Genomic DNA, 72,089 nt, shown 5'->3' with positions numbered 1-72,089 from the left:
AAACTCTGTAGTTTTACGTAAACATGTTGCTTCTTTGATAAAAATTTAAACAATAATAAACAAAGAGAGAATAAGATGATTACAGGAATCTCAGTGAATGTCCTAATCTATACTAGGAAACATACAAGTACATTCTAAGTTGAGCCAATGGGTAAGAGATTTGGGGGCTATACCGTTAATTAACTAGTAAACTCAAACCTTCCATGAAGTTACTCAAGAAGAAGCCAAGTAATAGTCATTCTTTATATCTATAGAAAGTACAGAATGTGACTTTGCATACTCTGCCAAGGAGTTGTAATTAATTTTGTTTGGCTCTACTCTGAATTAAAACCGGGATATCACATAAGAAAGAATTTCTGTTTCCCATTACAATTGTACTTATTTAGTCTCCACCTGAGTGCAAATGTTTTTTTAACCAGTTTTAGTTCCCTTAATAAGCATCGGTATTTTCCACTAGATTTAGTTTTAAATATTTTTCAAATATGTATCGATTCGATTCACATCTCAACGGATTACATTTAATGGAAATCTCCAGCCTACCCCTAATTTATTTTTACCCGGGACACATGAAGAGTACATTTCCATCCCATAGTTGGCCTGGCTTGAAAGACCTGGGGTTTTCTGACTAATTCTGTCTGTAAGCTATTCGAGTATGAACTAACTAGTGCGTACCTAGGGTAGTCTTAAACTCTTGTGGTATTAGGTTTTATTTGAATTTTACGAGAAGAGAGAGAATCCCATTTGACTGTAAGGCCAGTCAATCTTCACGTGGGTAGCTTTTGGCTCACTTTTCCCTCCCTAATGTTTTCCAACATTTGCTATGCTTTTATTTGGAATGCTGAAAACATTACTCTTGTGATAGCTGCCAGATTAGCATTAAGTCCTTAGTTTCTAACAACACAAAGACCCATATTAGGAATATAGTTTTAAAAGAAAAGAATCTGTGACTGTAAATTAAACTGCAGTGGAAAGTGGAGAAGGGAGAGAGACAGTGATAACCTCCTAACAATGTGCAAATACTAGTAAAATTAAGAAACATATCAGAAAGGACTCCAAGTCACTAACTCGGTCATTTAGAAATTATACAATAAACTTCAAGTGAAATCTCTTCTAGGAATAAAGGAAACTTCACCTTTATTTTCTTGACAGATTTTAAGTTAGAGTATAGCTTTTTCTTACCCCAAGAGTGTTTTTTGAGCACTCTGAACCTGAGAGGACTTGCCTTCCATTGTGAGCTTCTAAGTGGTAGACAACGTGTAGAATCTTAAGATGAGACCTCTCACATTTACAGTTGTTAGATCTAATTTTTAAAGATGCTGACATTCTATAACCTTTTAGAATTAGCTTGCACATAATACAAGACTTTATCAGCCTATGCAATGTTTGCTATCAGGACATGGTGCCATGGGAGGGACATGAGATAGCTTATCAGTCAGGGTTTTGTCAGGAGAAACTCCATTCATTATTTTAACAGAAGAGTTTGCTGTAAAGGATAGTCCACCAGGTATTACAGAAATAAAATACAAAAGGGGGACAATGTGGGTTGTTACTAGGGCAAGCAACTATCACTCCTTAGGTTCCAGGAACAGATGGAAGAGGGTGGTATTGTTCAAACTTAGAAGTTTAGGGAAGAGTCCTGCAGAGTTTGGACCCAGAGCTCTGCAGAGGGGGCCCTGCTTGGCTGGCGCTGGTGCATCAGGAACTTGGAGGAAGGGCCACATGGATTTGGGACCTAGCTTCATTGGTTCTGATGTAGCTGAGGATGCTCTAAGAGACTGCTTCTAGGATTGCATCTGTTGGACCTACTGTTGATGCCAGTGGAAAGAGTTAGTTCAAGGGTGACACTTTAGGAACAACAGATGAGACCATTTCTTTCTCCCTTCTGCCTTCCAGTCTCCCTCTTAGACCCGTATTGGCAGAAGCCTGCTGGCAAAGACGTGTAATTCTCTCCAAACGCGCAAAGCACACTAGAGCTGGATGGGTTTCAACCTGAGAGAGTCAATAGATTAAAGCTGGTACAGAAGGAAAACAACCTGTAATAATTTGTCCACCATATATCAGTATCCTTTACAAATCTACAGGAGTGCTATAACGGAGAAACAATTTAGTCATTGTGAGCACATAATAGTATTTATTAGATGCTAGGTGCTATGCTAATGCTACATATGTGTTGTGTTTTTTGATTGTTAAGACATCTAATGAGATGGGGGTCATCACGAAACAGTTATCTAGGCTGATTAAAATAATTAATTTCAAGATGAAAGTTCCCTTAAGCTAGTCTTTGGTCCAGTTATTTCTTTACAAGTACATTACCTTAAAGCTAAACCTACCAAACCAGTATTTCTCCAAGTCACCTGCAGTAAGCAGAAAAATTGGGAGGTTTTTAAGAATTTCTTCACCGACCCTGTAAGCCACAGCTTTATATAAACATCATAGCCCTTTCTCTTAGCCACATACAAGAAAATATGGTAATATTTAAGGGGAAATAGTAGTGTGCTAGATACATGAACTGGTTGGCCTTAGAAGTACTCTGATTAAAATATATTTATTTTTCAATTCAAAATATAACAATACAAGTAATAAATCAACTCAACTAGAAATGAAGGAAAAAATTATTGAACACCTAGAGAGGTCATTAATATTCAAAGCACACGGGCAAGATTGGAAAGTCAGATGAGCCAAAAGTATTAATAAGCTAATAATAACTACTAATATCTAATAGAAAATTATTGTACAATTCTGACACATATGTATTTATATATTTACTGTAACTATTGTTTATCATTTCATCTCTGTGCCAAGCACTTTGCTTGATAAATAAATACAGGGGTGGGCAAACGTAAGTTTACATTTGTGCGTATGCAAAACACAATTTATTCTTGTATTATTATTTATTAATTATTGTATTCTTTTCCAGATAAACAACTGTAAACCTACTTTGCCCACCCTTGTACACAAACAAAAATATACATAACTTCCCTCAATGACACTATGAAGTAGGCATTATTATCAAAATTTTATGGGTAAGAAAACCAAGACTTAGCTAGAAAATGATAGAATGGAATTTGAACTCAGCTTTATCTGAATCTAAATATTCCATTTGTTGTACCTCCATCTTCAAACACTGAGCAACACTGGCATCAGTCTCATTTATTTATTTATTTATTAATTTCAGAGAGAAGGGAGAGGGAGAGAGAGATAGAAACACTGGGGAGTGAGCCAGCAACCCAGACATGTGTCGATGATCAACCACTGAGCCACACCGGCCAGGCTGGTTTCTCTTCTTAATTCCTTTTTTCTTTAGCCCAAGCTTGCACATGTGCTCTTGACAGCACATGAGGAAGAGACCAAAGCAATATCTCAGCTGTTCCATCCATGCCCGCACCTCTAATTCCTTCCTGCCTCCCATCTCAATCATGATTAACATGTTCTCCTCTTTCAATTGTAAGCTATCCTCAGTCAATTTTTTAGCAACACTCACAAATATTTGCAGCAAATATTCAGAGAGAAACATCTATTTGTTGTACAAGTATTATAAAAATGCTTACAAGTGGTATAATAGCTATCACTGATAGTAGAGCATAGAGGTAAAGTCGCCGGCCCGATCTCAAATCCTGGCTGAATTCTACTCACTGGTTCAATGGTGTTAGACCAGTTGTTCCGTAACTTCAAACCATAGGTTCTACATATAAATAAAGGAGATAATAAGAATCCTGTCTCATAAGGGTGTGAGTCTGTAATAAGGTAATACATAAAAAACATGTAGACAGTGCTTGGAAAACAGTGTAACAAATTTTAGCTCTCATTGGTAGCAATAGATGGGTTTACATAGAATGTCACATCTTATTTTGCATCCTATGAAAAGTCTTTATGGAGCAAATCTAACATTTATGAGTTAATGCAGGTACCCTTGGAAACAGATGTCTATACACTGTTCCTGATACAGCAAATGCAAGGGAATCTAGTCCATAGTGGAAATTAGAAACCCAAACCCAAATCAGTTGTATTGTGTGATGGCCTCTGAGCCGTAGCCTCAGTTCCATCTTCTCATTGACAGAATACTCAGTTCGTAACACCTCTACCCGGGACCCTCTGCAACTCTGTTTCATCGTACTTGTACTTGACACAGTGTTATAAAGTGACAAATTTTGTAATGAGTCCCCTAGAATTTTGATAGTAAACCACATTGTATAAATCCAAAACAACTTCCTCACACCTGGGTATTATGGCCTAGAATATGGTCAGCATGAGTTTACTTTGGGAAGACTCTTTTAAACTTTTATTTGACTTCTTCTATCATTATGCGACCTTTATTATTTTAATTTAACAGGAACTTTTTTTTTTTTTTTTTTTTTGCAAATAAGAGAATGCCAAACGATTAATTTCAATAACCAATAAAGACCTGTAATTATTTCATGGCAGGATACTGGGGGTCAGTGTTCCCAGGATTGGATTTTCGAAGCCTGTGTTATTTTTAAACTCAGACACTGGAGCTGTATGAATGGTACCTAAAATGTGCAAAATAACCAAGGATCTTGAATATTACTGAACAATAATAAAAATGGAAACAAAAGGCTAAGTAAGAATTTAATGAAAAAATGTACTGATATTATATTAAGGTCTGTATTTTCTTTAGCATAAAACAGCAGTGTGGTTCAGAGAAAGCCATTCACCCTTTCTTGGCCTCTACTTGCTCATCTTCAAAATAAATATCAATGTTCCTAACTCACCATTAAAGGCCTTTCCTGGCACTGCCTGCATTTAATGAACACAAATAAATGCGCAAAAATATGTAGTTAAAGAAAGTGCATTTTATTTACTTAGTCTTATAGGCTTGGACATAACTGGACAGTCGTTGGTTTTCATAGGAAGCTTAAAGTAATAGCATTTCAAAGGCGAAAAGGTAGGATTTGCCTGATGCAATCATAGGTATTTGCGCTTCCTGTGTATTGTTTGGATTTGGCTGATTTGGGCACGCTGTGGGTGCATAAGCCTTAGAGTTGCTCTGTCTCTAGGTCACCTAAATCGTCTGAAAGGCAGAGCCAGACAGCTGAGTCACCCTCCAACACCTGCCAACTGGAGATGGCTTTCCCAAGCCAGACAATCCCCTGCTTGGTCATCCCTCTTTTTTTGTCTTTCTCTCAAAGATCATCATAACACAGTGGCATATGTTTCCATCTGTTGTGTCATAAAACAGTGATTCCAACTGCTGGAAAGGTGAGCGATTTCTTGGAAAAGTGAACTTTAAAGTAGAGGCTGGAGCAAAGATCCAGTTTTGGGTAGAGGTGCGGAAAGGCCCGGGAGACCAGAAAGCACACCATCAACTAAGGCAAGCCACAGTGACTGCTGGGTTTGTTGTTATTTAAATGTGAGGGGAAGGGAAGTGACTCCACAGTGACAGAACCAACTGTACGTGGCCAGACTCATGCTGGCAATCCCTTGAATTTTCTCACACTAGGTTTCTTCTCCCCATGGCCCTCCTCATCTTTTCCTGGAGACAAATGTAGGTTCAGTTTCCTCAGGCTTCAGCCAGAAATCTCAGCTGCTAGAAATGTACTGGCGGATATCTTTCTGGCACTACTTCTGTGCTACTTATTTGGGTCGGTCAGATCTGGAAAAGGAAGGAAGAAGAGAGGGCCCACGTTGTGAAAAGCCAGGCTGTGAGCACCGTTACAGATCAGCAATCAATAAGGATGCCCAAGCACCGCATTAGCATTAATTAGGTTTCTACGCAGTAACATTTATCTATTATTAACTAGAGCTCCGCCTTGAATATCTTTACTTTGCTTTATAATGTTGACCAAAAAGTGTGATTTTAATAGAGCTCTTCAGTATTTATGAAAATGTGGTCAGCCAGCGACTTCCTATAGATAACAAATAATTAATGCTTTGTTTAATTTACCTGCAGCACTGGTGGCTGTAAGATACCTTTTAGGCCAATAGACTACTTTGTTTATGCAGACATAATAGTATTTAAAATAAAAATCTCTAATCAGACTGGTGGTTGCCAAAAGGGAGGGAAGGGGTTAAAGGGCTGGATGAAAAAGGTGAAGTGATTAAGAAGTACAAATTGGTAGTTACAGAATAGTCACGGGGATGTAAAATACAGCATAGGAAATACAGTCAATAATTATAATAACTGTACAGTGTCAGGTGGGTACTGGAAATATATATGATTGTCTAACCAATCTTTGGTATACCTGAAAGTAATACAAAATAATACTGAATGTAGCCTGTAATTGAAAAAATAAAATAGAATCTCTTCTCATAAGAAAAAAAAATGATAGTTTTATTTACAATTTGGCATAAATACAGGAAGATGAGGGAACTTATTTTGAATATTGGCAGACTTGAGCAGGGAATGAGAAGTTTTCTTAAGTGGATTATGATAAAGAGTTAGCCATCATTTAGTATTTACTTTGAGATTTTCAGAAAATTAGCTCACTGTTCCTTTTATGTGATGAGTCCTTAATATTACATAACAAATTGTCATCATAACTAACAGACTCTGGGAAGTTGTAAAAAGAGCAAGGGGGTTCTGAGCACGAGAGTTAGGATTTCACTGACAAATGGATAATTCCGCACAATCTGAAATTAGTCATTATCGCTTCCTGGTCAAAGACACTTCAATCTCAACTTTAAAACTCATCATGACACAAATATTTTTTATTATAATTGTGTGTGAGATTCAATTTGTTAGAATGAGAATCTATTCTATCACTATGCTATTTTTAGAAGCCTAGGAATTTCACACTTACCCAAATGAAGGACTAGCATGTGGCCTTCAACCATTCCAGTGATGGCAAAGCCATTCCAACAACATTCTTGACGTGCTTGAAGCTGATGGCGTATCTGGACTAATGTCCCACTGTCCCCTATTCCCGTCAGTTTCTGAATCCCTTCCTGGTATCAATAATGAAACTCCCTATCACCAGCAAAAATGAAATGAATCCATAGAAAATGCCATGGCAGTTTCTGCTAAACAGTGTTGGAGGCAGGAAGGCTTATTAATGAGTGGAACTCTAAACAGGAGCTGAAGTTGTTGATTTAAAATGCAAATCAGATGACCTCTCCAAAATCTCTAGTGGGGTGAGCAGGGGGTTATTGGACCCAGGCCTCATATGAAGGGCTCCAAATTTACACTTTTATTAGTATCTCCAATGATATTTTACCTTATTATGGATTGAATTGTGTCTCCCCAAAATTTGTATGTTGACATCCTAATTCCAAATCTGACTGTGCTTGAAGGTATTTCCTTTAAGGAAGTAATTAAACTTAAATGAGATCATAAAAGTGGGGCCCTAATCCCACTGGACTGGTGTCCTTATAAGACAAGGAAGGGCTGCCAGGAGCATGGGCACACAGTGGGAAGGCTGTGTGAGGACACAGTAGGTGGTCATTGGAAAGCCAGAAGAGGGGTCTCACCAGACACCAACCATGCTGCCATCAGGGTTTTGGACATCCAGCCTCCAAAACTGTGAGAAAATAAATTCTGCTCTTTAAATCCCCCTGTGCTATTCTGCTACTGCAGCCTGGGCCGGTTAATACATACCTGTAGTCACAGAAGATAACCTGGCGTGCTGAAAGGAGACGTTTGTCATTCTTCAAATGCTTGTCCGTTTATGAAATCACCTTGCCCGAAGCCAATAATAACAATAGCGGCAATTTATGTAATTATTTCTCTTGATGGGCGCTGTTCTAAGCATGTTAAATTCATAAAGTCATTTTATTACCTCTGTTTTAGAGATAAGAAAATGAGTCAAGACATGTAACGGATCCAAATTTAAATAACATGCATACTCTGAATGCTATGACTAATAAGTGAGCTACAGAGTAAATGTTAATAAATCTTGTTAGCCCAAGTGTATCAATGCACATTTGTGCTTAAAAGTATCATGTCTAAAAGTATTTTGTTAGCAAAGGTGAAAATTTTAAACTTTCCACAATTTAATAAGCTTTTTGATCATAATTTTATAACATGTTGAAAGTCTCAAACAAAGAAATAAACGAACATTCCTAGGAAAATCACTATAGAGATATACTGAGTTGTATCTATTAAGCACATTCATCTAAACATAGAGGAAATCACTTGTATTTGAAAACAATTCTGGGATTACATAGTTAAGGGTTATTTTTGTAAATCTCTAATAAAGAAGATAATCCCTTTTTCATTTATTTGCTGATTTTTTTGTATCTCTGCATTAAAGTTGAGTGCAAAATTTTTCTTTAGAATCTCAGGATGGGCTTTGAGGCCAACATATTTACAGGATGTAGGAAAGCTACTATAAGCTTATTTTTAAGTTGTCAGCAAGTAAAAATGTAACTAATGTTGATCTTTCTCTGACAGCAGTTGCATGGAAGGTTCCAGAGCTTTGATTAATGTTTAAAAAGTAGGGCTTTCCAGGCAAATTTGCGAGCTCAAATTACTAAAGCAACAGTAAATACAGAAACATGCTACTGCTTTATTTTCTAGATGAGCAGGAAAAAAACAAACAAACAAACAAACAAAAAGTTACAAGAATTGCCGAAACAGGTTTGGCTCAGTGGATAGAGCGTCGGCCTGCAGACTGAAAGGTCCTGGGTTCTATTCCGGTCAAGGGCATGTACCTGGGCTGTGGGCACTTCCCCAGTGGGGGATGTGCAGGAGGCAGCTGATCGATGTTTCTCTCTCATCGATGTTTCTAACTCTCTATCTCTCTCTTTTCCTCTCTGTAAAAAATCAATAAAATATATTTTTTAAAAAAAAGTTACAAGAATTAAGCAAGGGCAGAAAGGAGAAATTTTGTTTTCAGCTTTCTTTTTTTTTTTTTTTTAAATATATTTTATTGAGTTTTTACAGAGAGGAAGGGAGAGAGATAGAGAATCAGAAACATCGATGAGAGAGAAACATCGATCAGCTGCCTCTTGCACATCCCCTACTGGGGATGTGCCCGCAACCCAGGTACATGCCCTTGACCGGAATCGAACCCGGAACCCTTCAGTCCGCAGGCCTACGCTCTATCCACTGAGCCAAACTGGTTTCGGCTTCAGCTTTCTTTTTAATTGACCACTAGAAATTTATGCTGTGAAAAGTAACAATATATTGGTATTATTCACTAACTCTGAAGCTAGACTGGATTTGAGTGCTGGCTCCACCTCTCACTGTCTGTGTGACATTGAGCAAGCTATAATTTCCTTCCGTTCCTCAGTTACCTTGTCTGTGATGGGGTAATAACAGTACCCATTTCATTGGAGCTGTATACACCTTAAATGAGTTACAACAAGAAAGTGCCTAGTACACAACAAGCGTTCCATATGGGCTAGCAATTAACATTCTCTATAAATATTGTATTTAAAGTTGTCTTTCAATAATATTCACCATTTCATTCAACAAATATTTATTAAGTCTATGCCATGGCCAGGAACTGACTATAAAAACTTAAATAATTCAGAGGAACTGTTGTCTAGAATCTAGACACATAAATTGTTGATAGGATCTAGACACATAAATTGTTGAGCTATTAGGACATGAAACTGGGAAACCTAAATGAGTTCTCAGAAGGGTGTTCTGGAAGGGGCATTGCTGCAGATGGGGTGTGCATCTTTGATGACTGAGTTCGTTAGGAGAGTACAGGGAATCAGCCTTTCCTAGCAGAGGAAGCAGCATGGCAAAGGCATAACAGCCCGAGGACTGGGAAGACTAAATATAGTTGTACATGGTTTATGAGCATACATCAGGGCACCATGAAGAAGCCAAGCCGAGAATGAAAAACGGATCCCAGAACTTCTCACAATCCCTAGTTTTCTTCAGTGCCATGGTGGTCCCTTTCTCCTGAAATCAATAATTGAATTACGACGATGAGACAAAGAAAGCATGATGACACTTTTGCCTCCTTGTTCAAATTGGACCAACACACCAATCAATGATCAGGTCAAAGTCATCTCAGTTGAAAGGATGTGGTTAATTGGACATGATCCAAAATACACTAATACTAATATTAGAATGAACCCATTTCACCTGCAGTTGAAAATATTTTAATATACGGCACAAAGATGGCTAGGCAAAGTGTTAGTCCACAGAGCATTACAATATGTTGACATTAAAACTCAACATTAAATAGTGCCATGAAGTGCAATACATTTCACATCTGGCTAAAGAATGCACATTGTCTGAATGATGGAGATGAGAAATTGCAAACTAAACTTCCAATGAATGACAGCTTTTTATGGTCCAGCCTGCTCTGTTGATGCAGCCAAAATTACTGAGCTTGCGACACACAAAAGCCTGAATAACTGCAGAAAGATTTGGGATGAGAGAAGTCTTTAGTCATGCCAGTTTTATGGCAGGTCAGCAAGGCCATCTCCTCAGGTGGGCCTAAATCAACAACATTAAAATGAATAATTTACCCCGCTCTGACTCCAAGCCAATGGTCTGTTTTATGCCTGAGGAAGAATACGTGGGGCTTTGTAACTCTTTCCCCTGATTGCTTGTAATGCTCATCGATCTGACAACAAACAGTGAGTAAAGCTGTTCCTCAGCCACAGATGCAACGAAGATGTCAATTAAAAATGACCGAGCGGGAATTGGAACATGATTACCAAATCCATAGTATGCGCACCATCATTGATTCATACATAGTTACTTTATTGAGAAGAATGAACTAAATGGAATACTCTTTCAAAAAAATTGAACTGTAAGGGACATTTTATGAGATATTTGCAAGACAATTTATTTCTGAGACTAAAGGATGAGTTTGTGACTGTCATTCCTGAAAATTCAGTCCATGCCCCTTGTAATGCTTCTTTCTTTCCTTAATGAACAAAGATCATAGAGTCCAATTTCATTTGCCAGTTCTGTTGACAACGTGGACAGTTAACGTCTAATGCAGTGATAGTGAACCTATGACACGCGTGTCAGAGGTGACACACAAACTCATTGTTTTGGTTGATTTTTCTTTGTTAATGGCATTTAAATATATAAAATAAATATCAAAAATATAAGTATTTGTTTTACTATGGTTGCAAATATCAAAAAATTTCTATATGTGACACGGCACCAGAGTTAAGTTAGGGTTTTTCAAAATGCTGACACGCTGAGCTCAAAAGGTTCGCCATCTCTGGTCTAATGCTTCTTTAATGTTACAAGAGCTCATTTCAAGAGAGCAAGCTTATGTTCTAAAGGGGGAAACAAGATACTCTCATGTTTACTCTCATGTTACTATTTAGTACCAAAGGGTAACATCACAACAAATGAGATCTGTGAGATGAGTTCTGTAGTCAATGATTACTTACCAGAAACCACTGGAGGATAAAGGATCTCCCTTCTACAGAAGAGGAAGCTGGGGCACAGAGCAGCTAAGCACCTAAGCTACATGCCAAGAGTAAGATGGAGCATTAGTAAGTACCCAAGCCCTCAAATTCCAGTCCAAAGGGCTTTGGAGTTGTCATTAGTGCAGTGCACCAAATATTGATGACTCCCCACCTTCCAGGCACGTGATAGAGTTGCATTAATGGCTCCCTTGTTTGGGAGGGACCATGGGTCTAGTATTAGCCAATCAGTTGTAAGCACAGTGACACGTGCCCTTTCCCGAATAATGCATATAAGTGCCCACATAAGAGCTATCTTTCCCTCTGCCCATGCAACTGGCAAGGTTCCATCTGGTGGCTTTCCTGTCAAGCCGAGTCCCCAGGATAGAATGAAGCAGAGTCGAGTCCCCAGTCCACCTGCAGTGCAGCATTGGAGCCAAACAAACTTGAATTCTTTATAGCCTCTGGGGTTTGGGGTTTTCTGGTTCCCACAACTCAACTTCACGTACCCTGCTGGATGAAGACCACAAAACTTATTCTGCCCCCAAACAGAGCCCACCAATAGGGATATCATCATAAAGCCAACTCACAAGGGACACAGATAAACCTTCATCATGGAGCTGGGATGAGATTCAGGCCTTAAAGAATGGGAGAACAGGCTAGGGAAGACCAATTTGGAGTGTACGGTACAAACCCATTATAGAGGCTAATATGCTTGGCTCTTTTGGAGGACCATAAAGAAAATTCCCAAAGAATTCCAAGTACCAGGAAGCAATAGAAGAACATAAGAAACAATGAGCTACAGAGTGGAAATAGTGAAATGGGAACTCACTCATAATATCTTTTCTCAGTATAAAGGGGTCCACTTATAGATATCTGTGCACTTTTATGACCATAACATCATTGTTGGAATTACTATACAATGCTAGTATCTCCACAACCCTCAAGATGAGAAGATATTACAACGGCCTTTCTAATTCTTTGCATGTGTTTCTAAAATAGCATTTCTGATAGTAAACCAAATACATGTGCTCTCTTAGGAGCCCTCATTGGGCTATAAACCCTCTGAAGGAACATTTGAATGGGAGCATGTTAGCTTTTAAAAAAAAAAAAAAAAAAAAAAACCACACATCTCATTCCAATATGTGTCCAGCAATGGTTTTGAAAGGATGATTTTAGGAAACTCTGACACCATTTGTGTTGGATTTTGCACACACTCAGGGGCCTTGATGTCTTTGCACCTGTGCTGGGACCTAATGAAGAGCCATATCCCTGGGATGACAATCCATGGAAAGGCAGCTGTGGAAGGCAAACAAGGGCTTCTGCAATTCCAGACTGAACTTGATCAAGCTTTTAGCTGTTACAGAAATGGATCTGGAGACTGTGGCCAGCGGGAGAAAAAAATAACAGAATCAGAGCCACCCCCTTGCCTGATTAAGGGAATATATTAGCAGAGAAGAAGGATTAGAATCTTTCTATTCTGATAACCAGTTCTATCTAGTTTAAACTAAAGTTTTGCTAATACTCATTCTGGCACAATCTGGAGGTGTCTCCATTACTATAATTTTTTTGCCTTGAAGCTGTAGGTTAGAACAGGTCCCCTCAATTGGGGCTTCCATCAAAATCTATACATTGCACTGTCAGTATGCTTGGCATATCACATTATAATTTCTGTTCATGTCTGTCTGACTCTCTCATGAGACTGAAAGACCTCCGAGGAGAGGGACCTTTTAGTGTTCACCATTGTGTCCCCAGTACCCAGGACAGTGACAGACACAAAGCAGCTCAAAGAAAGATTATTAAATAAAAAGAATCAGTGAAAGAATGAATAAATCAACTTGAGGCTAAATGATACACCTATTGAGAAGGTAACGTATTCCCCATTGTTTTACAAATAAAACACACTAACTTACATTGTGAGATTGTTGCAAATGCCTTACTTTATAGATTCTGTTTCACATATTATATTCTCAGCTATGTACATGTCACTGCCCCAAAACCATCTCATTTAACAAGAGATTATCATCTTTTGCGTGTATGTAGATGAAAAACTAAAGCTCAGTGTGGCTATGTTCCATAAAGAAAACAATCTTTTTAGGAGACAAGGATATATGCTTCATTATTGAATGGCTTTATTATAATAATAGTGAGCCTGATGACTCTGAAGCATGAGTAATGTTTCTCCTCTGGGTGTAATTCCAAACAATTCAAAATAACATTATTCACATGAACTCACAGAGCTAACATATTCTAATCATGGAGATGTCTTAAATGGAACTGTGTAACTTGAGTATAGTATTATCTCTAAGAGCAAAGATTTGGCCAGTAGACTGCATGGTTTCAAATTCCAGCTCTATATACCTATGGCAAGGTTCCTCTATCTCACTTTCTTCATTTGCAATATGAGGATAATAATTCCCTCAGTTGGTTGTTGTGAAGACTAAATTATTGAATAAGCTATAGGGACTGAGGAAAGTGATTGCCATATAGCTAATCATTAATTAGACATTAGTTTACTATTGTTATCCTCACTGGAGCCATTTGAGTCAACTTTTAGACCCCATTATCACCAATGTTACTGAAAACAGAATAGAAAAATTCTATTTTGCTACACGTTACTATAGGACTGTGGTTTTAGCATGGAAGATCCTTCATGATCTACAAATCCATACAGGACCTGGTACTACCTTGCCTGGTCTCTGAGCTCTACTCACCTTGAACCTGCTCTTCAGCTGTATGGAAGCATCTGCATGCTCTAAATAGGGGAAGGCCTCCAGGGTATTCAGGCATTTTCAAAGCTACTCATTCTGCATAGATTATGGTCTGCTCTTCTTTGGTTTTCCTTTTGCCTGAAAAAGTATTTCCACACTTTAGAGTTCAATGAAAAAGGCATCTACTCTAAGAAGACTCCTATACAACCCCTGCAACCAAACCTGGCTAAGAGCCATTTCTAAGTACTCAAACAGCCCCTGTGCCTACCCCTGTGAGCATCCTTATCTGATCTCAGCTGACCCTCACACTTGCCTGGCCTCCTGTAGTGGACAACAAACTAACCAGGGAAGGAGCTGAGTCTTTTCACCTTTTGTCCCATGTGACACCACATCTGAAACATCGGTGCCCTGATCAAGTAGATATTAAAAAAGCAAATTGGTGAGAAACATCTTTCATGTGGATTTAAGTATCTCTACTTAGAGCAGTGCATCAGAGCATAAAGACAAGGATGGGCAGCTTTTCCACCTGAAGCTAAGGCTGCAGCTCTCAACCAGACTGAAAAACTGAAGGAGCACCCATTCTCCACACCCAAGCATAGGGGAGCACCCTCCACACTGAGAAACTCTGGTATAGAGCTCACAGTATGACAGCCAAAATGTCCTCTTTTCATTTTTATCCAACTTCATTGTCTTCCTTAGGCTGCTTTCATCACGTAAAGGTGAGATTCATATTAATAAATGTGAAGGTGGCGTGTTTGATTCACTGGTTGGAGCAATCAGAAGGTACAGGGTCTCTGCCCTCTCTACCACCCAGAGATTAATATCCATACACCCTTGTCAAGTAGGTGTCCTTACTTATAAAAAGGGGTTGATAATGCCCATGGGACTACTGTTAGGATAATCCCATATGCCACAGATCAGCTCAATTTGAGATAAACAAAATTCTATGTAAATATGACAAAGAATTATAAATATCTACTCCTCACGTGTGAATTAATGTTATCCATTGTAAGTATGTTGACTTTACAATTTATCTTATAAACCAGGACATAAATGAGGGTGGGATGAGATGCTATTAAATGCAACAGGGCAATAGGCAATCATCAGAACTTCTTCAGAAACACCACCCCCCAAATTATAATGTGTATTCTAGAACATACTAGAATTTGAAATGTTTCTTTTAGTGGCATATTTCCTATTGTGCAGCACTGGAACCCTTTAAAAAAATTGGATATTTATTTTTAATTTATGGAGGAAGTAAAACAATATATTTGTGTTATGTTCCCCCATCCCTTTCCTGCAGCTCAAGCATAGCCATGACACCCTGGTCCTGTCAATCAGACATTCCTGGGCCAAACCAGGGACACGAGGAAGCAGAGGCTGTTCAGTGTCCTTGCAGACAAGTGTGGAGGCAGCTGTCCCAGCGACGCTCTCTGCAGAAGCAGCAGTGATCATGAAAGGTGGTAGAATCCATGCCCAAGGACAACCTTGGAATTTTATCTTCAAAGGGACAGCTTCCCGCCTGATTAGCAGTGTTGTTTCTGCTTTTTTCACTTCCACAACCAGGCCTGTGGTCATCCCTAAGGAATTGTGAGCTACCTTTAATCTGTACACTTCAATGCATTTCTTTTCCTTTAAAATTAGCCAGATTGTGTTTCTCCTGCTTAACTTTGATCTGGAAGCACCCTAATAAAATAAAATTAATTTTTCAGATGAAGCAATCAGGGAACTGAAAGTTATATAACTTGCTTATATCACATAGCTAGAAAGAGAATCAGAACTAGAAGCCAGATCGAGAGGCCCCAGTCCAGAGAGCTCTGTGGTCAACACACGGCCCAGTGCAATAAAGATACCCAACAAACATGTTTATTTGACTATTTTAAAATTGTCATTGTTTCCGTAGGACCATGCTCTTCACTGATAATTGAGAAAATGTTTTTACATGATATGGTGCAATTATTCAAAGAAAAATTTGGCAAACTTGGTAACTGGTTAAAAAGCTAAAAAAAAAAAAAAATCTCCTACAGCCTTTGTTTTCAGAAAAGACACATTTTATCTTAGAAAATAAAAGCTAAACTTAAGCAATATACTGAAAAAATAATTATATAGTCGTTAAATGGGGAAGAGTCTAATTTCTTTTTACATGAGGATTTAAAGGTCTCCGAAACACAATGTTTTATGACGATGTGTTTTAATAGAAAAAGTTAACAAGAACTGGGTATTTACTTCATTGTGAAGAAATACCACTGGAATGAATATTTTCCCACTCTGTTCCTAAAAACACACCTTTGTTATGATGTTTTTAGATCATGTATCATGGCTGGATCCATTTCCCGTCACTAGATCTCCCAAGCCTGCACATCATTCCTGCAGGGCACTTGTAATACACACTAGGTATTGTCTAGAATACTACATCTTCCTTTCCTTTTCCTCTTACTTATTGGGTATCAAATGTGCTGCCCCTTCACAAACTGGTGCCAAAATAATCCTAATAGGCCAGGGCAGTGAGCATATGGAAATGCATTTATTGGTGCTGTTTCCATCTCTTCGCCTGGCTTAGCATTTCTGAGACCCTTAAATGATCTGAATCTCTCAGCTTTTAAAACCAAGAAGGCTACTCTACATCCAGAACATCTGCCCCAGCTGCATTTTCCATTTTGGCCCTGGACTCCGGGAAGTACTGGAGTTCGCAAAGCTGCCAGGACATATATTCAGAAACCTGGAACTCCAGTTCCCATGGAACAGCTTCCATAGCCGTCTCCTTAGACTTCTAAAATCTTCCAGTATCAGCAAAAAAGCAAACACATTGCCATTAAACAAATTAGTCTGAAATCTGTTTAGAGACCAAAAAGTGGTTTGTCACGCATCTGGAAAAAGAGTCTAGGGTGGGCTGGGTAGGGAGGGGGAGCCTAGGAAAAGGAAAATATTAATTGAGCAGATCAAGAGAAAAGGGGAATAGAAAAATATCAAGCTAACAGGGACACAAAGCCATTCCCAGTTATTGCTTTGTTTACAGGAAAGGAGAGACTGGCCCCTGCCAGAGGAGACTCAAGCCAAGGTACAAAATGGCTGTGTGTGTGTGCCTCATTCCTACCCATTTGCTACTTTGATTTCACACTCACGGAAACCTTTTCCTTTAGCCAGCGGTTCTCAACCTGTGGGTCGCAACCCTTTCACAGGGGTTGCCTAAGACCATGGGAAAACACATATATAATTACATATTGTTTTTATGATTAATCACTATGCTTTAATTATGTTCAATTTGTAACAATGAAATTGGGGGTCACCACATAAAGAACTGTATTAAAGGGCCGCAGCATTAGGAAGGTTGAGAACCACTGCAACACCTCTGCTTGTGTAACCAGTAGTGTAGACGGGGAAATAACCTTAGCTGTGCCTAAGGCCACCTCTTTCCTGGTCTGCTTATTTTGGGTCCCAGAACCTAAACTATTGCTTATAAAAAGTGTAGAGTAGAGAGTGACCATGAGGATTTTAAGAGTAAGGCTCCCTGGGTTTGAATCCAACATTCATCCCTAATCTGCTCATTTTCTTTATCTGTCTGCATCTCAGCTTCTTTATCTGTGAAATGGGGATGGTTGTGGTACTATCTCACAGGGTTATTGTGTGTGTTGGGTAAGCAAACCTACGTAAGAGGTAGGAATAGCACCCAGTACAGCATTAGCGCTGTGTAAATATTTGCTCTCATTATTATCTGGGAATCCCATGAAGTTGCAGCCCCTCCTATCTTCTGAATGGTTATTTGTTATGAGTTACAAATGATTCTTCATCTCAATCCCTTCAGCTACTCCCAGTTCACTGTAGTTCACCTGCCATCATATACCTTTCAAAATGGCACTGACAGACTTGCCAGGGACACCTTTTTCCCCTCTTAGCCTCATACTCAGTGGGGAGTTGGCTAGAAATGGACTCCATGGGATTTTGGAAGATGATGGAAATGTTCTAAAGCTGGATTATGGTGATGGTGGTTACACACTCTGTACATTTATTTGAAATCGTTGACTTGTACTCTTACAATGTGTGGTTTTATGGTATATAAATTATACCTCACAAAAGATGAAAAAAAAGGATAATGATTGCTTTAAAATTATTATTACAGCCCTTCGGGAAAAAGAGGCAAAGAATTATCAAGCTGCTATAGATATGGGAAGGAAATAGGTACCACATTGTTACATTTCTCTTGAGATTTTTTTTGGGGGGTGGGGGGGGGAGAGGAAGGAATGGAGTGAGAAGGCTCAGTTATTTACTTTAGAAATAGTATCACCATTCCTTGGCTACCAAAGATCTAAGGCTTAAGAAATCAGGCAGTATTTCTGAAATCCATTCTATTTTCCCATTTAAAGAGCAGGGTGAGGGGGAAGGGTAATTGGATATAAATTTGAGAAATCTTGAACTTGCTATCATTTAGCTGAGTAAAAGTGCCAAGAAAAAACTCTAGTAACAAATAAACAAACAAGACAAATAAACCAACAAAAACTCATAGACATAGACAACAGAATGGTGGTCACCAGATGGGGAAGTAAAAGGATAAAAGGGGTCAAATATATAATGACGGAAGGAGATTTGACTTTGGGTTGTAAATACACAATGCAATATACAGGTAATGTATTATAGAATTTTACACTTGAAACCTGTATAGTTTTACTAATGTCACCCAAATACATTGGATTAAATTTTTTTTAAATAACTGTAGGTATATCAAAAGAAGTAGAAGTTCTTTTACTTTTTAATGGCAAAACAAGATAGAATTGGGTTTTATATAATCCTCTAACTTCTTTGAATTTCATGCAATGAACAATAGGCTTAGTAAAAGAAACTGTTATTACTAAAAGCAAAGTTGATTTTAGCAAAACCTTTACATCTTTGAATAGCAGAATTTACTCTAAGCCATACCGAGATGATCCATAAACTCTGGGGGTGGGAGGAAAGAAAAGGATGATGAAGAGGAAATATAAATTGCACCACTTAACACATGACTAATCAAGCAATAACAAGCTTCCAGTTTCAAACATGCCAAGAGTTTTATTTCAAACACCAATCTCAAAGAAATATTTCAGAAAATCCCTTTTTGTATTTGGTTTCTATTTACATTTTGGAAAATCCTTGATGCATTCAAAAGATAGCTAATTCTTTGTACTGAAATGTGCACTAGCAGGGTGTGGGGTGTGAGGTGGGGGGGGGCAATGCTTGTTACCATGAATGGTAGATTCTAGCAGAAATTACAAGATTAGATTTGAATTCAGACACTACTATATGTAGTGTATCTGACTGCTTGTGCAGCAGCTACAAAAAAGATCTCTGCAGGTGTCTGTTTGTTTTAGAAACACCCAAAACGAGGAGATACAGGATGTGTTTTTAAAAACAATGAAATAATTCATGTTTTTACTCTCATCTTTGAGATCTTGTTTTAATGAAAAATAAAATGCACATCCATTTAACTCCCTATAAATTGCCTCACTGGGGTCATCTAATTAAGAAATATGCTACATGACATTCACCAGGGTTGGAAATTGGTGTTTTAAAAGAGTTGAAAGTTGACCCTAGGTAGCTGTGTGGCTCAGAGATTAAGGGAGAGTTCAGAGTCAACCCACTGTCTGGTCACGATGGGAGAGGATACAGAAGAATTTCCACTGGGAGTGAGCCCAGCTGTGCGGGTGGCTGCTTTTACTTGAATAAGAGCACTGATAAAAACAGATCCTGTCTTCCCGAGAAAAAACATTGGCCTCTTCAGACGTGCAGAAGTGAAGGGACCTAGATACCTATTTACTCGGAGTTAATGTTTACCTGGGTTATTGATTGCCACGTGAGATATAAACCAGCTGGAGACTCAGTTTGTGATGCTTTTTCTTCCAGTCACTAAGAAATCCCGAACAGAGGGGATTTAGTCCATCTTTTCCACCTGGGAAATGTATCTCTCCAACAGAACACCGACCCTCGGTCATTGTAATTCAATTACTAATACACCGGGGACACTTTCGCTTTCTCTCATCGAAAGAGAAGGTGCCATTCGAGGAATTAATTTGTCTCTGGCTTACCCTTGTCTAAGCTGCTCATCTGTGTGTGTCTTCCCTTAGTTAGTTCACAAAATGATTGCGCATTTAAAGTTTACCGGCTGTTTAGATGCCTTGAGGTACAAGGATGTTAAACCACAGAGTGGGTTAACGTATTTCAAAAGCTCATACAGACGTTAACAACCAGCATAAAAATGACAGGATGGCAAAATGAAGTGTTTGGGACAGTGTGACTTTATTTCAGTTATTTTGTTATAAATCTTCTCATTGCAAAATTGGTTACAGAGGATTGCAAAAAAAGTCCTATTCTGTAAGACAATTCTCATTAGAATAAAAACAGGAACTTAAAGCCGTAAATTAAAAAGTGGTGCAAATATTTCAACCAGTAGGGATGACAGAAGTAATATCCACTTGACTTGTGAATTGGAGCTTCCTGGCAGCTGAAGGATAAAGGAAATATAATAAATTATGCATATTTTTATCCCAGAAAAATTAATATAGCATTTATTTCAATGAATTATTTTCTACTATTATATCCTAAAAAGAACCTTAACCCACTTCTGGGTATATATCCCAAGGAAATGAAATCACAGTCTTGAAGAGATATCTGTACTTCTGTGTTCACTGCAGCATTATTCACAATAACCAAGATATACAATCAACCTAAGTGTCCATTGACAGATGAATGGATAAAAGAAATATGGTATACAGATGTTCCTTGACTTATAATGGGTCTATATCCCTATAAACCCATCACAAATTAAAAATATTGTAAGTCAAAAATGCACTTAAAACACCTAACCTACCAAACAGCATAGCTTAGCCACGCCTACCTTAAATGTGCTCAGAGCACTTGCATTGGCCTATAGTTGCCCAGCATCATGAAAGAATATTGTACCACAAACTAGCCCCCCAAAAGATCAAAATTCAAAATATGATTTCTATTGAATGCATATTGTTTTTGCACCATAATAAAGTAAAAAGAAAATCATAAGTCAACCAATTGTAAGGCAGGGACCAACTCTACATATATAACGGAATGCTATTCAACCACTAAAAATGAAGGAAATCTGGCCATTCTAGAGGACACTATGCTATATGAAATAAGTCAGGGAAAGAAAATACTGTATGACCTCACTTATATATAGAATCTAAAAAAACAAACTCATAAAAATAGAGGACAGATTAATAATAGTTAGGGATGGAGTGTGGGAAGTGAGAGAAATGGGTGAAGTTGGTCAAAAGATACAAACTTTCAGTTACAAGATGTTAAAATTCTGGAGATGTAAAGTACAGCTCGGTAACTGTAAGTAACTATACTGTATTGTCAATTTGAAAGTGTCTAGGAGATAGATTTGAAAATTCTCACCACACACAGACATACAAACACACACAATGTAACCATGTGAAGTAATGGATATGATAACTAACTTACTGTGGTAATCATTTTGCAATACATCTATACTAATAAAAGGGTAATATGCTAATTAGACCGGACATCTTCCAGACGACCTTCCTGAAAAAGCTGGCCCAGGTGTAGCTGCCTAGGGTCCCGGGTGCCTGAGGTCAGACATCCCCCAAGGGGTCCTGGATTAGAGAGGGTGCAGGCCAGGCTGAGGAACACCCCCCCGCCCCCCCCCACGCACGAATTTCATGCACTGGGCCTCTAGTATGTGTATAAAATTACTACATTGTACATCTTGAACTAACACAAAGTTATATGTCAATTATATCCCAATAAAGCTGGGCGAGGGAGGGGGAAAATATGTATTTTCATCTGCATGGAACATTCCCTATAACCACTTTGAGGGGAAACTGAAGACTATGATTTTATTGGTACTAAGCTGTTATTTCAGATAATAGTCAGAAGTCCATGAAGCCATGCCTGGTTCACAATAGCCCAGTACTTCCTGAGCTTTATTCTAGATACCAGATCCCATCATCTGATTTTGTGTGTCTCAGGAGAGTATCATTTTATGAAAGGAAAGTACCATGTCATTCTGCTCAATATTAAAAATATTTATAGGCCTTAAAATACATCTATAATCCTTAAATAACTGCAAAACTATTTTGAATTTCACTAATTTTTATTATTATATGTTGCAATTCCAGAAACTGCAAACCAACAAAGTATCTCACAAAGTAATATCTTCTATCTGTGTAGCAATTATCTCATTTGATTTTAGCAGCAAACCTAGAAGATGAAGCGGTCTTAATAGCTTCCTTTTACAGATAAGAAATCAGAGGCTGGTTTGAATGCTAGCTACTTAGAGTAGAAATCAGACAGTTGGTCTGAATACTACTCAGCAGTAGGTTGTGGAATAGAATGTCACTGTCCCCCATTGGGATAGGCTAGGTAAGGTTGTAGTGAAAACACGTTCAAATCCCAGTGGCTGGAATAAACAGGTTTACTTCTTCTACGTGTGGGTTGATCTGAGCTCTGTCCAAAGTCATCATCATGTTAACGTTGGGACCAAGACAAACAGAGCGGCCACAATCTGGAAAACTGCAGTGTGCAGAGCTCTCTGAAGGGTTTCCTGTGGCAGTTCCATGCTAGCCCAGAGGAGAAATGCATCACTTCCACTCTGAAATCATGGGCAGAACCTGGCACAGAGCTCTCAGAAGGGGACCAGGAAATCTGTTCCTACCATGTCCCTGACAGTTAACACACTTGGGTCCCATTCCTTAGTCCTCTGCTGTTCCTAGTACCTCCTCTCATACTGACCTTAATTGTTTTCAAGGGACTTCAAGTAGCATCCAACTAGGGCAATGCACAGGAGCTGTTGCATAAAAGTGGCTGTGAGTATTCTTGAAAAAGAAGTTCTATTGTCATTAAGCATGTGACATGAGTCAGACCACAGCCTTCATGTACAAGTGTAGTTCACGCACTGCCCCAGAGCTGCAGGCCTGGGTCTGCCAGTCTACCTCCTTGGCTCTCTAGCTGTGTTAATTTAAACTTGGTATTTTAAGCTTTCTCAGTCTTCTTTTCCCCTTTGTTAAAGTTAGTGTAGAAATAAACCGTGGTTCAGAGGCTTGCTGGGAGACTAAATGAGATAAGGCATAGCAAGTAATTTTCATAGTACAGCGTATAGCAGTACTCAATAAACACAATTTTAGTGTTATTTAAAATATGATTTATTTCTTTATTGTTAGCAAATAAATAATTGATATTCCCAGGAAAGTCTGTAAGAAGTAGAATAATTGGACCAAAGTTAATGAACGTTTTGAGGGTATTTGACTTACGTTTGTTTTTGAGAATAGTCATATCAGTGTCCTTTCTTGCCAATATTGGATGAGGTGGCTCATTTTACTATGTCTCTATCATCAGTGTGATTTCAAATAACCACCCCAGTTTCCTACAGTGGTCGGCAAACTGTGGCTCGCGAGCCACATGTGGCTCTTAGGCCCCTTGAGTATGGCTCTTCCACAAAATACCGACTTCTGCACATGGGCCAGGAAGTTTCAATCGCACTGTACATGCGCGCCCGCACATGGTATTTTGTGGAAGAGCCACACTCAAGGGGACAAAGAGCCACATGTGGCTCGCGAGCTACAGTTTGCCGACCACTGCTCTGGGATATTCCAAATTCCACCTTAGAGTCCTTAAAGCCTCTGTCTTCTGAGGATAAATATTTCATTTGAAGGAATAAGATATCAACCTTCATGAGTTTCCCAGTTCATCGGAATAGAGCAGTTATCCAATCAACTAACAGAAAGCTGAACATTGTGGATGAAACATGACCCCTTTGTTTGTGGTGGCATCAAGAACTGTAGAAATTTCTAGGCAGAGAAAAGATCAGTGACAAGGAAAGAATGAATTGAAAACTTTGGCAACTATTGAAAGTTGAAAATTTAGATACAACACAGCAAGGGACACAAAAGAAAGTCTACCTCCTTCAGATGTCTTCCTAGGGTCTGTTGGGCCCCTAAACATGGAAAATTATTAACTTGTAAACCCATACAGGATCTTAGCAACCTGTGGACACCAGACCACAGACAATTAACTGGCTTGTTCGTTATCAAATATAGATGTAACAAAACATGTAAAAAATGGAGGTCTCAGTGCAGTGCTGCCTGCTTTCATTTACATTTAACTATATTTGTTGGGCTACCCATTCTGAAGGTTTTGACACAAACAATCCTAGTTACAGTAAGTTATCGGCACAAAAGCAAAGCTTTCAATTAACTTCAGGGATCCAGAGTAAAGTGCCAATGTTTTTCCTAGAGGTAAAAAAAAAAATCTAAGGGAGTCAGTGCTAGTATGAGAAAGAAAGGTTATTTTCACAGGAATTTGATGAAATATTTTCCACTTTTGCGAGCAGAGAACCTGCTGGATCAGGTGGGCATAGGAGAGGATGACTGCAGAAGAAATGCATTAGTATTTTTGGAAGCTTGTGCTCACATCTGTGCAGCATTAATTTTTTCTCCTCAATTCCCCCTGCTGGGGGAATATTCTGGGTGCCCTTTTCCACCATTTTAAAGGCAAAACTTTTATTTGAACCTTGGAGGAAGCAAGCTCAAGAGCAAATATTCCTTCAGGTCACTGGTCTAAGCCTACTCTATTTAAACAGCTGTATATCAAACGATAGAAGCACCCAGACTCTTGCCTCGTTAGCAACGAGCCTTCTGAAGAGCAAGTCCTCAAATGTCATAACATTTCATACTTAATCTGGACCAGGAAAAAATAAGTTGGGAAGTTATCTGTATTCCAGTTGTTTAAAATGTTTTTCTATTGTGTGAAACAACCATAATCAACTGAGATAAGGGACTGAGCTCCCACACTTTATTCTACAATGTATGGTTTAATCTAGAAAATTCTATTGTTGGTAATTCACTCCCCAACACACACACACACACACACACACACACACACACACACACACACACTGACATATTTCAAGAATTAAAGTTCTGGAGAGCCTTTCACTGAGTCATGCTTTAAAATTTTATATTTTCCTGGGGAGTAAGTTCTAAAATTAAACCTCCCTCTCTGTTTGGATTCTGAGATATTGTGCACATTTATTAGCCCATCTGCTTCTGAGAATGGCATCCCACGAGCCCCAGAGCATTAAGGCTGTGCTTTGAGTCATGCACAGAAGGGGAGTGGAGATGTCAGGCCAAGAGAAATTGTAGATCATAGCAAGTCTGTTGATATTCCATGAAAATTAGTTTACATTGGCCAAGCACTGTTGGGTTTTTTAAATCTGCTCCGGCTGTTTACAAATCTAGGAAGTCCAGAGATGAGGTGTTAACACCCTGAAGTCAAAAGACTCAAGGAGAAGAGCTTTCCAAAGGCATCACAAACTCAACTGCACATCTCTGTGGTTGTAGAGAAAAGCCAATCCAAATGGTGGGGGGGGGGGGCAATAAGGGAGAAGTTCTATAAGCTTTTAACACTCTTCTACATCAAAGGGTACATTAATATGAAAGTATGAAATAATTCTGGCCACGATCTGCCTAGGATGGCATAATTTCAAGCTGCTGGCCAAGAAACTGACATCAATAGTTAGAAGTTTTACATTGAAAAATCAATATTTAGAAGTTTGATTTCTTCTTGTGGAATGGTCTACAAGACCCAAAGCCCCAAACCTTGGGTGTCTCTTCTGTTGTTGTGTTTGTGTTTGTTTGTATGTTGTGTGTGTGTGTGTGTGTGTGTGTGTGTGTGTGTGTGTGGTTTTTTCTCCATCTTCTTCCTCTACTAAGAAGTAGAACATGTGATTGAAACCAAAGCTTTACTGTTTGGAAACCACTTATTTGGCTTCCAGTAAAGTTAGCAACAGAAAGGAAATAATGGGGAACTTGTTCATAACCCTTCTCCCCACTCACATCATCTATGGGGATTTGCCAAACAGAAAACCTGTGGCTACTGAGTAGAGAGTAATAAATATATACTAGAAATGTATCTATAAACCTTTGAAAAGTAAACATTTTATACCCCTCAAAATTGAGGCTTTGTATGAAATATGTACACACACGCCCACCCACATGCACACACACAATTCCTGGTTGTCATATGAAACAGAACTTTTTCTTTTCTTCAAAGTAGATTTTGCTACTTTGTTGAGAAAAATAGCTTTCAACATATGTCTTGTTGCTTTGTTGTTTGGTCACCATGACCATAAGGCTATCTGACTCTACTGAAGTACCGTATATATAAGATTTTCTCTCTTCTTTTCTTTTCTTTTCTTTTCTTTTCTTTTCTTTTCTTTTCTTTTCTTTTTTCTTTTCTTTTCTTTTTTTTCTCTTTTTATCCCCCAGCAATATGTCTATCTCAAGTGTGGAGGACTGTGGTGATTTTTAAAGCAAACACTTGTCTTTGCTATTCAGAAATCACTGCGTTCATGTTTTACTCAATACCTTTTTTCAGGGTAAAATAGCCACAGTCAGTCTTTCACCCAACTTCCAGGCAAGGAATGATGATATTTGCCCTAAAAATCTTTGAGTTTCACTTCTCTCCCTATATGAATCCTTTACATTCAACCCAGATGCGAGTGGTTCTCTTCTCTTCTCTTCTCTTCTCTTCTCTTCTCTTCTCTTCTCTTCTCTTCTCTTCTCTTTTTTTCTTTTTTTAAATGTATTTTTATTGCTTTCAGAGAAAGGGAGAGAGAGGTACTAGTAGTAACATCAATGTTGAGAGAGAATCATTAATCAGCTGCCACCTGCAACCTCCCTATTGGGGATTGAGCCTGCAAGCCAGGCATGTGTCCTGACTGGAAATCAAACCTTGACCTCCTGGTTTATAGGTCAATACTCAACCACTGAGCTATACTGGCCAGACTGGTTCTGAACTTCTGATGCCTAAAATTCTCTCCTGACACTTGTCATGCTCCACTTATACAATTTCTACCCACACATTATTTTCTTAAGCACATTGTTATTTTCCCAAAGGCAATGAATATTTTTTATCTAGCACTCAGTAGATTCTCAATAAAAACAAAACAAAACAAAAAAACAGAAAACACTTAAAATCACAAATGAATATGCCAAGGCATTAAATTCTCAAGAAGGATTTCCTCATCTTCCATTTACTTTCATTTTAGCTTTAGTTTAGTTTTGATTAGTTGGCTCAGTGAATGTTTTTAAATTGTAGTCATCTCAAATACTCCAATGTAATAACAAAGTACAATAATGTAATTATAAGTGATTGTCTAGTTCCCCCCAAAAAATGTGTTGGAGAAGATAAAAAGGTCTTCCTTGTCTGTGGGAACAAAGCCAGGGTGTACAGGATTCTGGTGTGTTTCCCTTGTGGAAAAGCCGTGGCTGTGAGAAAATTGGATTTTCCTATGTGAGGCAGCAAAGTGACCTATACTTTTTACTTCGGGAAAGTGTCTTTGTTGTCAAGAATTTCTCATGACATGTCACTCAAACCAGAAAAAAGAAAGCAAGAAAGAAAAGCCAAGGAGATGAGAAAGCCCTTATTTAAACAGGCATGGTTGAGTTGAGTTGCCACTGCTCCTTGAGAAATCTACGCAGAGAAGTGATGACTGTGGCCTTGTCTTTGTCTAAAGCTCAAAAGCCATGTTGCCACAGTGTTGATGTGGGAGGTTCAGGATTGATAAGATACAGCTCAGGACTGAGCTAAGGATCTAAATATGTCATTGGAGCAGCCTGGAGTCAGCAGCAAGTTGAAACAGCAGGACTAGAAAGAATAGGGATCCAGGTAAGAGGGGTGAACTTGGAGACCGATTATGCTCCAATAGTACTTGTTGGCTTCATCTATTTTGAAGCAACTGACCCATGACTACCAGATACCCAGCTTGCCCACCTGACTTTCTTCCTTTTTTTCCTTCTTCCTTTCTTCCATACATGTTGTCACGTGTGCGGGCACCACCAGGACTATGAAGATAAACAGCTAATGCACCCTGCCCTAGAGGATTTCTTACTTTACCTAGGCTGTATTTCCCAAACATCAGCATGTATAGGCATCATTTGGGGATCTTTTTCAAAGTGCAGAGAAAATAGGCCTGGGCAGGGTTCAAGAATCTGCATTTCTAAGGAGCTCCCAGTCTGCAGGTCCACAGACCACACTCTTTGACACAAGTCTCTAGTGTGGATCTTTTGAACCTTTGGTTAGTGGTGTCTGAAAATTTCAAAATATAGGGTATAACCTCAACTCCAATTTTGTACTTTATTCTTAAGTAATCCAAAGGGGGAAAATGTTAATAAATTATCCCCATTATCAAGAAAATATTACAAAATGTTGTCAACTAAGGAAAATGAATTGGTGTTGAGAAGAAATCATTAGTAAAAGGAACAGAAGGATTATAAAGTCAGAGTAAAATCTTAGTGATTATTAGATATACAGAAATACGTTGAACTAGTTTTAGGCCTTAGTAAATCGCAATGATGAGCAACATTTTCCCAGATGTCTTGACCATTCTTTTTATGCACAACATAAAGTGCAGAGGATCACAGGACAATAATATGTGGCGATAAACTTGTTTGATTTCACTTCCCAGGTGCTGCTGGATCCAATTATCTTGGTGCTAAATACCCTCTAATTGGGTGTGAAACACACATCAGAGTTAATTACACTGTACACCACTATATGGGCTTGAAATAATTAGGAATGTTTTCATTTCTCAACTGGCCTAGAAAAAAAGTACATGTATTTCAAGTTTCAATCCTTAGAGATTTCTTTGAAACTCATGATATCATCTAGATATGAATTTATGTAAATTTCTAACCCTAGAATATTATTGAGACCATAAGCCTCATCATAACCTAGATACTTTGATCTACAAAAGTATAGCCATCTCTTCCTTATGAAGAGTATGTGCCCTTTGAAACTTGAAAAATCAAAATATCATGGAAAGTTCTGTTATATTAAAATATTATATTATATTATATTATATATTATATTAATTTATTATATTATATTACTTAAAAATACTAGTCACTTAAAAGTACTGTCTTAGGTCCAGCCAGTGAGGCTCAGTGGTTGAGCATCAACCTATGAACCACAAGGTCACAGTTCAATTCCTGGTCAGGGCACATGCTCAGATTGCAGGCTCGATCCCCAATAGGGGGCATGCAGGAGGCAGCCAGGCAATGATTCTCTCTCATCATTGATGTTAATCTCTATCTCTCTGAAATATATATATATATATATATATATATATATATATATATATATATATCGGTTTTAAGGAGCTCATCTTCACAATAAATATTGAATTATCAAGGCCAACTGCCTTACAGAATATTGGTTATATTTTACATGAACAGTATTGAGAAAGTTGGAAGATTAAAACCTAAATGACACCCAAATCTAAAGAGAAAATCTTGGAAGTGCATTGGAGTTGGAATTTAATCAATCACCAGGAGATCTAGCAACCCATCCTCAGAGCAAACATGAAAGGCATGCTCTTGACTAAACCCCTCTGTGCCCAAAACACAAATATATACATATACGTAGGTGTATGTATATTTAGCAATTAGCCAATTTAATATTAACATGGTTGTTAATCTTCTCAAAGAGCAAATAGATAAAGAAAGATGATAATGAGCTAGAGTATCAGCAGCTTGTTCCCCGAAGCCTCTTGATCCATTGTTCTGGAAGTTTGAGGCCATGTTGACCTGTCCCCTGTTGGATCAGCTCCTGACCTCGATGTACAGACTTATGATATCTGCAAGGTTTTTTCTGAGGCAACTATTTCTCTGTTCTCTTGCTGACTCATCCATCCTGTCAGTGGTTTCTTCCATTACATTTCATCTGTCCAGTTTCATAGTGCTGCTGTCTTTCTGTTTTACTGTATCAATAGCTCATGTTCCTTTGAACCAATACTTTCTGCTATTACTCATCCCATGCATGGCAATGCTTAGAAATTAACTGTTAAGTCGTGATAATTTATCCCCAAATATGGTGCACTCTACAGCTCCTATAAAATAAAGATCATAAGCTATCTTAGATTCTTCTGCCTGTTAAATCATTTCAGAGGTCAGGATTTTTTGATAAGGATTTCTTTAACTTATCTTCTCTCCCCAGAATAACCTGATTCATCATAAATCTTTGAGTTACACATTTTTCACCCACCAACGTTGGAATCTGATTTTCAGCAATTTTTCCATATCATTTCAATGAACCATTTCACTAACCTGAGCCAAAAAATCTGAAAGGCACCAGTGGTTACAATTTTTCAATTTTTTTTTTATTTGTCTTTTGCACCTCTGTCATTTTGGGAACAGAAAGTGTTTACAAAAGACATGCCATGTTTGATAAATAGATCCTTGATTCAATAGCGGTAAAACATAAACCATTAGCAAAAATTAATGTACCTGTACTTTGCCCAGTTTACAGGTAAAGATTAAAGCATCTAAAATACTGACTGACTTTTTACTTGTTATTCTTGCAAATTCAGCCCAGATCCAAGTGAACTTTGGATTTCTCTTGGCTCCTTTAAGAAAATAAATGAGGACAAAAGGGAAACCTGTTCTGATGCCCTATTTAATCATAAAAGCCAGATAATTGCACTTTATGATGAAAAGAATAAGTACCACTGTTTAAATTGACTTGAACCTTGTTAATTTACCAAAACTGGAATACAGGTCATAATTACAAGTAAAGTCACTTTTCCATGGTAAAATGTATTTATTTTCATTTCATTTTATACTATATCTAAAACTTAACATTTCTAAGCTCCAGTTAAATCACGTAGCATTGAATGTGCTTAGAAAAGTCAACATAAGTATTTAATGACTTGCGATTCGTTTTTCTATGAATGCTACCAGAATGCATATTCTTTAATTCATTCCACAAGCATTATATGAACATCTCCAACACACCAGGTATTATTGACACAAAGCCAAGGAGACTCAAGACCTGAGCCATGAGAACTTTTCCACCGGATGAAACAAAATTCATTGAATAATCACATGAACGTATTATGGCACATTATGTAAAAACAGGACTGCCAGATTTAGTTTAGAGACCGGGGGATTCTTCCTTAATTAGCAGGCATTTGAATGAGAACTGGAAAGAACAACTTAACCAAGTTAAAGAGAAGACTTGCTTTGCAGGCAGGAAGCATGCGTCTAAAATCCCATGGTAGGAAGAAGTATGTCACATTGAGCAACACTAAGAAAGGCAGAGTGGTTGGAGCAAAGAAGGTGAGGGAGGCTGTGTTCTCACTGTGTTGATCCTGTTTTGCCCACCCTCTGTTCTATCTGGCCCACTCCTACCCGACTCCCCTACGAGGCTGCTGTTTCTGAAAAGACAGGTACCAGGTTTATTGTTGGTGTAAGGTTTGCACTGATTACTTAGCAGTCGGACCTATGGTTCAGATTCAGACATGAATACTGCTGTTCATCCATGCGGGTGCCCTGTTCCCACCCAGACTGACTGTCTCAGTGTCTGCAGGCACCTTAATATACCCAGAATAGAGTTGTCAGCACAGGAATTCATCAGGGGGGCCTGTTTTGGAAAGATAATTCTGAACGAAAATCTGAGAGCCAAAATCTGATTATCCCCAATTCTGTGCTAAAGCAGATTATGCTTTAGCTGGCCTTTGATGTGTTCTCATAATCTAATAATAACTTAAAAATGAGACAAGCATCTATCTAGAACAGTGATGGCGAACCCTTTTGAGCTCGGCGTGTCAACATTTTGAAAAACCCTAACTTAACTCTCGTGCCGTGTCACATATAGAAATTTTTTGATATTTGAAAGCATAGTAAAACAAAGATTTATATTTTTGATATTTATTTTATATATTTAAATGCCATTTAACAAAAAAAAAAAATCAGCCAAAAAAATGAGTTTGCGTGTCACCTCTGACACGAGTGTCATAAGTTCGCCACCACTGGTCTAGAAGAACTTTGAAAGGGTCTTATTTAAAATGCTTTGCAGAGTGGCTGCACCAGTCTGCATTCCAACAGTACTTGAGGGTTCCCTTTCCCCCATGTCCTCCCCAGCACTTGTCATTTGTTGATTTCTTGATGATAGCCATTCTGACAGATATGAGGTGATAGCTCATTGTGGTTTTTCATTTGTGTCTTTCTGATTATTAGTGATGTTGAACATTTTTTCATAGTCTATTAGCCATCTATATGCCCTTGTTGGAGAAGTATCTAATCAGGTCTTTTGCCCATTTTTTAAATTGCGTTGTCAATATGAAATTTCCTCAAAAATCTAAAAATAGAACTGCCTTTTGACCAGCAATCCTACTTCTAAGAATATATCTGAAGAAACTTGAAACACTAATTTGAAAGAATATACACACCCCTATGTTCATGGGGAATATACACGCCCCTATATAATAGCCAAGATGGGAAACAGCCCAAGTGTCCATCATTCGATGAGTGGATAAAAAAGCTGTGATACATTTACACAAATGGAACACTACTTAGTCATAAAAACATAAATAAAATTTTACCTTTGGGCACAGCACAGATAGACTTGGAGAGCATTATACTAAGTGAAATAAGCCAGTCAGAGAAACACAAATGCCATTTGATCTCTCTTATAAGTGAAATATAATCCTATATAATAAAACCCTAATATGCAAATTGACCGAAGGGTGGAACCACGGGTCACTATGACACACACTGACCACCAGGGGACAGATGCTCAATGCAGGAGCTGCCCCCTGGTGGTCAGTACGCTCCCACAGCGGGAGCAGCACTGAGCCAGAAGCCGGGCTCACAGCTGGTAAGCTCAGTGGCTGTGGCGGGAGGGGGTGGGGGGCGAGCCTAAGCCTGCAGGCAGACATCCCCCAAGGGGTTCCGGACTGTGAGAGGGCACAAGCCAGGCTGAGGGAGCCCCCCCCCCAACCCAACAGTGCACAAATGTTGTGCACTGGGCCTCTAGTGAACAAAATAAACTGATGAACAAAATAAAAGCAGAAGCATGGATATATAGAATAGACTGAGGGTTGCAGGACTGGATGAAGGAAATTAAAGAGATTAAGCAAAAAAATACTATATATATATATATATATATATATATATATATATATATATATATATATGTATATGTATATGTATATATACACACACACACTCAACAGTGTGGTGATAGCCAGAGGGAAAGGGGGAACGGGAGGGGAAAGGGGGGGGCAAAGGGGAAATGGAAAGTGACTTTGCCTGGGGCAATGGGTGCATGATGCAGTGTGCAGATGGTGTTTTAGTGAGTTGCAAACCTGTATGGTTTTATAAATCAGTGTCACCCCAATAAATTCAATAAAAGTGGTTTGCAATGGCAAATTAGTGGAGTGGGGATTTAAAGTGTTTTTTGCCATTTCACTGTGAGGTTTAGAAGACACATCCCTTTACATTTTGGCAGAAACCTACATGTCATAATCCTGGTAAGTGTGTAATTATAGAATATAGATCTGGTAGAGTGTGCCCCACATGGGAGGTAGAATAATAGGCCCTTTACATAATAAACTCAGCATAATAGAGTTTAGATAAAAAAGATAAACTCTAGATTACTAACCCCTTACAGGCCTAGATTATATCTCATTAGCACAATAAATGTCACAATTTAGGAAAAAGTAAATTCCCTAAATAGAAGGAATGACTAGATATCCCTGAGTGTTCCCAAAACCCTAACAATTTAATCTGGAGTCCATAAATGATGGACTTTAGATGATAATGATGTGGCAATGTTGTTTCACCAATTGTAACAAATATACCAACCACTCTGGTAGGAGATGTGGAGAATGGGAGAGGTTAGGCAGATGTACCTTTCACTCAATTTTTCTGTGAACCTAAAACTGCACTAAAAAATAAAGTATAAGCAGGCAGCTGTGGGAGGAGGTATGGAGGGTGGTGGAGGGATTGAGCAAAAAAGGGGGAAAAAATAGAAAGAACTCATGGAAACAGACAACAGTGTGGTGATTGCAGGGTGGGGGGAGGAAGGGGAGGTGAAGGTGGAAGAGGGATATGGGGGATCAATTGTGATGAAAAAATAATTTTAAAAATATATTCTATTAGTAATGCTTCTAAAAATCAGTTTGGTGAAATAATCTTGTTATGGAAACCATGTCTATTGTCAGTTTAGGTTTAGAATATCAGCATAGGGCAGTTCATCTACCTCTAGCTCAAAGTATCTCCTAAATAGGTGTCTTTTAGACAGTGCTTCCTGTGTCCTAAGCATCCTACAAGGTGCCTCTATATGCATTTTCACTGATTTTTCACAAGAACAACATGACACAGGTCCTACTTTTATTCTCATGTTATCAAAGGTGAAAAAATGAGGTTCAGCGAAGTTAATTCAATTCGCCATAGCCACACAGATAGCTCCTGTTGGGGGGATAAAAATGATTTCTGCATACATCTGGGTGGTTAACTCTCAGACTCGGCTTTTTGATAAATGAAAAGGTTTTCCTATCCAAACATGCTTTGTGCTCAAACAGAATGTGAATATAGCTTCTGAAACTGAATTTGAAGATAACCAGAAATTTTTAATGTGGGATAGGATCATTAGATGATGAAGTAAGCTTACATTGGGTGAGGAAAGATGCACATCAATGTATTTCTCAATTTTCTTGCTGCTGCTGAAGATCTACACACACACACACACACACACACACACACACACACACATACACACACACCTCTTCATTCGCAAGTGGGTGGAAGTAGAAAAGTCTAAGCCCAGGAAGACAGGTGAACAAAGGTACAGAGGTATGAGCGTACATGTTCAGGGCAAAGCAAATTGTTGTTCAAGAGAAATCTTCAACTACCATCTTGAAAGCTTCCAATTCTGAGTTTTTATATGATTAAAATTAGTCCCAGGTAGCTATGAAAACCCCCTCACAATTTTCTGACTTTTGTGTGACTTGTGTGCTGCATAAGGAGGAAAGGAAGGTTTTGCCAGTATCCTCTAGAAGTTTGCAATAGAAGAAAGGAAAGAGATATCAAATCAGGTCAATCTGAAGCCAGAAAAACAAATGTTTGAATGTCTATGTCAGTTTATGAACTAACAAAATGTGGCATTTACAGAAAAAAAAAAAAAAAAAAAAAAACTTGAGAGAAAAATAAGCCCATAACAATCCAAATTATCTTTCCCACTTCATAGGGCATCTGGGCCAAGTTCCATATTTGATCCAAATAAGGCTAATTTTGTAATTTCTGCCCTTGGGAGAACAGCTAAGAAGTAGGTGGGGGAAGGGGGAGGGGGGCGAGCAGGGGCCAGGGGGAAGAAAACAAGCAAATAAATTCTTCTTCATCTTCTTTTCAACAGCCAGGAGTGAAAATTATTTCATCTCATCTGGGAGCTGTAGTCAGTTTTTTCAAAATCAATATTAAAGACACCATTGTCTTAGGTTTACCTTCCAGGTGTCTACTTTCTCAAGGTAACAAAAAGGTTCACAAGGATTCTTATCTCAAACTGATTAACAGATGCAAACAGAGCCAGGCCTATCTGGGCTACCACAAGGCCAGCTTGACTAATTGCCCTGCTAGATCACTCCCCTGCTGCCTGGTGTTGTTATTGCGCCCAGCATAGCTGAGATAGCACATGTTTAACCCCTGACCTTCCAGCTGCCTGGACCACGTTGCTCTGAAGCGAACCGTTCTCCATCATCACTTCCTCCCCATGGCAGCTCGGGAAGGAGATCTGTTTCTAAGCAAATAGCAAAGGCTCTGACCCCGTCATGAGTCACCAGTCTGTCTACCCACTTCCAAGATTCCCCCTTTATATATTTATTCAGCTTGTCAGAGTTCCTGACAAAGAGGATAATGATATTGGAGGTAAATAGGATTCATGCTAACTCTGGGAACAATCATTTCATAAATCGGAGACATCTGAAATGGCTCCTCGAGGCTTCGGATGAACCAGTGCCTTGTGTTCTACCCACTTTAAAAGTTACTTTTTCTCTTTAATTATTTGTTAAATTTTATTTTTCAATTACAGTTGACATTCAAGAGTGTTTTATTTTAGTTTAAGGTGTATAGCGTAGGGGTTAGACAATTGTATAATTTACAGTGTGATCCCCCTGAGAATGTCAGTACCCACTGTCACCATCCAAGGTAACTTTTGCCTTAACGAAAATACTAAAAGAGCAAAAGCCACAGAAGGAACAAAAGAAAAGTATTCCAGGGCCATTCTTTATAACATAGGAAAATACCTGGTTATTATGTGCCTCAGGGCACTGATTTAAGTTACTGGAGAACAGGCTAAACACTATTACTAACAGCAGAAGTGAGAGGAAAGGGATTTAATTCAAGATGGGTCCTCTTTCTTCAATTGCATGCGCTGCGCATCTTACTCAGAGGACTTACACTGATCAAGTTTGAACAGATACTGCCAACACATGGTAGCTCAGCTGCTGACGGTACTGGCTGAGAATTTCTGTGCAAAAATTCCACACTGCGCAACGTTATGGGAACATTAAATGGGAATAACACAATGGTAAATGGTGGTTTTTATGACTGTTTGTGTTAATTAACGAAATTGTGTTGTTTTTACAAACAGCCTGGAAATATAGAAAGAAAAGAAAAACAATCATTATAAAGTATATTTGCATATCTGTTCATTTTCTTTCAATACCTCAAACTCGAAAAGTCATAAAATATAATAGGCTATAGCACTGGGGAAAAGATCTATTTTGGCACACATTGCATTTCAGTTTTCACTAAACCATTTAACATTAAGCCAAAGCATTATGGCTTAATTATAAAACCGCTTTTATCTTTACAACACTCTGTTTAGTCAGATCCTTATACCTTTAATACCTTTCAAACCCCCACCCCACACATATTGGTTTGGTGAAATTAATTCCTGAATACTAATGTTAGCAAACATTGTTGTCCTTTCCTCATAATAAATTCCTGGTATTGTCCTCTGCCCATTAAGAAAGCAAGATTGTGCCCTAACTGGTTTGGCTCAGTGGATAGAGCCTCAGCCTGTGGACTGAAGGGCCCCAGGTTCAATTCTGATCAAGGGCATGTACCTTGGTTGTGGGCACATGCCCAGTAGGGGGTGTACAGGAGGCAGCTGATCAATGTTTCTCTCTCATCGATGTTTCTGACTCTCTATCCCTCCCCCTTCCTCTCTGTAAAAAATCAATAAAATATATTTTTAAAAAAAAGAGGCAGAAAAAGATAAATCACCCAAGTTATGTGTGTCTTTGGGTTTGCTTTGAAGGAGAGAACATGATACTGAAGGGGCCTCATTGATGATCTGGGTTGAGCCTCAATTAGCTAAAGAAGCTTCTAGCTCAGCCATGGGCAAACTACGGCCCATGGGCCAGATCCAGCCCGTTCGGCTGTTCTATCCGGCCCGCAGAGCCAAAAGAGCGGAGGGTTCTCTTGCTCTCCCCTCCGCTCCTTCACCAGCAGCAGTGTTAACATGGCAACGTTGGCCGCAGCTCCTTCTTCTGAGTCCAGTTTAAGAACCCATTGTGGCCCTCGAGTCAAAAAGTTTGCCCACCCCTGTTCTAGCTTATTTTTCTGAATCTCTGTTTTCTCTTAAATGGGGTTAACGAAGCCTTTCTAACCTATTTCTTCTGCAGTTTAAGGATGTAAGGTGCCCGGCACAGCACTGGAACGGAAGGATAGCCAATAACTGACCCATAGCCCCTTCCTGTCCTTCCTTATAAAACTGACCAGAGATTCCACTTCACTCCAATTTACCTTCATGCTCCTTTAAGAAAAATTTAAGTGAACTTAACAAGTTTTGGAAAGTTTGATTCATAAGGGGATAGCTTATCTTCTGAAAAGAAAGAAAACTAATGTTAAACATTAACAACTATTGTTCCATTGAAAGATATAAAGAAACTTAAGCAAATTTCTAGAAGCAATAACAAAAATGGAATCCCTTTTGTTTATTAGAAAGTTTGGGGAAAACGCCATCCACAGGATTGTGTGGGGATGAAGCTCAGAGGCCAAGGATGTCATGGGACAGGAACAGCTCAAGCTCTGACGAGGGTTAGAGCTTGGGTTTTTGGGTTTCTCCAGTCAGCAGCCAGCCTACCAGGGGCAATTTATGGAAATTTAAGACTTGGTTCCCTCATCTGGAAAATGGGATAAGAATATTTGTGTCATAATTTATTTGCTAGGAATAAATGAGATGATGCCAATAAAGTATTAGCCTTGCAGAGAAGACAGGCATAAGAATGCTATTTTGATATATGTGATATCAATATTAATTAAGAATGTGAAATGATGCAGAAACAATTGAGAATACTACCTTGGCTCTTTTTAGAGTGTTAGGATTCTCACTCTCACACATTTCACTCTCTTCATAGTCATCTTTTAAATACTAATTCATGATGATAAAAATGTCTTTGCCAACTTCTCCCTTTGAGTTTCTTATCTAATTCTCCAACTAGTGGCACCCATTCAAGTTAATGTCACTATAGCATCCCATGTCAGGATGAGATCCAGAATACTGGATTAACAAGAAAACACTCCTTTCATGTTTTTATGATTTATGTGCGCAAAGCCTAAATTTAATCACATCTCTGAACATTTGGATCCAATAATGCAGAGCATTGGGAAAATAATTTACCAGTTTTTTAATGAATCCAAATAAAGTTTGACAAATATGGGAAAAACTAGACCAAGAACTTTTATAACTTGATGTGTGTGTCTGTCTATCTATTATCTATCTATCTATCTATATATCTATCTATCTATCTATCTATCTATCTATCATCTATCTATCTATCTATCTATCTATCTATCTATCTATGTATCTATCTGATCTGGTGTAGCATTTTAAAATAATAGGGTAATAGTAAAAAGTTTGTTGTTTGTAGTATCTGGTTTTCCTTACAATAAAAGAAAATAACTTGGCTTTGTGAAACATTTCACTAAATGATACCTACTACCTTGCCAATGTAGTTAGTACCAAAATATATTGTGGAAAAATGACTGTGTAATGCACTAACAACCAATAGATACCACATTGCCCAAGGACAACTGTAGTATTGGTTTCAAGGATTTAACATCCAGTAATACTATTTTTAAACCACTGCTCTCTACTAAATAAATGTAAGTAATTGCATTTTCTTCTGTATATATATAAAAAAAATGGGTGTCATATAAATGCTCCAAATCTGAAAGCAGAAAAGTAAGAAAGAAATAATAATTTATATCCCACAATGAAGTGTTTCACAATTTTTGTTTAACAAAAACATATTTCACCCTGCTTACACCTTGATCTATAGGACCCCACTGATTACAACACTATAAATTGTGTGAAGAGCTCTACAGAAAATCATAAAAGGGCAGTCAGGGGGCCTTATATCATGCAGTCACTTGGTCCCTAAGACTCAACCAGGACTTTGATATTTAGTTTAAACACAACCATATATTTTTATTAATAACAAATAGAGCCACTTGTTTCAATTTCATAAGCCCAGTGCACCAAACCTGGTGAGATTTCTATTACCCATGACCTGAATATTAATCCTTTGATTAAGAAAAAAAAGATCTCCATTTTTCAAATGTTGACTTAATGCTGCAACAGTGAGAAAGAACTTTCCCAGCAATTCTGGCACATCGAACTGGGAAATAAGAGTGGCCATTCTTTGTTCATGGGAAGAGCTATTAAAAATGCTTTGCTACAGGAAATACTTTTTTACTCCCCAGATATCAGAGGATATCTTCAGGAAACTCAGCAGATTAATTACATGAGCCAGGGCTCAACTTTATTTAGAAGTAAAACATAAGCTTTAACACTCATGCAAAAATATGAAATCCTTCTTTCAGTATTTCATGATGCTGATATGCCTTTTTTTGAGTATTTTCCTGTGGGTGCAGAAACTGATAGCAAAAAATTTTTCCTTTAAAAAGGAATCTTTATTTTTATTGTAGTGAGCCAAAGGAGAGATAAGAGGAGAATGTTGGTTAAATTTGCCTGGATTTTTACCAGGAAACAAGATTAAAACAGCAATATATTTTCTAAATTCACAAAGCAATCGAAGGAAGGCAGAGGAGGGTGGGTGGGAAGAGATCAACCACAGAATGTGTGTGCCTATATGCATAACCCATAGACACACATAGACAATAGAGTGACGAAGGCAGGGGTAGGGGGATACAGAGGTGATCTAGGAGAGGTCAACAAGGGGAAAAGGGAACATATGAAATACTTGCAACAAAAATATTTTTAAAAATAAGTAAATAAATAATGAATAAATACATTCACAAAGTGATAGACCTCAGCATAGAAGTTTTTAAAATTTCAATTTGTGTTGACTCGATGGCTTTGTACGAGTTGTTTTCCAACAGGTCTCAGAATCAGAAAGCCTTGTTCACAGAACAGGTGCCTCTTCATTCTTTCTTGGGTAGAGAATATTCTGCTTTTTGGTAGAATTTCCACTAAAGCCCAGAAGGCTGCCTGCCTCTTCTAAAAGATCTTCTATGACACACATTTCCTTACACTTCCCATGGAAAGGCTACAATTTACATGCATTTTGCCAGTATTCAAGAACATTCTCTTTGGCTATGACTTAGAATAGTCACAAAACAAAAGTACATATTTCACAATTACTGCTCTAAGCCCAAGGCTAAACATTAGAGAGAGTGTGATGGGGTCAAGGGGAAGGCAATGGAAATGGAAGACCTTAATTCTGCTTTTAAGAAACATATTTTCTAACTGAGAAACTAGAAGTGATGAAAAGTAAATAAAAACCCATTTCTGAAGCCACATTCCAAGTGCAGATTGAGGCTTTGGTGCAAACAAGGAGGATGCAAACTAGAGAGAGAGTTGAGTTTACAAGATAGGGAAGCCTGTGGGAAGAAGTTAGGCAGAGACAAGTCTAAAAGAAAGAGTGGAAAATGAGTTGAAGAGCTAGAAAGGGCTGGAGGGGAGGCAGAGCTACCTGGGCAGTGGGTGGAGATGCTGAGAGCACTGAGACCAGGGCTTTCTCTGTCTACCCTGCCTCTCTATATTTTCCCTCCCCTATCCCTGTTCCTAGTAGCATTCAGAAACTACCTGGAGAAAATGGTGTAAATGTGTATTTGTGTGACACAGGTAAATTCTTCAGGCCCTTACCTTGAATACAAAAGTCAAAAACACATATTTCAAAATTGCTTTTGGTCTTCCTCCTAGGTGAAGAAGACTCCCAAGATATTTATTGGTCTGAGCCTTGGATTCCTCATCTGTAAAATGGAAATACTGATAATAGAATTGTGAGGATTCATATATTTAATGCACACAAAGAATTGAGTGGAGTGCCTGGCACCTAAAAAGCACTCAATACATGCCTATTAGTATTATAATTAGGGAGTTTATGCCCAAGAATAGAGATGCCTTGAGCAGCCTAATAATGACTTTAGAGCCAAAGTCGGTTTGGCTCAGTGGATAGAGCGTCGGCTTGCGGACTGAAAGGTCCCAGGTTCGATTCCGGTCGAGGGCATGTACCTGGGTTGCGGGCACATCCCCAGTGGGGGATGTGCAGGAGGCAGCTGATCGATGTTTCTCTCTCATCGATGTTTCTGACTCTCTATCTCTCTCCCTTCCTTTCTGTAAAAAATCAATAAAATATATTTAAAAAAAATAATAATGACTTTAGAATGTTGACTTCAACATTCTGCACCATGAATGAAGCGAATGCAAAGGAGGGATAAAGCTCTTACTAACAAAAAGAGGGTGCATTAATTTAGCAAAGTTTGTGTAATTTTGCGTGTGATATCTGGGGAATGAAATTCCATATTTTGTTCCCTAACCACCTTCTCCTTGAGTTATAATGACAATGCTAAAGTTATAACAGGTCCTATGTTGGGTCCGTGATGGGTGACTCTTTTCTCTGACAATTTGAGCACCTATGAGAGAGTGGGAGAGCTTGAAATCTCACTCAAAAGCTCTTTCAAAGAATGAACAGATACAGGGAATAACCATGAAATAGTTAACCAACTGAGGGAGTTTGCTTTCTAATGAAGGGCAAATATGATACAAAAATGATAACCCTGGTGCATGAGAACATACTTACCACTCCTTAGTTTAGCCTTTGTTTTATCTATACTAATAAAAGGGTAATATGCTAATTAGACCAGACATCTTCTGGATGCCCTTCCAGACAAAGCCACGATGGCGGGGGCCAAGGCAGAGGCAGTTAGGGGCGACTAGGCCAGCAGGGGAGGGCGGTTAGGGGAGATCAGGCTGGCAGGGGAACAGTTAGGGGCATCAAGCCAGCAGGCAGAGGTGGTTAGGGAAGATCAGGCAGGCAGGCTGGTGAGCGGTTAAGTGCCAGTGGTCCCAGATTATGAGAGGGATGTCCGACTGCCAGTTTAGGCCCAATCCCTGTGGGCCTGATCTCCCCTAACTGCTCTCCCCTGCAGGATCAAGCCTAAACCAGCAGTCAGACATCCCCCAAGGGATCCCGGATTGGAGAGGGTGCAGGCCTGGCTGAGGGACGCCCCCCCACCCCCACAAACACACACACACGATTTCGTGCACCAGGCCTCTAGTTTTAAATACACATCTTAAAATTTTACATTGTTTGATACATTTTGAAGAAAATTCACCTAATATTTTGAGATCCAATGGCAGTGTTTTAAATGCACTAGACACGAGAATAATAAAAACATGTTTCTAAGTGTTTCAGTCTCCTAGGGTCTGGGACTGTGTATCTATTGCTCAAACCTTTACTACCTTGTCTCCCACAAGTAGAGCAACTTGAAAGGTAGCATTTCAAATAAAATGCCCTCCATATGTTTACCTCCATGGGTAATTTGTAACCGATCTGGAAGAGCTATTTTCTGCCAAATGAAACATTGCAAAATATGATTTTTAAAAGAACAGATTCTAGTAAAAATACTAAAGACGTTCTATGAGTCGAAAGAAATTACCTGTAGCCCTTTGAGCTCCATAATTCCTGAAAGGACAGGTACTTTGTTCCTAAAACAGCTGGCTGGCGTAGAGAAAATGGCAACCCACTGAGAAAGCCAAGAAGGAGGAACTTTTCAAAGCACTCAGCTAAAGGTCTAGCTGCAAGATCGCCTTGTAGCCTGGCCAGGTTGTTGAGACAGCACATTTACATTATCCTAAAGGAAAAAAAAAAACACACACAACACATTTGGACCAAGAGGGGTTCCTGCTCCCCATTATCTAAAGCTGCTTTTAAGTAGAAAGAGTAAGAATGTATCAGGTGGTTTTGTTTTCTTCATTTTTTTTTTAAAGCCAAGCATGTTTATTTTTCAAAAACCCATGGACATGAGAGGAAAGAGAACTCAGGGAAGCAAGGTTAGGCTCTGACAGTAGCTTGAACTACGAAGGAGAATTTTTAATGACACCTTTAGAGTCAAATCTGTGTTTTACTAGCTAATGAAAGTAATCACAAATGCCATTGAGTAGTTTCACTTGAGTCAGCAGAGAGGAAAATGGCCATTCTCTAAATCCTGCTGCTGTTTCAATTTGGAGGGCAGGAAGTCAGTAATGTTACGAATGGACAAAAGAGAGAGTAGCGTTTCCTCAGCACGGGTCCACAGTCTGCTTGTGATCCATGGCTAAATTTTAAGCTATCCGTGGCAAAATGAGGAAAATAAAAACCGTGTTTAGAAAGCCAACTGCACATAACTTAAGAAGCCATCATGTATTTGCTACTGTTTTTGATATAAAAATGTCTCATCTTTAGGAAATTTTGGTGAAGGTAAATGATAGTTGTTTCCTCTCCTAATGTTCTTAATCATACACTTTGCATTTTGATCTCTAAGTCTATCTTTTATCTTATTTAAACATTTCAAATGCCAGGAACCTTCCAGTATATAATCGAGGCATTTGACCTATCATCATTTATTTTCCCAAGAAACGTGTTTTCTTTTACCTGTATTTGGGATGAAATCGCAGCAACTGTATTTAGATAGTATTGTCCGCCCAGCGTGTGTTTTGGGAGGCAGAAATCATTATTTGTGCACATACAAGCCTAGACTCATGCTGGGACATTTTGACCTTCTGTTGCTTTGAACATTTGCGAAGCTTCCTATGGCCACTGAACCCAGGGATGATTTTCTTCTGAGCTCGCCATTCCTCCAAGGATGATTTGGCAGGTGCTCCTTCCTGAAGAGGTTCTCAGAACTGTTATTTTTCCAGCTTAAAAAAAAAAAATAGCACAGGCAGAGCCTCCCTTTAACAAAGGACTAAAAAGCGCCTCCAGGGAACTCATGCTCAGTCAATAGATGCATCATCAGCCTGACACCCAGAAGTGTGGGGAGAGCTGGTAAAAGGGTTGTAGATTGGAAATAAAATGTCACGGGCTGACAGGTTTAAAATCTGATTGTCTGGTATCCCTGTCATAATTCATAATCATGTGAAAATGACCAAAGCCTGGGGGGAAAAAATGACGTCTAGTTATTGTGAGTATAAGCAAATGCAGGGGGTGGAATGCTAGAAGCTGACAGATTCAAAGCAGCAGAGTCCTTTTCAGTGGGCCAAGTAGTACAATGAGAAAACGTTACCAGTACTTATCCTGGGTGTGTGGCTTCTTGCCCCTTCCTGCTAGCCTGTAGACTTTTCCGTCAGGATTGTGGGTGGATAAGACAGCACAGATGAGATAGATGAAATTTAGAACTTGATGGTTTCAAGTCCCATGAAGGGCCCGGAGGAGAGTCTGACAATTGGGTTAGCGCCACGCAGCATCTGGTAGGAGTTAGGGTACTGTCGCCCATTTATCACTCTTCCCATCTCCAGTGATGGAGAACACCCTGGGTTCAGGGTCTCAGCGGCCTTGGAACTGCATAAATCTTTTGGCACCCACAGATAAGTGAGGATGTTTCCCTAGCTGTCTTACAATTGTGGACAGTTCCCAGAGACATAAAGGTAATATAAATAATGTGCCTTATGGCCAGCATAGTAGGAATTTTGCATCAAAGGGCATATGTAAGTCTCTCTGCTACTCATCTAAAACACTATATTGAACATACATCAGCTCCTGTGGTCTGAGAAATGGCAGGGCCTCCACTCACTTTTATCCCATGCATTATGTTTTGATTTTCCTCCTGCTCAAGTGGAAACCAATGGTTTTGAGTTATTGTATAATGGTCCCTAATATGATCCTGTAAAAGAAAATCATCCATATTCTAGGGATAAGCCTATTTGTGAATTTAATCGTTTGGCTGATGTTTAATACTGTTCATTCAAGGGTTTGACCTGGAAATGAGGGTGTAGGGGGATTTCTTACCTGTCCGACACAAAGAGTTTCTAGTTGGTATTGACTTTGACTTTGGCAGTTGTGAAATTTGGGGAGGGAATTCTAGATTTTTTCTTCACTCATCAGGGATGCCACACCTCTGTACCTATGCTGCTGTTTTAACCAAAGGTTTGAGCACAGAATCATGGGAAGGCATTAGACTACGATGAAATATTCTGATTTATCAGTCCAGTTCCAGACTTTCTGATTTGTGCAATGACCAGAGGTTGTTTAATATCTCTAGACCTACGATTCTCACAATAGGGCACTGCAGTAAATACCCTCAAGTACCTTGCAGCACTGAATTTCTATAATGCCATAAAATCTCAGGCCTTTGATGATTATTCAACTTTTCTCCCTTGAAAGAGGGACAAGATGGTCACTAAAGACACTTGCATGTATGACATTCCATCCCTTCTGACACCTAATTCAACTAACTTATAATGAGCCTTATATATGCAATTTACTTTCACTTATCATATATAATAAAAGCCTAACATGGTAAGTGTCTGGTCATCTGGTCAGTTGTTCAACCAATCAAAGCATAATATGCTAATGATATGCTAAGGCTGCTCAACCGCTCGCTATGATGTGCACTGACCACCAAGGGGAAGACGCTCTGACTGGTAGGTGAGCTTGCTGCTGGGGTCCGGCTGATCAGGACTGAGTGAGAGGGGCCAGACATGCCCTCGAGCCCTCCCGTGTTCCCTCCCTGGCTGGCCAACCTCCCACATCCCTCCCTGGCCCCGATCATGCATGGGTGGGGCCCTTGGCCTGGCCTGTGCCCTTTCACAATCTGGGACCCCTCAGGGGATGTCGGAGAGCTGGTTTCAGCCCAATCCCGCAGGCCAGGTCGAGGGTCCCCATTGGTGCACAAATTTGTGCACCAGGCCTCTAGTCTCCCTATAAGATATTATTCCAATTTCACAGATTGAAAAAAGCACTCACACTGACATTAGTTAAGGGAGTTGCACAAAGCCATATATTTACCCAGTGGCTGATTTGGGATTTCAATTCAGCTGGGAATAATTTCAAACCCACAATGCAGTCTACCACAGTAAAATTACCTTAACTCTCATGGAAGTGGTCAAGAATTTACCTTTAGGCCTCTTTTTCCTTAAAAACTTCTGGGAGTGCCTGTGGCCTGCATCACTCAGATTAGTAGCCCAGTCCTCTTAACCCTTAAAGTTCTGTGCTCAAACCAAGTCTCCAATCTGCATTTTCCTAGATGGTAACAGTGGGATTCTAAATTACCTGGGAAGCTGGGACACCATGCAGTTAAAGATAACGATACCCTGCAATGGTTGCCATTCCTAAAAACTGAGTTATTCTTGAATTTCTGGTGATGTTAGTATAAACCTACATAGTATTGATTTTCCCCCCAAAACATTCCAAGTTACAGATCCTACTAAAACCCAAATGACTACCTTCTCCCTCCCTGAAGTTTACCTTCTCCTGGGGTACATGGGGGAAACAGAGGTTTTATCTTATGAATTATTACTTCTTTATCCTGCCTGTCTTGGTTTGGCTGAAGACCATCACTAACTTGGTAGAAAGCAGCTTTCTGCAGAGGTGCTAGTGGACAGGAAAATGTGAGGCCACTCCCACAACACCTGACATGCGCGTATTGCCAATGTATCCAATTTCAGTGACTGACAATAAAAATAAGCAACATGAAAACTCTATGTGAAACGTAATTTTCCCAACAGTTCAATTCAACTATGACCCCATAAATGACATTTTTCCTGCCCAATTTTGAAACAACTGAGAGATAAACAATGAAGTGTGACAGATGGAGATCAAAATAGCTGCTTAGTGCTGATAAAAACTGGACTGCAGAATGTGGCTTAGATTTGTGATCACAATGGACTTCCTAGCACTGAACTTCAGCATGAGCCTTATGGCCCGCAACCCAGGCAGGACTGAACAGCACAGGCTTGCCCACATTGTCAGACATGGAGCATGAGGACCAGGCCAGAATGCATCATCTCCGTGAGTGGGCTAGTTCTCAAGGGGAGGGAGGGAGGGGGCTACCAAGTGCTTATGGATTTCCTTACTTAAACTAACATTCTGATGACTCCTGCCCTTTTCTGGGGGAGGAGTGAGTGGGGCAAGAGGCCAGAAATATTGAGAGAAAACCTTTCCTCATTAGAAACCAGAGAAGTGAGAAAGAAATGAACCTCAGAGATAGATGTAGGCATCCTAGGAATTAAGCATCTCACAGGAAGTTCCCTCATATAGATGCCCTCATGTCAATGCCCCCAATTTCTAACATCGCTTAGGTATTTATAGCTTTCATATCACTCTAGGAAAATGCTACCTTCTTCTAGCCTTCTTCCAGCCTCTACTGTAAAATTGACTGCTCACTATTGGGAAAATCCTAGCCTCTGGACAATGGGTGCCTTGCACCAACATCTATCCCCTTCTCTTACTGAGTATATTTTCCCATGTGAGTTCCTCAGACTATAATAACATCTTCAAAGGATTCCTTTAAGGTAGTCAGTGGCGGTATTCGGCAATCCATGTTCCACAGCATAATCCAGAGGAGTGGGTAATTGTATAATGGTCCCTAATATCTTGCCCCCCATTCCAACCCTCCCAAGTAGACCAGAGTGGATAGTCTCCCACTTCCCCATTCCATCTGTGCCCTTAGTGGTCTATAGATACACATTTCCATTCTCTTATGTTGCTAGCTGCCTGGCAGTAAATATTGACTCTCTCACAGCCATATCCAAGGACAGATTCTTCCAGTTAAAATGTCATAGGTATAGTTTACCATTAACAGACATAATGACCAGGCAAGTTAGAGTAATAATCTTTCCAAGTTACTACTGAGATATACTGACTCGAGAGTGTTCTTTCCACACCGCATTTTCTTTTTCTCCTTTGAGAATCAAACCACAGGTTTCTGGACTTTTGTATGGAATATCCAGTTAGAACTTGCCAACAATTTAATTTAGTTCTCTTAAAGGTTCATATGAAGTCTGCTTTGATGACATTTATCTGACAACCCTAGCTTAGGACTGAAGGATCTCATATAGCACTTGTCCATATTAACCATTTCAGCATTATGTGGTTTTTTCTGGCTTAAATGAATTTATTTTCAAAAAGCAGATGGTAAGCTGTTGAAGACACTGACTTCATCTTGTACATCTTCCAAATCTCCCACATTATGTATTCACTGAATGCGAATTGATTGGCTGAAGAATCTTCCCTTGTCTGATACTGTTTATGCACAATATTGCCTCATTATTCAGACTTCTTTATCAGTGCCATGCTTTGATACAACTTAATAGTTAGGGGATGAAGAGGAGAGAGAGTATTAAGAATGAGAGGCCAGATAATTTAAACAATTTGGCCCCAAAACATCCTGCTAGTTAGCTGCATTTGTGGGGCCAAAATGTATAGTTCCCTTGACACTTAGTCCAATAAGGTTTCCATGTCACCATGCTAAATTTTCCAGGGCTATTTTGACATTTTCCCTAACCTGGGACATCATCCCTACAGTAAAAATACATATTTTGTATCAGAAAGCCCAGCGAGTGAGACAGTAGATTTTAGGTGGAACATAGAAATCTACATTTTTAGCATGATCCCGGGTAATGAGGAGGTACTTTCAGAACCCCAATCTGAGAAACCTGTCTCTAACATCCATCTCTCCTACTATCTCCTATTTACTGTGCTAGTGATCTTCCCACCTAGGCCTAAACTCCAACATATACATGTTGTGTTGAGTAGGAATATTTGCAAATGGTCAAGGAACAATCATGTTTTCAAAACCAAAGTATTTTATTACAGTAAAAATGACTCTAACCTACCACTCCTGCAACTATAATCATACCTACAGGAGATCCTTGAAATTACAATCCCTTTCCTGCCACTCATTCACAGTAAATCCCAGAATGTATGTGGATATACTCCTACCTACTTTACAAGCTTTAACTTGGCAGTGATAGAATGCTCTAATATGAATGTATTTCTGACTTTTTTTTTATAAAAGCAATGATGGCAACATATTCTCCAAAAGTGACAAGAGTTCAAAGAAAAATATTGTCCATCAACTAACAGAATTCAATAACTTTGACCTAGGTCCTAGCCTCAGAGCTTTGAATGTCCAGTTTATTCATAAAGTCACCTTATATTACATGCTGTGTTCTGCCATGGATTATCAGCTTCTCAGGGCAGGGACAATGCCTTCTTGCTTGCTCTTATAATCTAGAGACCAGCACCAGGTCTAGAACATAGAAGATGATTCAATAAAAAATTAAGAACATAAGGACCCTGTAGAAAGCCACAGGAGATTTCAACTGCCCATAGTAGACATTACCATAGAAGTGTTTCTTTTTATATTATACTAGAAGCCCCGTGCACAAAAATTTGTGCACTGGCAGGGGAGGGGGGTCCCTCAGCCCAACCTGTGCCCTCTCACAGTCTGGGACCTCTCGGGAGATAACCACCTGCTGGCTTAGGCCCAGTGGCAGATGGCACGCCCAATCCTGCAGTGTCTGCCCTGTCTCCCACCAGTCGCAGATGGCAGGGCGGTGGCTGGGGATCTCGCTGCAGCCCGCCTTGCCCACCCCGCCCAAGGCACTGCAGGCCCAGATCCCGCGCTGGAGCGGGTGGCAGCTCAGATCAGGATCACCCTGCCGCCCACCCGCCCCTCCCCGCACACGGCAGTCCAGGATCTCACCCTGGGGCAGTGCAGCGGGATCTGCCTGCAGTATGCAAATTAAACTGCCATCTTTGTTGGCGGTTAATTTGCATAGCGTGCTGATTAGTCAATGGGAGGCATAGCGAAGGTATGGTCAATTACCATGCTTGCCTATTATTAGATTAGATTAGCAATCAACTTCTGTTAGTTAAAAAGTGGGAAAAGAAATGCCATTCTTGCCCAAATGAGAAGGCAATAGCTGAATTATGTCATGAAGTTTTTAAAGAACTGGACATTATCCATGAAATGCTTAGCATTGAACCTGACACACAATAGTTGCTCAATAAAAAGCTACTGCTATGATTATCACTACAATTATTATAAATACTAGAGGCCCGGTGCACAAAATTAGTGCGGGGGGGGGGGGGTCCCCTCAGCCCGGCCTGTGCCCTCCGGGGATGTCTGACTGCTGTGGAGGCGGGAGAGGCTCCCACCACCGCTGCTGCATTCACCAAAGCTGTCAGTGTGTGTCATAGTGACCAGTTGTTCCCCCGTCTGGTCGATTTGCATATTAGCCTTTTATTATATAGGATTGGCCTCAATTAAAAGGAAATGTTCAGGAACTGACTTGTAATTATGTGTAGTTCCTCAGCCAGAGAAGCTGACTAAGGATTAAAAGCCTCAGGAATCATGCCTCTGAAAATGATATGGATAAGATTCTCCAGTATGTAATTACAAGGTTTTCTCTGAGTTAACAAAGCCTATGAGCCTCTGATCATTTTAAAATATATTTGTCTTCCTATAAATCATACATACTGAGAACACTTTAAAGACATAATAAATAATCTTGTGGCATTTTATGAGAGAATATATGTTTTAGGGAAAAGGAAGGATATATATGTGTATATATATATATATATATATATATATATATATATACTCATTCTTGTGTGTGTGTCTATTGTTGGTATTGGGAAAGAAAATTTTATAAAATTGATATGATCTAGAGTTGTCTCAGTTTTTTTATGTCCCCAAATTCTTTAAAAGAAAACTGTATGGTTAGAGACATGCACCCTACCCATAAATTTCAATGGTCCAAATTTTAGACCAATATTACACTGCAATAAATTCCTGTTTACCACAACCCAGACCACTAGGATAGAAAAGTCCCACTAATGGAGTTTATGGGATTTTTGTAAATGCTGCCCTCAGTTTCATGTTAAAATGAGGGAAGTAGTAAGTAAATACAACATTAAACTTTTGGTCAGATGAAAACAGCTTGCAGGATGTGTCAGGGATCAGCGGGTTCTGCCCAAGTTTTCATAACCAGTGGTTGTTAACTTTTTCTTTCTTAGGGATTTCTCAGAGAACCTCATGAAAACCATGGTTTTCTCTGAGGAAAGATGTTGCTATACATGCACATAAAATCTGGCACATCACTCCAGGGTGTTCACAACTCCTGGAGAAACTGAGTTTGAGGAAAGGCTTACCCACTAATTTTTTTTATTTATTTATTTTTTTTTAAACTTCAACAAAATTTATTGGTTTTCCTTGACTGCCTCTGGTTCAGCTTTGGGAGAGCTTATTGGGTTCATCAGGCGTTGTTTCTGGGCTGCTGCTGCTGCTTTTAAGGCCCTTTTTTGCTTCTTTAGCTTTTGAGCCTCCTGGTAAACCCGAATGCACAGAGCCTTCTTGTTCACCCAGCGGCGGTGGGCTTTTCGGTAGTACATAGGGGGGAAGATGTACTCAATCCCCAAGTCCTTGCACGTCTTCTCAAAGACACTGTAGTTGGACTTACAGAGGTTTTTGAGCATCTTTTGCCTCTGGTCAATGCTCATCATCAGATAGCGCTTGAGAGCTTTGTCCTTTCGATGTTTCTGCATGTGTTCTTCATAATTGCGGATCTTGACAGTCAAGGCAACAATTCGAGCCTCCAGGGATCTGGTGTCCTCAGGGTTTGCCACAACCTTGTTCATCAATTGTTCTTTCTTGATTTTTAGCTTCTCCTTCTGATTCCCCATTTCCAAAGACAAGAGTCTTTTCACGACATCATCAACCTTCTCAATTCCAGGGACATCCTGGTAATCTTTGAGGAGCGTGGAAGGGGGCGGGTCATCTTCTTGGCTGGGACGGACTGGTCTCTGGATGGCATAGCCGCGGGCGGCCGGGAGGAGACCGTGGGGAGGGGAGGGGAGGACCCCGGGGGTCGGAAGGAAGCCGGGCGCACCCTCCCCCCGGCAGCCCGAGGACCGGGGCCTGGGTCCGGACCGCACTCTACCCACTAATTATTTAAAAGATTTCCAGCAGAGGTTGAGTGCCATTTCAGGAGGCAACCCCTCTTTGCCAAGTGCTGCAGGTTCCCATTCAATGACTCTGTTGGTAAAGAGCCAGCACAAGAGCCCAGATGGGAGCAGGTAGTACCAGCAATGAGACCTTACTCTCTTAGTTATAGAAATAGAGCTGGAATGCATGACTCTGGCCTTTTCTTAGGGTGATGTTCCATGCCCTCTTTTTCTCTCTAAAAATCCCAAGAACTATCTCTTTATTAAATTGTAATAAGCAGAATTGTCTTTATAACTACTCTTTTGTTATCAGCATGTCAATAATGTATCTACACTAATAAAAGGGAAACATGAAAATTGGTGTCACTCTGCTAGGCCCACCAGCCAATCAGGATGAGTACGCAAATTAACCCAACAAAGATGGTGGTTAATTTGCATATGCAGGCGTGGAGTGAAGACTGAAGACAACTGAAGACTGAAGATGACTGAAGACTGAAGAGGCTTGGTTTCTCCACTGAAGCTGGAGTGGAGAAGGCAAGCCTCGCTGCTATGGCCCAAGCGGAGAAGCCAAGCCTCGCTGCTGCGGCCAGACCAAAGACTTAGGTCCCGGGTGCCAGAGGAAAACCGGTGCCGTCAGCCAGGGGACAGAAGGCCTATTGCGTGAATCTTCATGCAATGAGCCTCTAGTATATATATAAAAGCCTAAGTGACCATCCCACCATCTGACTGTCTGACCGGTAGCTATAACATGCACTGACCACCAGGGGGCAGATGCTCAATGCAGGAGCTGCCAAGCTGCTGTGACTTGGCAGCTGTAGTTCGCAGGTGACACACCCAGAACCAGAGAGAAAAGAGCCCAATACTGGGGTGTGTCACCTGAGAACTGCCCTCTCTCAATCCAGGACCCCTTGGGGGATGTTGGAGAGCCAGTTTAGACTTGATCCCCACAGGCCAGGCCAAGGGACCTCACCAGTGCACGAATCCATGCGCCCGGGCCTCTAGTGTGATATATTAGTTACAAGCATTTACTCCTTGCCTGGGGTAGGTCTGGCACTATACTAGATTCTAAGACAGTCATACAAGGCAGCATAAAGGCCAGATCTTAGTCCTTGAAGAAGTTCAAAGCTATGTGAGAGTATTAAGTAAACTTTGAAACAGGGCATAACTTATAAGAATACAGCATGCACCAAACAAATCTCGAGACATTGGCATTATTATATATTATATTGGCATTATTATATAGGGCCTAAAGGAATAGTCAGTACATTTTAGATTGCCAAATGGGGTGTCATGCACAGGGACTTAATTGCAACCTGGGGCTCAGCCAGGTATTGCCCACTGGTTTGCAATAGGAGAGGACAAAATGGGAATATCTGAAGAAGGACTAGAGAGGGAAACCACTACAGAGAATGCCCATCTTCTCTCCCACCTTCTTGCTATAGTAGCTAACTTGGAAGTGAATGAGCCAGGCATGAACCTGGGTATTCCTAACAACCACACTATGAGGAAGAGTCTACCTGCATTTTACCACTATGATCATGAAGGCACACCTCATCCAAGATCCCAGGGCCAGGAAAGTGGAACAGGCAGGATACCACCCAGGCAGATCAGGCTCCATAGACTGTGCCTTTAACCACTGTGATATTCTGTTTAGAGGTCTATTAGAATTTACTTTGTGCCAGACACAGTGCTTGACTCTGGAAAAATAGAGCTCCAAGCTGATGTCCCTATTCTGGCAGATGGTGTTTCCAAGGATGGTCACAACAACATCTTCCATGTCACCTGTTCTGCAGCCATGTGACCTTGCCCATACTCCATCAATGGTTAGAGTCTATTCTTTTTCCCTGAAATTTGGGTGGGCTTTGGCACCACTTTGACTAACAGAAAAATAAACAGTGGACAAATTTGTGTGGGACAAATCTTTCCACTGTCTATTTTTGAACTGTGTGCAAACTAATAATGATTTAAAATAATGATTTAAAAAATTTAATGTCTGGAATAATACACAAGCACACATACACACAATAGTATTTCGTGAAATGTGAAAATTATATGAAATTCAAAATTCAATGTTCTTAAATAAAGTTTTATTGGAACAGTGCTATGTTCATTCATTTACATATTGCATAAGTTGGATTTCACCACAATAGCAGAGCTGAGTAGCTGCGACAGATACCTCAGTGTCTAAAATATTTACTATCCTGTCTTTTTCAGGAAATGTTTGTGACTCTTGCTCTAGATGAAAAATGAAAACTCATAATTCAAGTCAATTGTTCATAACTTCTAAAATGGTAGACCCTAGTGGCAAATGATTGCACTTCAGCTGGCAAGTTGAAATCTCTCTCATCTCACCCCTACATCCCTGTCTTCCTTTAGCAACTCACATTCTCAATGTTGGTTAAACTGTAATTTTTAGGACCTAGTCTTTGGTGTTCCTCTGCTTTGAGTTTTAGGTCCTGCCCTTGCCTTCCTGGAGTACTTTCCCCTCCCCCTTCCTCACTCACCTACTTAGAGAAATCCTGCTCATCACCTCTTTCAGGAGACTGGCTCTTAGCCTGTAAACTGGGCTTCGTGCCAAGCCAATGTGCTCTCATATGCATTGTGCCTGCCTCCTTACCCAGGACACATAAGGAAATTGATTATTCATTGGTCTGTGTTTTCTATACAGAAATGGTTGTCTAATCTTTTGCTCTTGAACACCATTAAATAATTTGCAAAACCATATAAATCTCACACAATTTTAAGATGGCATCTGTAAATTTTATCATGATTTTATATAGTTGCTAAGTGTGTAATTTGTATGTATTATAATGCATCTTTTAAATGTATCCTGTAGAACCTAAATAACAGTAATTTGACAACCCTCCTCGTACATTTTAAATTATTTCATCATTTATCCTTAAACTAATAATTCCATTTCTCTTCTCTTACTGAATGTGATCTGAATGTAATATGATGTAATATGTTTTATGAATACTGGTAAAAGTCTTTTATTCATTGCCCAATAATATGAGCCTCCCACAAAAATATGTAGATAAATTGAAATTTATTTTGAAATTTTCAATAACTTTAAATCTTTAAATACTACATTATTTTTTTCTTCTGGATTGAGGTATAGTTACCATCCTATATAATAAAAGGGTAATATGCAAATTGACCCCTGGTGGTCAGTGCACTCCCATTGGGGGAGCTCCACTCAGCCACAAGCTGGGCTGATGGCTGTGAGCACAGAGGCAATGGGAGCCTCTCCCGCCCGGGCTGCCAGAGGAATGTCTGACTGCCAGCTTAGGCCCTATCCCCTGGGGAGTGGGCCTAAGGTAACAGGTGGACATCCCCCGAGGGCTCCTGGGCTGTGAGAGAGTGCAGGCCAGGCTGAAGGATCCCCCTTGAGTGCACAAATTTTTGTGCACTGGGCCTCTAGTTATTAATAATGTTCAACTGACTAAACAATGTGATTAATTTATACATTTTTATTAAAATTATTAAAATAAAAAAGGAAATTCTATTGTAAAAATATCCATAACAAGATGGACTGCAATGTTATAATATATTATTTTTCTAGGTGTATGTGTCACCAATGAATGCAAATTGTTGATAGAATAACACAGAGTTCAGCATCAAGGTTTCCCCCCTATTTTTCACTATTATCTTTGACTTTAGATGTAATACTGAGTAAGCTTATTATCATAAACTAGAGGCCTGGTGCACAAAATTTGTGCACTGGGTGGGGAGAGGTCCCTCAGCCCAACCTGCACCCTCTCACAGTCTGGGAGCCCTCTTCTGGCTGAGCAGCACTCCCGCTGTGGGAGCACACTGGCCACTAGGGTGCAGCTCCTGCATTCAATGTCTGCATCCTGGTTGTCAGTGCGCATCAGAGTGACCAGTCGTTCTGCCATCTGGTCAATTTACATATTAGCCTTTTATTATATAGTAGTTGGGAATGAAAGAGATTTAGAAATCTCAACCCATAGACCCATTTTTTGAGTTTCACAACAAAATTTACATAGTGATCTACCATCTAAAATTAATTTTATGATCCATCATATTTCAACTCAATCAGATACCCATTAAATTTTTTTAAGCAAATAATTGAAAACCATCAGACTTGCAAAGGAATGTGTTACATAGTCCTTAGTCATTCATTTTCTTATTATTGTTTGGTACCTGGAAGATCTTACACCTGCACGTAGAACCCTAGAGACTATTTTGTAACATGGAAGGAGGGCTATAGTGACAGAGAAGGTTTTAAAGTTCCATCTCCCTTAGAGCAATTTTAGGAAGTGTGTGGATGAAGTGGACTGTCCAGACACTGATGTCTGTGGAATTCTCCAGCTCTCTTATCTACCCTGAAAGTTTACAAGTCTCCACCGCACATGGAACCTGGTTTAAAGACCACCGATGGTGTTCCCTAAATAGAACTTGGATGAATTATTTATCTAGTTATATCAGAAGATTCTAACTTTGATCAACATATGGTATTTTCCTCCCTTGCCACCCACATATAAGTCAGAAACCTCTACATTTCTCAGTTTTTTAAAACAGTCCAAATTTCTCAGCTTTCAATGATGTAGTTGTTCTTTAACAAAACCTGACAAAGAAAAGCAATATAATGCTTCCAATCCTTCCCAGAAAGAGTGACAGGAAGCCTTGCACTCTGTAATAATACACTAACCTTACCTTTTAAAAATGTTTAGCTGTTAAAGAACAGATTAATTAACACTCCTAGAGCTAGGTTATATTTACAAGGTAGAGTGCTCAATAGGGGCGGCTTCTGGTTGGTCTACATAAGAGTGATAAGTTGCTAATTAGCTTTGCCTATTATTTGCAAGAAGTTTATTCTGTACATGAGCATAAAGCATGTATTTATGAGCTACCTAAGAAACTTGATACATTTCAATTAGATAAAAACACAATGGAATAATAGAAAAAAAAACTTGAATAATTTCATTCTATAAGAGAACTTTTATTTATGCTCACTTTTTTCTCTACAGTTTCCTTCATCTTTATTTAAAAACTTTAAAAAGGGGATAAATCACAATACAGGGGATCTTATTGCTACCAGAGCATTTTCCCAGGGTTTTTTTGTCTCATGTCAAGCACTCCTTTGCCTATAAAAGCAAAGACTAAAATTGATTTCATTCAATTTCTTCTAAATCTGGTAGGTAGTTTTATAAGATGGCAAAAACCATCAGATTTGCTGCCTGACAGTGGAAGAGTGAGCCGAGGTCTCTGGTTTACTTTACTTTATAGGTCTGCCATGAATTTCAGGACTGGCCTTTCTATATCTGTATATTCTTATTGGCACTCCACAGGTAACATCTCTGATCCCTATTAAATCCTTGCTCCTAAAGTAAGCACTATGCCTTTTTCTTTCCCTTTTTCTTTTCAATGGCAGCATTTGCCTTGAGACCCTAGTTTACATCCCTGAGATGAACAGTAATCTACAGGAAGTCACACACTATATTATTTACAAATGGAATCTAGAATACTAAGACCCATGTATATAAAGGTTGGTTCCATTTCAGGGAAACGTTGACCTAAGTGTAGGCCAGACAAGTGTGATTTCAAATAATATTGATTGTAACATGTAATATCATCTCCACTGCACACATGTGCAACCTGAAGACGATATAAAGTAAGATAGCTGGGGTTCTAAGGCTAATCAAGTGCAGATCTGGGATTGCTGACTTCGAATTCAATGGCCTTCTTAACATACCATATTGTAAAATCACTTTACCTCTAGCAGTGGTCGGCAAACTCATTAGTCAACAGAGCCAAATATCAACAGTACAATGATTGAAATTTCTTTTGAGAGCCAAATTTTTTAAACTTAAACTATATAGGTAGGTACATTGTTATTAACTTAATTAGGGTACTCCTAAGACTTAGGAAGATCCACACTCAAGGGGCCAAAGAGCCGCATGTGGCTCGCGAGCTGCAGTTTGCTGACCACGGCCCTAGAGAATCACTTATTGAGAACAGTCAGTAGCCAACACACCAAGTAAGCAGACACTTCCCTTCATTTTCTAGTGTCTGGTGAGGGCCTACTTCCTGGTTTGCAAATGGTCATCATTTTATTGTATTGTCACATGGTATAAAGAAAAGAGAGAGGGAGAGAGAGAGAGAGAGAGAGAGAGAGAGAGAGAGAGAGAAGCAAGCTCTCTTGTGTCTCTTCTCTAAGGGCACTAATCCCATTCATGAGATCTCCACTCTTATGACCTAATTACTTCCAAAGGCCCCACATCCAAATACCATCACATTGGGAATTTGGCTTCAGCATATGAATTTTCAGAGGTAACACAAACATTTAAGATTTAGCCTTATCCATATAAGACCCTTCTTCACAGTGGTTCTCAACCTTCCTAATGCCGTGACCTTTTAATACAGTTCCTCATGTTGTGGTGACCCCCAACCATAATATTATTTTCATTGCTACTTCATAACTGTAATTTTGCTACTGTTATGAATCGTAATGTAAATATCTGATATGCAGGATATATTTTCATTGTTATGAATTGAACATAATTAAAGCATAGTGATTAATCACAAAAACAATATGTAATAATATATGTGTTTTCCAATGGTCTTAGGTGACCCCTGTGAAAGGGTTGTTTGACCTCCAAAGGGGTCGCGACCCACAGGTTGAGAACCGCTGTAAGGGGACATCTCTTACCCAGGTAACTTTAAAGAGTTAGCTAAGAAAGCCTTATTTTATTCCACACGATAATGCTCCTCCGGATGGGACTAATTAGACCAGCAATGAGCCACAACTTCAGGCAGTGAAATCCACAGTTCTGTTAACTAATCTTCCATCACTGAAGCCTCATTTAAGAAAGTGAGTTGAGCCAGCATTTGGTTTTGGAAACTTGAAGGATTGAGCTGACTGATAGAGTTGAGGCAGATAATGGCCCAGAGATGACAATGAAGGTCCATGAAGGCTGCAAAGGTAGGAAGGAACATAGAACAACATGCAAACGAGAGGAAGTTATTTTACAGGGAAATTTACCTGGCACAAGAGAGAAGCACAGGGGCTGTCATAAAAGGAGGAGCTTCCTAAACATACCAATCTCTCTCTAGGTCACTGTTTTTAAGGTCACTCCAATAGAACTCTTTTCCTTGCAAACAAGCTAGTCTAACAAATTCATCAGCTACGGGCACCATGAAGTTATGTTTACTATATGACATATATAAAAATGTATCTTACACATGCATTTGAACAAATGTTTGTTAAATCGGGTATATTTGCCCTAGGGTGTCAACAAACAACAACGTACAGAACCACAGTTAAATGACTAAATGTTTAGGTCAATCGCAGAAAACAGTGTTTTGTTGAGTGGCATTTTGTTAAAACAAGTACATTTAATGAACTACTCCTTGTAAATGATCGTGTGCGTAGAAACCTAGCGGAGCTCAGAACTATGCAGCCATAATTTAAATTAATCTGGCAGTTATAGGTATAGCAACTTCGTGGTCTTTCATTTTGTTCTTAACTGTCAAATACATACATTAACCTAAAGATTAACCATAATAAGAGAAAATGGAGGGTGATTTTTTTTAAGGGGATAGAAGCTGTATTTTGATTAGTGATGCTGATTTTGTGTTGTCTTTTGTGTGAACGGGACAAAGAAAAATAGATACTAGAGTCATTAATCATAAAAAAATATGTCATTAAGGAAGGATACAACCAACAATTTTACCATCAAAATGCAATCCATAATCAGGAGAAATGGAATTGCTTCATTGTTATTACACCCCTCATAACTAATTAATTAGATACCAACTGCTAAATACCAGAGCCAAGCCAGACTAAGGATGTATTTTCTCCATTTTCCACAAAGATATTTATCAATAAACTTCTTTTTTTTTTTTTTTGTCAAATTGACTTTTGAAATGAATCACTTTTAAAACTTTGGCAATTAAAACTTTTAAAGTTTGGGGCATACACTTGCTAGTTGAAAATTTTGAAAATGTGATCAGTAGTATTATTCTGTACATCTTTGAAACAGAATGGTGTGTTGGTTGGAAAATTCTAAATACATGTTTTACCTTGAGTTAAAATTTAAATAAGTATGAGAGCAAGAAAACAAGATTCATGTGAAGGCCAGATTAACAAATATTTTTGTATACACCTGGTTTACCTTTCCTGTTGTGATCAACAATGGAAGCAGAATATGAAAAAGAATGTAATAAAAAAGTTTTCCTTGGACTTCAGATTTCAAGTCTTTTAAAAGATAGGTTTTAGGGGAGGTGGTTATTTTATCTGAAGTGTTTTTTTTTTCTTTCTTTCTATTTCTATCCTAGTTATTAGCCAAATTAGAGTTATTAAACAAAGAATAGAGGTCCTAGAAACCAGGGGTAGCAGCTTTTGTGCATACATTTGTGCTGCTTTGTTCAAAGCAAGCCATTCAGGCCCTCAACAAAGTTTTTATTTTATCAATGTTTTAGGGGGAACAACCTCCCTCTCAAAAGGTTCAATCCTGTGTGTGCATGAGGGAGGGTGGGGAGAGGGGAAGTGATCTGAAGGCAAAACAGAAAGAGGCATTAGTGGAATTTATAGTCAGTGGTTTCAAAAACAGTCGTCATTTCTTACTGAACACAAATCATTGCAGCTCCCTCTGGCACAAGCCACTTCTTTTTGTATTGAGGATCTACCACATAACTATCCTGGGCAGCACCTTCTGGAGGAGTCAGCATTGTAAGATGCATTTCCTGTCCTCCAATGGGCCTGTAATCTACAGGTCTCCAATGACGGTAGACCTGCACCCAAGAAATAGCAAAATAAGTGTGGGGTGGGGGGAGGGGGGTGAATTGGGACAAACTGTGATGCTGATTTAAGAAGCAAAGGGAATTCCCTTATTATTGATCCCTCAATTCTAAAATCATTTTTATACAAATGATGGGATATGATGATCATAGAATATAAGCTAAGCTGGTCCATGTTATGTTACTCATTAGAAAAACTAAAAGAATTTATATTTTTTAAATTTGGAAGAGAAACAAAAACCTGGTTCATAGCTGGTCATTGTTAGCCAACTTTTCTTGACGTGCCGCCTTCTGTAAAGGTCTCCAATATTAATTTAATTTTAATGACAATGGTATGTTAAGAGTGTATACATCTCACTGTAAATTGTTCTTTATTGCTTTGTTTTACATTTCCAAGAGGCTGTCAACTGCTAAAGATGACAACTGAAATCTTTTCTATGATTTAAAGTAAATACTTGATTAAATTTTTTATTCATAATATAATACATGATGGCATATTTGAATATATATATACATACATACATACATACAAATATATATATATATATATATATATATATATATATATATATATATATATATAAAATTATACCCGAGTCATCTTTACTTGTCAGAACAAGGAAATACTAAAGTATTTTCATGGTGTTTTAAGTAAACTCAGTGCCTGGATACACAGCCATCATTTGTGTTTTAAGTTGCATGCAGACAGCATCTGGGTTCGTCATGCCAGTTCACTCATCAAGAGCACTATAGCATTCATACTTTTGATACTAGTGGGTCCTTTAAAATATCTTCATCAATGGCTATTTCTTTCAAAGATGTTTAAAATACATTTATTTGTTCCCACAAAATGTTCAAAGCTAAATCCTATGTTAGGAATCAGGAGACCTAAGTCTCTGCTCCCTGCTTGCTGTATTGCTGGCCTGTTTTCTGACCTTGGACAAATCACATCTAAATCTATAATGATTTCCTATTTCCTAGTAATAATAACAATAACAGTTAACATTTATTGAGTGCTTATTCCCCAACAGGTTCCATACGGCATAATTCATTTAATTGTCACTATGTTCTAATGAGGTCAGCACTCTTCCAATCCCCATTTATCAACGAGGAAAGTGAAGCACAGAGAGACCTGGGTCCCCCACCTAATAAGTGGCAGAGCCAGAATATGGACAGTTTGACTCCAGAACCCACGATTTCAACGGGTGTGCTTTACCACCTCTAGGAGCTAAACTTCCTAATGCACCATGCATGCCATCCTACCGATTGCCCTATTCTTTCTCCAGCAGCTGTCTCCAGATAGCTTTAGCTCCAACAAATGAAACCCTTTCCATTCTCAATATAGCTCTGATATTTGCAGGCTGTGGATTTTCACTAAGTTTTGTCCTTCTCACTAGAATTCTGGCATTGCAAGTCCTGTCCATCCTTCAAGAACGAGTCATTTCTAGTAAAACCAAGTAGAAGATAAATGTTCTTTATAATAACACCAACACTTTTATCTACAAACTAAATAATAATAAAAAAAAAACATTTACAGAATCATAGGAGAAACTTGAATAAAAGAAATGGTTAATGATTTATATAGATCAGACAATATATCATGATAATGATGTCAATTCTTTCCAAATTATTGTATACATGCAAAGCAATCGTAATAAAAAATTCAGCTGATGTTTTTAGAAAATTGATAAAACTCTATTAATTCATATAGAATAATAATGGTTTACAAGTAATTATGTCAGTTTTTTAAAAGAGGAACTAAGTTTAGCCTAGGTTAAAATCTTTTATTACTTATTAAGATACTAGAGGCCCGGTGCACAAATTTGTGTACCAGTGGGGTCTGGCTGGCCGACCCCAATTGGAGTGGAGGGGGTTGATGGGGGGGCTATCAGGGGTGGGGCCGGTTGGGGGAAGGGGCCATGGGCAGTTGGCCAGCTGGCCCCACCCCCTGGTTGAACTCGCGGTTGAGAGGACAATTTGCATATTAGTCTTTTATTATATTAAGATATATTACATGATTATAAGAAGACCATATGGCATTGGTGCGGAAACAAAAATGTCAATGAAACAGAATATTTAGCTTATAAATAGATCTATTTATACAAAGAAACTCATGTTATACAAAACAAAGTGTGGTAAAGACGGTGCTTCAAAGCAGAAAGCAGAATGAAGGGTTTGATATATGGTGTGGGGAAAACAGGCTCCTTCTACAGAAAACAATTGAACCAGTTTGCTACCTTATATAAAATGCAAAGCATACTCCATTAAGATCACAAAAACAATTAGGCAGAGGTACCATCAAGCTAACAGAAGAAAATGCTCATGAGTATCTTTGAAAATATTGCTTGCTTTAGACAGGATGAGAAAACTTCTTAAATAAGAATTTGTATCTAATAAAGGACAGTATAAACAAAGTTGACAGATAAGATACTAAAGAAAGTACTTAAAATTTTCAAAATAAGTTCACTATTACTATAATTAATACACAAAGAACTCCAATAGGAAACAGAAATCCTAATCTTTTAAAAGGTAAAAAATATTAAATATTAAACTAGTTAATTGAAATAGAAATTCTTAGAAGCATGGTTCAAACAGATAACTTCATTTTATAGTGATGCTACTTTATATTCATTCAAATCACAATAATTTTGAAGCACTGGTTAGGATGTATAGAGATAGTGGTGTGTAAACCAGACTTAGGAAGTGGTCTCCTAATATATTATGACTTCAACTGAGCACAGACCCCATGACCCACAGCACCCTGCTCCTAGAGGTCTGTAAGTGTTCAGGTAAATTCTTCATTGGGTTGTTTAAGGTAAGGAGTTGGGAGACCTAACTAAGGAAAGGGATAACAAAATGTCAAAGATGCACACTATGGGATACTACATATTAGAAGGAGTAAACAGATATATCTCAAGAATATAGTACTCAGTTAAAAAAAAAAGTGAGAAACAATATTTTTAGTATATTCCATTTGTGTAAATTTAACACATACACAACATAACAGCAGCACCACATTTTTTACAGGATACATACATATTTAAAGACATATATCAAACACATTTTAATAAATGTCTATAGGATGAAAGTGATAGGAGCAGAAACCAGAAATGCAAGGAGAAAACTAAAGGTAAGCCAAGTGAGAATGATAATTTGCTTGAATTCACAAATGAAGAAGTAAGATTAACTCAAATCTCTGCACCTGAAGAACAAAAGAAGAAATTAAATTAAGTCTGCTTTATATTCCTGTAGGTCTACCTGGACTCGTGTAATAAGAGGATATCCTTAAGAAGTTTTGGGGAGGCATGGAAAGAATGGATGCTTTGGCATCAGAATCAAGCTCTGCTCAGCTATACACAGGCCATGTGACTTTGGATGAGTCATTTATTTCTGCTTTATAAACTTTGGTTTTCCTATGTTAATAGAGATAATAACACTGCAATACTGAGCTGCTAATATGAGATGATTTCTTTATTTCAGTCAGCAAATATTTATTGAGTCTCTGTCATAGTCCACTATTTGGGGGCTTATATACGGCATTGAACAAAATGTGTTAAAAAATGGCTAGTCTTGCCCAGCCAGCATGGCTCAGTGGTTGAGTGTTAACCTATAAACCAGGAGGTTCCATTCCTGGTCAGGGCACATGCCCAGGTTGCAGGTTTGATCCCCAGTGTGGGGCATGAAGGAGGCAGCCAGGCAATGATTCTCTGTCATCATTGATGTTTCTATCTCTCTCTCCCTCCCTTCCTCCCTGAAATCAATAAAAATATAGATTTTAAAAATGTCTAGTCCTTTATTCATCATAGTTGGGGGAGGGGATACAATACATAAAATTATTAAAATATTTAAAATAGCAGATGGTGATAAATTTAGGTGAAACAAAACCAGAGAAGGTGGATAGGAAGTACCCAGAAGTAGAGCAATTTCATTTTAAATAGAATCCTTGGGAATAGCCTTGTGGAGAGTTTTAAAGAAACACCTAGGAAAAGAAAGGAAAGGAAAGGAAAGGAAAGGAAAGGAAAGGAAAGGAAAGGAAAGGAAAGGAAAGGAGAGGAGAGGAGAGGAGAGGAGAGGAGAGGAGAGGAGAGGAGAGGGGAGGGGAGGGGAGGGGAGGGGAGGGGAGGGGAGGGGAGGGGAGGGGAGGGGAGGGGCAGCAGATAACTGTGAGAAGAGCAACCAATGTAGGTGAGCATGAGCTGGAAGCTAGCCTGACTGCCCAGGAAAACTAAGAATCAGAGTGACTTGAGAGCAGTGAGCGAGCAGAAAGCAGGAGTGGATGAGAGGCTGCAGTTGAGAGCATCTAGATTACAATGTAATGACTTTGACTTCTACTTTGAGAGAGACAGAAAGCCCCTGGAGGGGATCTGAAGGTGGAAGGGATATAACCTGACTTAAGACAGACTGTAGCAGAGCAAGGATGGAGGCAGGAGACCAGTGTGGAGGCCTTGTAATGATCTCAGCATGAAGTGCTGGTGGCTTGGCCAGACTTGTAGAGCGGCACTAGTGAGAGAGTCAGATGCTGACAGATTTGGATGTGGAGTGTGAATGAAAGAGATATCCAGAATAATGTGCATGAAGCAGTTAGCACCACACATGGAATCTAGAAGTCACTTCCTAAGACAGTCACTTTAAACATGTTTCCATCAGAACTTCATGGAGGGACTCTATTAAAGTGAAGAATTCTGGGACCTATGCTCAGAAAATTTTCATTCAGTATATCCAGGTTGAGCCCTCTCAGGTGTGGGGGCAAATAATTATTTTTTCCCACCTTTTAAGTTCTTCTGGCTGGATTCATAATTAAATTAACAGGAGGCAGATTAGCAGGAGAAAATAACCACATTTATTACGTATGACACATGGGGGTGCCATAAGAATACGGAACCCAAGGACACCTTGGGCAGTTGAGGCTTATATCCCGTCTGGAGCTAAGGAAAAGCGGGTTGTTATGGTTTGTGACTTCAAAGGTCAGGAAGGCAATTCACATGGAGATAGAAAAGCAAAGTTTGGTAAATAAATTTTGCTGGGCAATTTTTTACAATACGACACAGAACTTCCATCAAAAGGTCCTTCCTAGGTCCCTCCCTGTCTAGCACACTAGTTCAAATTAAACTGTACTTATCTATGATGATAGCTACCTTCCTGGAGCAGGTGCTCTGTCTACATTCCTCATAGACAGCTGTGAGGAAAGTCAAAGTGATGCTTTTGCAATTAGCTAGTTATTAATAATAGGAAAGGAGCAAAGGGGAAGGAAGCCAGACATGATAAGCATGGCATTTGGGCTAGGGAAGGTACTTGCCTGTCAATCACACCTAGAAACAGAGATCATTGGCCCGAATGGCTGTGGCCACTGCAAGCCCACGGAAATTGTGGGACACATAATCCTCTAAACTAGTGGTTCTCAACCTTCTGGCCCTTTAAATACAGTTCCTCATGTTGTGACCCAACCGTAAAATTATTTTCATTGCTACTTCATAACTGTAATGTTGCTACTGTTATGAATTGTAATGTAAATATCTGATATGCAGGATGGTCTTAGGCGACCCCTGTGAAAGGGTCATTCGACCACCAAAGGGGTCGCGACCCAAAGGTTGAGAACCGCTGCAAAAGAATTCTCTCTCTTCTTGCTCTTGTTGCTCCCGGCATGCTCTCTTGGATCTCTTGCATTTACCCATGCAATGGACCGTTGGATGGACTGCAGAGAGGAAACACATGAGAAGTTAGCCTGATGCTGGACTGGACCCAACTTCAATATAGGGAAAGTCTGGACATTGGCTTTGATTTTTAGCTCTACTGAAGCCCCAGCTGCACTTCTTCCAGGACTGGACAAAGGAAGTGGGACTTTGGAAACCCAGGGGTGTAATTCCACACAAATAAAAATCATCCATTCTCCCTGGTGAGTCTCAGAAAATTTCTTTTCTCTAGATATCACAAGAATTCAATGCCTAGCAGCAACCCTATCCTGTAACAAAAAAAGTTTTTCCTGGGTCTTTCGTGTCTTAAAAATAATGAGCTTAGCATTATCAGTATCTCAGAAGCATTTTTGGAGGTAGCAAGCTCTCTCCTCCTCTCAGGAGTCTGCATTTTTGGCCAGCATTCTTAGATAATTCTGGCAAAACCACCCTTCAAGACACACTGATCTAGAAGGGCTGACATTTTCCAAATAGTTAGCATTCTTGGAAGGAATGCAAATAAACTAGAAACAAAATCAATGAAAATCCTGAGTCATTTTGATTCGAAAATAGGGGAAAACATGCAGTAGGTAATCTATATTTCTAATGTGCAACTATGGAGGTAAGTGGTGATGACTACAAACAATGCTGTTCTTTTCCAGTGAGTGTTAGAGCCCAAAGGATGGTGGGTGCCTGTGAAGACATATTTAGTTGTCTTTATAAATGGAATAGATGGCCAATATAAACATTAAGATAAAAGCAGAAATAAGAGAGGGGAAGGGATAGATTGCCTCTATGCCGATTCTTTTGCCGTTATTTTGTGTTTAGGTTAAATTACATTTGTACATCCCCTGGGGCAAAATCAGATGAAAAGTGTCTGTCAAATCTCAATCTGAGTTTGGAGAGTCAAGCTGGAGGAGTAAAAAAAAAAAAAAAAAAAATATATATATATATATATATATATATATATATATATATATATATATATATATATTTTAAGTCTCTTGCTTTTTAACTTCATTTGGATCTTTCTCTTAAAAGTTCAAACTACTGGATGCCTCTCCACCAGGGTTTTCCCATTTGTAGATTGAAGATGTCAAATGGATCCTGAATTAAGATTCCTCTGAATCCAAAATAATAAGTCTTGTTAAACAAAGCCAAGTGACAAGGTGTCCATTGTAATTTTAATTAAATACCTGAGGCTCCTGAAGAGAAGTTCTCTGCATGCAGCAATTTCCCCAGAATTAGCTAGTTTTCATTAAAAGCAGGAAGCCTAGTGGGAGAGGTTGCTCTCTTATTTCCAGCTCAGTCTACAAGATTTGAGATTCAGAAAGTACAGATCATTCAGAAAAGGTTTAACATTTTAATGCATTTGTAACCTCTTAAATCCATCTCCTCCATCTAAAGTAGGGGTTGGGTATTTGTGAATAAAGCATAGAAATTGTCAGTACAGATGCAGACAAACATCCAGGTTAATGACAATATCTTGGAGCAATTTCTATAAATAAAAATAAATAGCATCATCATTATTTTGTCTTAAAGACACCTTGGAAGATTATAAACAACCTTGTTATGCAGTCAGGAAAATTAAAGGCAGAGAGAGCCCCAAAAAAGCTGATACTCACTAAGGAATCTTCTCAGATTGGTAAGTAACTCAGAAAAGAATGTAGTTCAAATGCAGAAAGACTTGGGCCAGGCTCAAATGCTTACAGATGACAGACAGCTCAATGCAGACAATTGAAATGTAATTATGACTTTGATGAGTCTTCATGCCACAGGACAACTCTTTGTAAGAAAGAAAATAAGATTTTTTTTTTCTAAAGGATAAAAGAAGTCTCAGGAGACAAATCTCTATGTATCATTAATGAAAGAGAAACAGAAAGAAAAGGACAAATCAATGCAGTTAAGGAGTCTTAATGCCTCAACTGTGTATTCCCTTCACCAAATCTGAACACTGGAGAGAACACAAAACAAAAGACGACTTTTGAATAACAAGCTCCTAAAAATGAGTGATAGACTTTGAAGGTCTGGGTAATCTTTAAATGGGGAGGATCCATCCTGCATCCTCTCAGGTTTGATTTTGATTAATCTAAAATCAGAAAGAAAATGGGAGACATCTGTAATAGTGTCAACAATTAAAAGACAATAATGATGCTCAGATTTCCCAAATGACAGCATTTTTCTAAATATCTTATTTTCTTTTTTCTCTTTTTCCTCCTGGTCCACTACAGTCAAACCTTCAAGGGGCAAATAAGAAGAATTCAATTTCTTAAATTCAGTGAATTGATGAGATTGCTAGAAATGGGTTTTCACACACAGGCTATTTGGTGGGCATGGGATAAAGTCCAGGGAGATGGAAATTTTGATCTAGAAGGGTAGCTCTTGACTGTGCATTTTTGTCCCCAGAAGACATTTTGCAATATCTGAAGATATTTTTGATTCACAACTGACTCTGACTCTGGAGAAGGTATTGGATACTACTGGCATTTGTGGGTAGAGGCATGAAACAATGATAAACATCCTACTCTGCACAGAAAAATTCTACACAACAAAGGGTTATCCATCCCAAAATGTCAATAGTTCCAGTCTGAGGAACTCTGGGCTAGTCCTTGAAAGGGTTTCCCTCTATGTACATGAATGAAACATGTGGAGAAGAATACTCAAAGTATAATGGGAACATGTGTGATGTCTGAGGGCATGCTTAGTTTTTTTAGGGATGTGGAGAAGATAGTGAAACAGGAATTTTTAGGCGTGAAAAAGACGGGTTTAGAAAATTTTAGAAATTAAGAGGACCATGGAAGCAGCACAGGGCTGCAGAGCAGCAGAAGGTATATCTCCATAGAATAGGGAAGCTAAAAAGCTGCAACAGGCACATTTCCATAGAATGAGGGAGCTGGGAATAGCAGGTCTATATTTACAAAATAAAGGGAGAAGAAGAAAGCCCAAAGGGAATAGAAAAACAATAAGTAAGGAGGGGAGGAAAAACCTCACACATCCTAGTGAGGTTCAACCTTTGAGCTCAGAAGTTACTATAGTAACCAGTCTAAGGAAATAGTGACCAATCAGAGGGGATATCAAGGCACAAGGATCTACAGCCTTTATAAGCCATAGGGAAAAGGAACTCAGTGGGACTTTTTCCCTCTCTCTACATGGGAGTCTGTGCTGTGAAATTCTTTCTCCTTCCCCACATCAGAATCTGTACTTGTTCTTCAATAAATTTCAACCTTTGCTATACCATCTTCCATCCGTGGATTCATTCTTCGACTCCAGTGGACAAAGAGCCTGGGAACCAGTCTGCCCAGGGGAACACCTTGTGTTCCAGTCCAAAAATTCCATTTCAATAGAAGTACTTCACACCTGTAGTGATCTTTGAGCTATACTTTAACTAAACGTTTTGATTGACAACAGTAAAAGAGAAAGCTATTCCATGGACTGATCCAAAACAGAAAGAAATCAAAGTGAGAGAGCATGCCAGTGTTGATGACATTCAGGAAGATCTGGAGCTAAGCAGAGGCAGATTCACTGATAAAGCATCTATTATGTGCGAAGGGATACTCTGTGTTGGCAGTACAACTGATAGAAATGAATGGCAGAGGGAACCTCAAGCTTGGGCACAATTTTTTTTTAACTCAGGGGTAATATGATTAACCATGTAATTTTAGAAAGATAATGCTGGTGTCAGAAAATAAGATGGCTTGAAGGGATAAGAAGTTTGAGTATAAAAAATTGGCCACATTATTGGAACATTTCCCAAAACATGTTCCCACACAGAGTTGTCAAAAAAAAATAGTCATTGGTTAAAAGTTTTCTGTGGTTGCCCTAGTTGGTTTGGCTCAGTGGATAGAGCGTCAGCCTGCAGACTGAAGGGTCCCAGGTTCGATTCCAGTCAAGGGCACGTATATTGGTTGCAGGCTCCTCCTGGCCCAGGCCCTACTCAGGGCTCATGCAGGAGGCAACCAATCGATGTGTTTCTCCCTGTCTTTCCCCCTCTCTTCCACTCTCTCTAAAAATCAATGGAGAAATATCCTCAGGCAAGGATTGAAAAAAAAGTTTTCTGTGGTCAAATAAGTTTGGGAAATGCTTGGCTAAATTAAGTCAGACAGTGTTCTCTAATAAAGCATTCCTCCGAATCTTTCTTTTGCTATTACACATTGTTTCTATTCATACGGGACTATAGTATGTACCATTTTTTTCCAAATATATTTGCCTAAGGAATATTTTTCATGGCATATATGACAGAAACCATGTTTCAACGAATGCTTCATAATAATTATAAGGTGATATTCATAAAAACATTGATGGAGTGGATTAATCTAAGAGCTATCATGATGAAGAATTAACAGGTTGACTTCCAGCTTATGATACTGAGCAGAGAATGATACCCCAAGGAAAATGTAAGAATCAAGACTTCCCTATCAGATAGGCCTGGAGCTAGGAAGTAAGGAACTCTAAGAAAGAGCTAGAATAGAGATGGTGATGCATTGGTTTAAAATAAGAGGTCAGTACTGACCAAGGTGAGTGTAGCTGTCTGTAATGCTGGGTTGAGAAGGATTCTGAAGATCTATCAGAAATCAGCAAGGATTACATGAATATAATGATACCTTCCATGGAAGCAAGGAACATAATAAGCAGTATTTGTGTCATATATTAGTCACATGTGGGCCAGAAAGTACCTAGCTCGAAAATTTTCTTCAACGGAAATCTCACCTAGCAAATTAAAAAACAAAAACAAATAGATAAAAACAAAGGTGTCTAAGTAATACCTTGAAACTCCACTCACTCTATTTTTCCCTCCAGACCTTCCTCTCCATTGACATCAATAATCACCATAGCTTCTATAGCTAATTAACTAATTAGACAAGGTGAGTTTAGCAGATGCTAGGAAGCTAGATATGATACAGGCATACAATTCTACCTTATCAGGAAAATACTTATTTTTTTTTTATTTTCTACATTCAGTTTCTATTTGTTCTCTATTAACATTCAGTAAAAATGTGGAACTCCCAGAGTAAGTTTGACCAATAGCCAATCAAAGAGATGGATTTTGGTTCTTTTACCTTATATTGACATTACAGCTGAGGGTTTTGAGCAGGGGTCCTCAAACTACGGCCCGCGGGCCACATGCAAATACAAATATTGTATTTGTTCCCGTTTTGTTTTTTTACTTCAAAATAAGATATGTGCAGTGTGCATAGGAATTTGTTCATAGTTTTTTTTTAAATTGTAGTCCGGCCCTCCAGTGGTCTGAGGGACAATGAACTGGCCCCCTGTTTAAAAAGTTTGAAGATCCCTGGTTTTGAGAGTAAATTGGCAGCAGAATTGAAACCATAAGAGAAAGATATACTAAGACATACGGTGAAAGGCAGAGTGGATCACCTCCTCTCTATCTGGCATTTACCCTTGCTGAACCTTAGAGGTTTTAAAATGTATTCAATTACCGGGTGGTGGTTTCTTTGTAGATTGCATTTTTAACTTCGTGTTTATCCTGCAAACTCACAGGGAAGTGCAAAGCACAGAAACAACCTATTTTTTAAAATATATTTTATTGATTTTTTTTACAGAGAGGAAGGGAGAGGGATAGAGAGTTAGAAACATTGATGAGAGAAACATCAATCAGCA

At 39.1% G+C, this 72,089-nt stretch overlaps 1 protein-coding gene across 1 annotated transcript; it reads right to left on the bottom strand.

Annotated features, from left to right (window-relative positions):
* Nucleotides 1–51,294: 51,294 nt before the first annotated feature.
* Nucleotides 51,295–53,815, bottom strand: LOC308514798 (small ribosomal subunit protein uS15m-like; the record flags this gene model as incomplete). The annotated part of the gene is given in 3 exon segments (XM_081085104.1): nt 51,295–51,951; nt 51,953–52,030; nt 53,711–53,815. Coding segments are annotated over 3 exon segments (840 nt in total).
* Between the last annotated feature and the right edge of the window lie 18,274 nt (nt 53,816–72,089).

This window comes from Myotis nattereri (assembly GCF_964212035.1).
Source record: "Myotis nattereri genome assembly, chromosome: 1".
NCBI lineage: Eukaryota > Metazoa > Chordata > Mammalia > Chiroptera > Vespertilionidae > Myotis > Myotis nattereri.
This window is presented reverse-complemented; position numbering and strand designations above follow the sequence as displayed.